We start from the raw sequence: 72,089 nt of genomic DNA on the forward strand, positions 1-72,089 counted from the left end.
AGAAAAATCAACTCCTACCAAATCAGAGAGCCAGAGCCTCAGAGGCCCCCAACACCTCAGCACTGAAGCAGACAAAAATTGAATCCAACATGGCTCAGGGAAATTTTATGGAAGAGGGGGCAGAAAGAATATCAGAGCCACATGTTGGGTCATGATATGCAGAGACATTTATCTTACCCATAACTGTGGGCTAACTCCACAATGCATGACACATATGCCTCAACAAGGAGGGGCCAATGGGGAGGGGGTAGGTCACAGGTGAGCCTAATAATGGTAGCAAACTGACTGCATTTGCTGAATACAAACTAATTAATAAAAAAATAAAAATAAAAAAGAACTAAAAAAATAAAAATAAAAAATAAATTTAAGTTCTGCAACTAGAAGAAAAACTAAAGTTCAATGAATGCATTCCATTTTACATTATGTATGGTTATCAGTTTATGAGAGCCAGGGGAAGAATGTGGTAGTTCGATTCAGGTGCCCCCCATAAAATTAGGTGTTCTGAATACTAGGATGGAGATTTGGGAATTCACACCTCCTGGAGTGAGTGTATTGTTGGGGCAGGCTTATGGGTGTTATAGCCAGTTTCCACATGCTAGTGTTTGGCACACTCTTTGGTTGCTATTATCCACCTTATGTTGGCCAGTAGGTGATGTTTACCCTCTTCTCATGCCATCCTTTTCCTCTGCCATTATGAAGCTTCCCCCTTGAGCCTGTAAACCAAAATAAACCTCCTTTTTTTTTCCCATATGCTGCTCTTGGTTGGGTGATTTCTACCAGTGCAAACCTGACTGCAGCAGTTAGGTAACAAGGATTTCAGGAAGAGTAGGATTAGTAGGAATAGAGAAGAAGCAAGGAGTGCGCTAGAGATGACTGTGACTTGTGATAGTTAGCCTTGACTGAAGTCACAGCTCTCTGTGGACGAGTCATACAATGCTAATATTGGATGATTCCATATTAATAATACAAAGCAATAAGATACTGTTTAACAGTGGTCTCTCTTCTTATCCACTGGGCTCAACTTCAAAAGGCATTTCCTGCAAGGCAGCGGTAATGTGATGAGACAGCAACACCTCTGCCTGAGTGGAAAGCTATGGTCACCAGGTCCACCCTGTTGCTAACAATTAAAAATTAGCTGTGGAATTTTCAAAGCAGCAACGAAGCCGGCCATGTACAGCTTCTCTTCTGCTTGGCAACAGGACCAGAGAGCATCTGCTTCCTCCGGTCCAGTCAGTTCCCCACAATGAATGTCCTCTGTGAGTCATGTGCAGAGCCAGGGCAGGAACACACCTGGCAGCAAAGCCATGAGGAAAGGAAAAATGCCCTTGCTCTTGATAAACTCATTCACTGAAGACAGTCAGGCTCCTGGTGCTGTCCTTTGAGAACCCCAATTCTCTCCCCTTGGCCTTAGAAACAAGTGGTGTGAATTTTAATCAGCTGAAGGACAATCAAGCTCCGAAACAAATAGTGTGGCTGAATCATTTTTACAGATAAAAAGCAACTCACATACCTGCACTGTATGTATCTCCAGTTTTCACAAGAGTGGAATGCCCTTGCAATGGACTGAAACAATGTTTTATTTTTGTTGCAACCTCTGTTGACTTTCCCCTGTGTTCCTTTCCCCTAGTATGCCAGAGCCTCAGTTCTGAGAATAATTAGCAACACCCACTGGTGATAACAGGGCTTCAGAAACCTAACAGTGATATCTTGCTGGCGCCAGCTGTGATCCAGTATTTATTTATTAAGACGACAATATTTGTACAGAATGAACTTGTGCAGATGAGGGACTGAGCAATGCTCCAGCAGTTAAATTTCATCTGTGTTTTTAAATGGAGCTTAAAAAAAAATAGAATCCAGTAGGTTGTGTATTATTGACTTCTCCGGACAGAAAATTCTAGTGTCTCATGCCAGCCTGGCTCTGTCTGGCTGGCATTTTGCTGTGTACACCCTGGAGAAGCTTTGTAGGCATGAGCTGCTGCAATGAAGCCTTCTTGTCCAACACAAAGAGGAAGCTTAGAGCTGTCAAAGATGCATGAAATGACAAAGCAAGGACATCAGGGAACAGCTTTGTGGTAGCTGATAACCATTCAGCCCGGAGCTGTACCTGAAAAATCCCCGCATTTGCTCAAAATTCCCACTTCACCAAAATTATTAGATCTTTTCACTTGCTCTTCTGTGAGGACTTGTTTTCCTACTTATGAAGCAGCATGTGCTCTGCTGCTTGTCTGGGAAGTGGGCAGACTTCGTGTTGATTAATTGTGGTGATTTGAATGAGATGTGCTTCCGGCTCCCCCACTCCCCCACCAGCCTCCTGTGTTTTGAATGCTTGGTCCCCAGCTGATGGCAATTTTGAGGGTGGAGATGTGCTGGGGGAGGTGTGTCACTGGGGGTAAACCTTGAGTTTTACTAGCCCAGCTTGCCAGGGCTAGCTAGGCCCCTCAGATTTCTTTCCAATCAGACATGTGACAGCTTCTGTGGTGGTTTGATTCAGGTGTCCCCCATAAACTTAGGTTTCTGAATGCTAGGTTCCCAGCTGATGGATATTTGGGAATTAATGCCTCCTGGAGGGAGTGTGTTGGGGGTGGGCTTATGGGCTTTATATCCAGTTTCCCCATGCCAGTGTTTGGCACACCCTCCTGTTGCTGTAGTCCACCTTATGTTGGCCAGGGGGTGATGTCCACCCTCTGCTCATGCCATCGTTTTCCCCTGCCATCATGGGGCTTCCCCTCAAGCCTGTAAGCCAAAATAAATCTCTTTTTCCCAGAAGCTGCTCTTGGTTGGGTGATTTCTAACAGCAATGCGAACCGGACTGCAACAGCTTCCTACTCAGTCATAATATCCCCCCCAATGCGCAAACTTCACCTTGTCACTGAAAGCTGCTTCTGTGTTGTTTTCCCAGTAATGAGCAGGTAACTATAACGAAAGGCAACTCTAGGGTTATTTTTTTTATTTTTTTATTTATTTTTTTTAATTTTTGTCAACTGTATCTCTCTTTCCCATTTAATCCTTTCAGATAAGAAAGAAGGAAATGGCTGGAACAACGACAAAACAACACCCTTGCCCATTCCCCATTCCAGCATATACAGCTCTCCTAACATTTCATGACATGTCATGAAGTTCAAGGAACTGCTAGTTGTACATGGAAAAGATAAGAACTGATGACACATGTGCATAAGTTACAGGGCACAATAAAGAGTGAAATAAGCCACACACAGAAAGACAAGTCTATGAGCTCCTTTACACGTGGAATGTGTGGTGGCTTGAATGAGAAGTGCTCCCCACATGTCCAGGGACTGGCTATTACTCTTTGCCTAGTCTCCAGGTGGTGGAGACTTGGAGCCTTACAGGAGGAGGTGTGTCACTGGGTCACTGGACGTGGACCTTAGATCTTATTCCAGCCCCCTGAGTGTACAGAACAAGGTCATTCTGCTGCTGTGACTGGCTGTGATGCCTCAACTGCCTGATCTGCATGATCTTTCCCACCACCATGAAACATGCCTTCAAAAATATAGGCAAAAATAAACCCTTTCAACCCATCAGAGCTGCTGCTGGTATTGTGTTTCTTTCCCAGCAAAAAATGGCACACCAGGGGAGAGCTGGTGACTAGAGGGGGAAGTAAGACTGGGAGTCAAGTAAAACAGGGACAGGGTCCTCAGAGGTTATGCTTCCTGAGGCATGCAGGAAAAATACTTCTGAAGGGCATTATAACATGGTGGCTACAAGTATTCTCTATCATAGAACTGAAGTTTTTAAGAAAACAATGTTTTACACAAAAATTCTCAGGGCTAGAAAGAGGGCTTAGCAATTAAAGGTGCTTACTTGCAAAGCCTGAAAGTCCAGGTTTGATTCCCCCATACCTATGTGGATAAAGAGGCATCAGGTGGCACATGCATCTGGAGTTTGCTTACAGAGGCAGGAGGCCCTGGTACACTCATTTTCATTTTCATTCTCATTCCCACTCACTCACTCTCTTTCTCTCTCCCTCCCTCCTTGCAAGTAAGTAAATAAATGTTTTAATAATGTTTAAAAATACATAAAAACCTTGAATTTTATCAAGATTAAATAAACTATGCAACTTGATTTTTTCACTAAAATACAATCAAGATATTTTTTGTCGTGTCTATGTAACATACAAAGCATTTAATTTTGTAGGTTTTGCTTATAAATCAAGATGAGGCAGTTTGCATAATCACAAAATAAAATGCTAAAAAGATTACAGGTCCCTGCCTGCAAATAATAATAAATTTTATAAAAGGAAAAAAATCTTATAAATTTTTTATCATGATAACAATGTCAAAACTATGTACATTGAGGGATATTTTAATTAGTTTCATAATATTAATATATATAATATATATTATAATATATATCATAGAATATATATATATATATATATATATATATATATATATATATGTATACACATATATGATTTGCAAATAGAAAAATACAGAGAGAGAGAGAAAGAGAGGGAATGTATGGGTATACCAGAGCCTCTAGCCACTGTAAATGAACTCCACATGGATGTACCATTTTGTGCATCTGGCTTATGTGGGTATTGGGGATTTGAACCCAGGTTGTTAAGCTTTACAAGCTATGGAGGATGTATACGATTCAAAGTACAGCATTCTAAACCTTGCCCTAGTCTTGTGGCCAGCTCATGATGCAAAGTGTATTTGGTTGAATGGGAAGAGTTTCCAAAAGGTTAACTATCCCTATCCTACTCAGAGCTCAAAGTATCTACTATGATTATGGGCAATCTCTATGTTGTGAACCCTTGTCTGATCAAAAAGAAAGTTATACATTTGTCATATACAAATGACATACAGAAAAATACGTCTGTTTTTTTATGGGAGTAAAGAAGGATAGAAAGGAAAAATCAAATCAAGTCAAGACTGATATTTATCAGGGAAAACATGAAATACTATAAGCTAATATCTGACATCAGAAATACACAGTGGAGCTAGGTGTGGTGGCACATGTCTTTAATTCCAGAACTCAGGAGGCAGAGGTAGGAGGATCGCTGTTGAGTTCTAGGCCACCCTGAGAATACAGAGTGAATTCAAGGTCAGCCTGGGCTAGAGTAAGACCCTGCCTCGAAAAGCAAAACAAAACAAAACAAAAGAATACACAGTGGTGTCACCTGAGATCCAGCTGGCAGCCCCATCCCTACTGGCCTGTTGCCTGCAGTACACATGGCCACTCTCACAGATTCTACTTGATGCCCGTAACTCTCCTTGGTAGATGTTCCATATTCCTGACATCTTCAATATCCAGTAAAATGTAGACTTACTTCATCATCAGGGACTCACATATGGCCCACTCAGGGCCCTCATGCATATGATCTGAGCCTGCTACACGTCGCCCGGCCTTTCAGACTTTTCTCCACAATCTTTGTGCAAGCTTCTGTAACCCCATAACTCTTGAATTCGGCAGGCCTGTGTAACTAACACTTATGCAGATGACAGTGATGTTCCGATGCCAGCTCGAGAAGTATGTGCCCCCTACCCTATTCCACTATGGCTGTAGGGTCCCGTGGGTGCCTGTGGATCTAAACTAGAGAAAAACACTTCTGTCAACTACCGTTTTCCAGAATCATACTCATCTAGCTCTCTTTCCCAAAGGAAAGTCTTCCAAATGTGTGTTGAATTTTAGACAGTTGAATCTTTGATGGACTGGTTCTTACTCTCAAAACATATTTTTATTTTCCTACCAGTGAAATTTGAAGGCTTCTTTTCAGTGATGGCTAGTCAGCATGACAGCTATTTCTACTTCCTCTTCACTTGTTTTATCCAGAAAATATTTCTTCTATGGTCAAATAGCGTAACTTTTCCTTTGACTCTGCTATTTATTCCCAATTCTTACTGTAAACCTAACTTAAAAAAGCAGCCAGCAGAAACCATTCCTCAACCTAAATGTTGTGTTCTCTTGGCCTTTCCTTTGTCAAATTATTATTAGCCCATTGTTTTCAAATTTTATCTCACTCAAATCATCAGGACATGGACCAGTTAAAGACAAATTTCTGTTCAAAATATAAAATACATAGCTTCTCATATATCCCGCATTCCCAATCTGAAGCTTCTTATCTACAGGCATGTTGGTGTCTGGCCTTCTACACCACATCACACCACGATAGCTCATGAAGCTCTGCTGACAGCATTCTAAGACTTCATTAGCAGACATCTCTAGAGTCTAAAATATTCTCCCTGCAAACAAAATCCTAACGTCTAGGAACCATATAGTCAGGGTCACAGAGACAGCTTCCTTCCTCTGATATCCATTTCTGTATTAGTTCAGTTTAAGTCACAAAATCTGACAGAAACAATTTATGGGGGGAAAGCTTATTTCTGACTCATGGTTTAGAAGGGCTTCCATATGCCATGATAGAGAAAACATGAAAATCTGGACAGCCACAAAGACATGAGTGGAAGCTGCCCACTTCTTTTTCATTGCAGAAAGCAGAGAGTGGTTGAAAACACTCACTGGGTTATAACCTTCAAAGTCCCACACCCAGTGACCTACTTACTGCACTCTAGGAAAAGACAACATCCTTAAAAATTCCACGGCCTCCCAAAGCAGTACCACCACACAGGGAACAAGCATTAGTTCGTGAACCTAAGTCGATTTCCTGATTCAAACCGCAGCATGCATTTACCCATGTAGGTCAGACTGACAGAAACACAGCGGGAGAAAGACCAGTTGTCCAGCAACTTGTTTGTATAAGCAAACAGTCATCAGAATGTGTCATCGAATTTATGGGACTAAATCAAGGATACACAGACCCATAAGAGGACAGTATCTTCAGACTGCACTGTGGCACAACCGTCTGTCACCCTGACAAGGTCCACTCGCCTGCACTTACAAGGGCCTTTGTGAGAAAATGAAAGGAAACTCTTGACTCTCCTCAGCATAAGCTCAGCACCAACCTCAATGCTGTCAAATTCCTCCCACCTAAATGACATCCAAAACTTCCCTTCTATATTTGCCCAGTGGGCTCAGAGACCCAATGCCTGGCCCATGTACTGACTTGTATATTATATCTTTGTATTACTTGCTTAGCTCTATACAGACTGTTAATCACTTCATGAGTTTCTGTAACCTAGATACAATTGTTTGAAGTGCAATTATTCCAAGTGAAATCATGAGTTCTTTGCAAAGTAAAGCAAAGAAACTGATGTTGATTTATGAGTCTACCAACTTTCAACAAATTCCAACAGTGTGGAAAATCAAGCTTCACAGTCTCTGTTATTGACATAAGCTGCCCATGAGACTTCAATACATTTAAAATCATGGACTTAATATTTATTTTGCATATGGGGAATTTTAATTTTGCATATAGGGGATTAATGGCATTGAATAAAATATTTTCAGAATATTATAAAAATCCTATCAAATCTTATTTCACATAACAAACATTTGGTTAATATTGAAGGGATTAAAAAGGGCCTTCACATCTGAACATTTTAACAATTAATAATGAAGAAATATTCCAATGCTTAATAGTACATCTATATTGTATATATCATTATAATTATAAATCATGTTTCAAACTATATAATCTATGGGAGTGAAAGGAATTTCTCTTTTGTCCTCTGAAGGTAACTAAGTTTGCTAAAGCAAATTCACAATAGGCAGGTTCTCAGCAGTAAAGGCATAAGAATGATGCACATGGGTGGCCACAGACAAGCCAGTAACAGCCTATAACAGAGTAATACTTAGATGTTTGTATACACATTTCATAGAGCACATGGACATGGGGAATGCATGCAGTTTTAGAGGAAGAAAATAGTTCTTTTTAGTTGATAAGAATGAAATTTAAAAATAATAATAGGCCAAGACAACGTTCGTGTGGGTTCATGGTGTGTGGCACTTCTAGTTTTCTTGTACTGTATGATGAGAATGTAAGGGTGACTGCTAGACAGCTCTATTCATTTTGGTGCAGCTTTCCTTAGCCAAATAAAGAGTTTCAGAGGAAGTTCTTCTCTGCTTCACACTGAAACAAAGAAAAATGATCCAGAGAAAGATAACAGGATGTCAGAGAGACTTTGGGACTAGTGTTTTGCATCAGAGTACTCATTGTGTTGAAGGTGATCATTTGGAGTGCTGTTTCTGCCACCCAGCAATGTATTTTTTCAAAAACATATTTCAATATAAGCAATAACATTTTGACTAGTACATCTTACTTAAAATAGTTGCAAATACTTGCATCTATTTTAAGAAACATTTATCAGGCAGTAAGGTTACATGAGGTCATAAATTATAAAGCTATTTTCAAGCACGAGTTATTTTCATGCCAGCCTTAGCCTTTTTAAAAATTTAAAAGAGGATAATGCAGCCGCTCAGTTGACATTTAATATTGTATTGTCCATATCATCTCATCTTCCATCAGGCTTATTGCTTTTATATTATTAAAATATCCCAGAAATATCTCACATGAATAGGACATCTATTTTCTGTGCAATTTAAACTCCTGTTTCAAAGTATTGATGTACACATGACTATGGTTTTGTGATCTCATTAGTAAAGTGAAAGACAAATTCAGAAAAGTGAACCAAAGCCAACATCACAGACTGACATATGTTCTTGACCTCAAAAAATCTGTGTACTTAGATTTATATTTAAAAGTAGAGAGAGAGAGAGAGAGAGAGAGTAGCAGCAGAACTCAGAAACCCTCTTGCTTCTCTATCATGTATTGCCCACCCATCCAGTTAAGCCCTGATCTAATTCCCACAATCTTACATTAGCTTGAGGGATAATTAAAGCATTCTTCAAATTCATAGATCACAACACTAACTTCTATTTTACCCTTGCTGATTTTGCAAATGTTAATATGCACAGTGATTGAACACAGAAGTAGGAGAACATTGATCTTTTTCAGTAGACGGCCTTGCATACATCTGAGAGTCACTACTGACAAGAAAAACTCTGCTGTGTTGATATTTGGGTGAAAATTCTTGTTCTAGCTTCATTTATCTATATACAATATTGATTTTGGGAGACGTAGATATGGATGGTATGTTTGAGGTTGCCCTCATTTATTGAGTTCAAAAGTTCTGATGCAAAAGAATGCTTTGATGCTAGATAGAACAGATATAAAAAATGACAATCTAAATGATCACTATAGCCAGAAGTCACTAATTATTAATGTTTTCTTTCAATTTTAAGATATATATATATATATATATATATATATATATATATATATATATATATATACACACACACATATACATACATACATACAGTACTTGGGGTACTTAAATTCTCAAACAGAAACAGATTTCTTTAATGCTAATGTTGACTGATTAAATAAGTTAAAATACAAGAGGAGCTATATTTGTCCATTTAATATTATTTTAAGACTTATAAATAACTGAATTTGTAGAGCAATTTTCTATATGGAAAACATAGTTCATTAACATTGACATACAAAATATAATTTAGCAAAACATGTAATCCCTTGTAATTAGGAGTTCATTTGTGTATGCAAACATATTTTTGGCCATATCCACTATTAAATATTTTACACATACCAGATATAATCCTTTTCACAAATGAAAGACTATACTACTAACAATTTCTAAATGAACCCCTAGAACCCCCTGTTGTATTGTATAAAATATAAAATCTTGGCCCATGAAGTCCATCTGGAAGATCAAGAAAGTTATCTTCAGTTTATAAATTAAGTTTCTCCTTTTGACAAGATAACAGTTGATTTATTCTAAAGACAATGTACACTGACAGCTTCCATGACAACTCCTAATGACTTAATTTTTTTAGACACTCATTACTTCAACCTTGTTGTATGTATCATCTAGCAATTAGACTATCACTTAAAATGCAGAGGATATAGGTTTATAACAAGTAACAGAATAAATATGACAAATCACGACACATATCTTAAGTATATCTTTATTACTCAAATTTACTATATCTTTTCTTCATTCTCTATTTTATCAACTGCTCATGTAAGAGAAATAAATACTTCATATCAGGCAGTTTCAGTACATGTGGTAAGAAAAGTGTAGGGTTGGAAATAATCTCTAACAGATTGCATAAGGGTCACGCCTTAACTGCTAAATGCCATTGATAAGATAAACAGTCTGTCAATTCAAATTTATGTTAATTCCACAGTAATTTAAATACAAACAATTTAAATATAAATAATATATGGCATGTATTTAACATTTTTATCACACGTCCAAATAATCTTGGTCTAGCCTGTTTTTATACATTATTTCATTTTATTTACTTTGTTTTTAAATTTTATTTTTATTTATTTATTTTAGAAAGAGAAAGAAAGAATCATATAGAGAGAAAGAGAGAGAGAATTGGCTTTCCAGGGCCTCTAGCCACTGCAAATGGACCCCAGATGCATGTGCCATCATGTGCATCTGGTTTACCTAGGTACTGGAGAATCGAACCTGGGTCCTTAGGCTTCACAGGCATTTGCCTTAACCGCTAAGCCATCTCTCTAGCCGTGGTTTACTTATTTTGATTTTTTGTTCATTTTTATTTATTTACTTGAGAGTGACAGAGAGAGAGAGAAAGGGGCAGAGAGAGAATGGGCGCACCAGGGCCTCCAGCCACTGAAAACGAACTCCAGATGTATATGCCCCCTTGTGCATCTGGCTAACGTGGGTCCTGGGGAATCGAGCCTCAAACCGGGGTCCTTAGGCTTTCCAGGCAAGTGCTTAACCACTAAGCCATCCCCGCAGCCCTGGTTTGTTTTTTGACATAATATGTTATTATTGTTATTTTTATTCATCAGCTTGACTGTGGAGCTGATTCTCTGATAAGCCTGATGTGAGATTCATAGGTACATGGAACTGAGTTTGGGAGAACTGTAAGGAAATGATACCTTGGACTAGATAAGCCCTACATGATGTCAAGGGAGCTGAAGAAGTCATTCTGCCCAGGATTTGTTAGAACAAAATGCAAAGAGAAACATAGAGGCTTGGCTTATTTGGTTTGGGAGGGGAACAAGGACCATCAGGACCTGGGCTAGGGGTCATTCTTCTGAGACTGTGGCAAAGACTTCACCTGCTTTCAGCCTGTGTCCTAAGAAAATGAGGAAGACTGAACTTAAAGGTTGTAGACACATTGATGTAATGGAGGGAATTTGAATATATCATAGCATTCAAACTGTGGGGTGCTTAGGAAATTTATGGGATATCTGACAGCTTGAGAGTATCAGAGCCTTTTCTCTGTATTTGTGTGAGCAATAATTCAGAAGTTATGATGCTGGAAAGCTAAATAGGCAAGCAAAATTTTCATTAAGTCAGAGCCCTCCAGGCTCTTGTCTTAGGAATTCACATAATAAAATTTACAGACTAGAGGATAAGGTTCAAAAAGATTTTTAACGAGAACTTAAGAAAAGCAAGAAATGTAGAGCTCATGCCCAAGGAGGCAAGAGGGACTTTGAGAAACCCACCTCAAGAATCAGATTGGGTTTACTTATCTGAGTGCTGGTCTAGTCAGTCCAGGCCTGATATCAGGTGTCTGGGGAGCCTTCCAAGAAATCTTAATTCTCTATGAAATGCCTTATTAGAAGGTGATGGAAGGACATACTACAGGGAGCAAAGACAAGCAGAGGCGGGGTCCTTCTGATGTTTGTGACCTGTGGTAAAGGATAATGACTTAATATTTGCCAACTGGAAAATGTCTGCATTTAGCAAAGAGAAAACGGTTCACTTCGGGCTCTATCACTTATAAACTGCCTCACTTACTTCTCACTCGTCTTATTTAGACATATATACCGTAAAATGGATCCAAGAGAAGTGGAAAAAATATGAAAAATGTAAAGTTTAGGGAAGAAAGGTTTGTAAGCAAGTCTACAATTTCATATAGGGAGTTTGCCACTGACAGAGCATCTGTCGGTGTTCAGAAGATTAAAGACATTAAACCTCAAGGTCTTCACTGGGAGAAAAAAAAAAAAGATCTCTGAGGGCATGTTCTCACCCAGCAGAGGCTCTAACTTGTGACAATTTATTTGTTTGTTTATGAGAGAGAGAGACAGTGAAAGAGATAAAGAGGCAGAGAAAGAGAGAGCTAGAATGTCCATGCCAGGGCATTCAACCACCTTGTACATCTGGCTTATGTAGGTCTTGGGTAATTGAACATGGAACCTTTGACTTTGTAGGCAAGCACCTTAACCACTAAGCAATCTCAACAGCCCTGCAAATTATTTTGATAGGTAAAAGCTAGAAAAGGGATTGTTTGCTTAAAAAAAAAACAACTGCCTGGGAATGCATTTCTTTATAGTCAGCCAATAAGCCACACAGATGCCACTGCAGCTTTGATCCTAAGGAGCCAGACTACAGGCTAGATGACAGCAGAAATGGGCAGCATTGTCCAGATCATATTGTTTTTTGTGGAGGGGGCATGAAAGATGCAAGATTGAGGTGGTCATAGCACCTTGCTTCAGTTGCTGCTCAAACTTGACCAATGTGGGGCAGGTTTGGATTCCTTGTGAAGACCCTAAGAGTCCCTTTTGCAAGGGTGGGAAGGGTAAGCCTACATTCAAATGGAGATGCCAGTAACATGGAATATTTGCCAAGGAAAGCTGTCACAGAGTGGAGTTGGCTAATTGAGGCTATGTATAGTGTGTTCTAGGTAGCAGAAATGTATGGGTATGGCTGCCCCAACCCTTTGCAGCCCAAAGGATTTCATCATAAGTTACAGATACTGGGCCTGGAGCTTCAGGGTTTAGTATTTTCTCTGTTGTGTTTTTGCTCTTAAATTGATTGTCTTCCCTTGCTATGCAAGCATTATTTGCCTTTGAAATATGAATCTTTATTCTGTACAGCTAAGAGATTGCCTTGAGTTTATTTGACTTAGGAATTTCCAACAGTGTTGTGGCTGTAAAGTTTATGGGGACTTTTGACGACAGACTAAATGTACTTTGCACCATGTAATGGTCAGAAGCCTGGGGAGTTCGAGAAGAATGGTGTTGCTTTAGTATGGAATTGCTCCCATAGGCATCACAAGCTGATGGCCCCATTTGTGGATGTTGTGGAACCTTTAGGAAGAGGAGCCTTGTTAGAGGAAGTGTTTCACTGGGGCAGTGGCATGAGTTTTCATAGTGGGACCCCGCTCACACCCTGCTCATTTTCTGCTTCCTGATTGTGGCTGCAATGTGAACAGCCAGTTTCCTCCTCCTGCTTCCCTGATTCCTCTGCCAGGATGGAATGAATTCCCTCAAACTTAATGCTGAGATAAATCCTTTCATTCCTTAAGCTGTTTCCTTCAGGCATTCAGTCACATTAACAAATACAGTAATCAATGCAGCCTTCTTTGTCGGAATATGTTACCTGTCCGGATGAGGAACTCTAAGAACAATATATAATTAAAAAGTGGATATTTGATAATATGCAAACATAAATCTGGAAATATATTCTCTCATTCTCATCTATATAATTTCAGTGATACAGGCATAAGAAATGTGAAGTCATATTAATGAGTTCATAAAAACCACACAAATAAATCATCCTTTGCCCTCAATGTTCAGCAATATCCACAAACGTTAGAACAAGACCTGAAAGAATCTCAGCAAGTAAAATATTAGGTGGACACAAAGGATTTCAACATGCCCTAAACACAAAAGGCAGCAAGCATTAAATATTAATAAAAATTAAAGCACTACTTTCAGCTATTAGAGACAAATCCAGGAATAAAGGAAATTCATCTTATCCAATGGTTCTATGTTTATAACAACATCTTATATATTGTGGGTAAGTAGAATTAAGTATTTATGAATAAGAACTACTATATGAGGAGTTTGTTTCTAAATATAAATTTATATGAATGGGGCCTTTTTTAGTGGATGATCATATGACATATTCTACTCAAGAAATTTAGAATGAAAATATGCATGATATAAATTAATCACCACATAAAAGCATATATTTTGCTTGTTTTTGTTTGAATTACCTTAAATACTTAATTTTTTTGCATATAGTGATTGCACTTAGTGGTGGGGATCATAAAGAAAATTTCTTACAAGTGTACTAAATGCCAGAAATTTTTATTAGTATTCCAAAGAATCATAATAAAGCTATTATTATAATTTTAACATTGTCATAAGTTAATAGCATTGCACCATGCGTATTTGATAAGAGAGAGAATTACCATAGTTAGCTTTGAGTCCAAGCAAAATTTCAGTTATACTTGCCAATGAAACATGAGTATAGAAAGATGTTTTGTGCATAAATGCTATTTTGAACTCTACTCAGTTTTACATAACATAAATTTAATAGATTAATAAAAGTAACCCACAGAAAACTTTATGAAAACCTCATATTAGCACTCATATTAAAATAAAGTGACACACAATTGTGCATATTAAATAAATATGTACTTTCTTTAAAAGCATACAGTGGTATTGTAACTAGACATAGCATTTGGAAAACTATTGAATTGAGATGGTGGCAGGTGAGATATTCTTAGAGGAAGCTATAACAAGGCATTAAGTATAACTTTGCAAATGAGAAAACTAAAATAAACAAAATATCCATTCAATAAGAAAGGCAGTCTTGAGCTATAGATGAATTGAAAACTTCCTTTTATATGATGCTCTTCTAATATATTTTCATATTGTCACAGATGTTCTTAACCATCATTATTTAATTGACTGTTCATAATTGCAGTTTCTAATGCAGTTCTATTATTAAAATACTTTCATTTCTGAAATACTTTATACAACATATTGAAAATATCTATCTGATTTCTATTCTAAGGCACACTATGATTACAGTATTTTCATTTACTGAGTCCTGATACCTTCTCTCACTTGACTGATGTTATTAGCTGTTTTGAATGAAGTAAATGTTCTTCAAAGCATCATAAATTGTTCTTTAAGTGTCTGATAATGTGTTTAAATGGGCAACACACCAACAATGTCTCGGGAAATCAATAATGAAGCCTAATTCAATCTACATCTTTTCAAACTAACATAGCACTTAAAAAATTAAGAGTGTTTAAACTGCTAAGAAATATCATGGCATTTTAATACTCTCTTTTCAAGTAATTTCTTCCCTCATTGAACAAGCAGTTGAAAACTCATTGAACTGTTCTTTTCTTTCATTTTTAAAAAATTTCTCCATAATTTGTTATCATCAGTCCTGGCAGAATAGCATAAGGTTCACTCATCAGAGACAAGTGTAGGGAACATTTTAGGTAGAATCAAGAACTTTCACAGTCCCATAGATCAATCATACAGAAGAAGTGAGAACATTGTGTTCCAGAGGTATAAATAAATAGCTGCACACAACATTGGATCAAATTGTGAGACTATCAAAGTGTTGCATTCATCAGCCAGTGCCCTACTTCTTAAGTGACAGTTACTAGACGGATTGGATCTTGGTTTCTGCTAAATTTTTCTTCACTTTTGTCATTCCATTAAATTAGATTTTTAAGACAACTAATTATAATCTTACAGTTCTATCAATTTACAATCCTCACAGAGTTAACCATTAGTTATATGACTGACAGCATATCAGATTTTATTATAAATAATAATAAAGCACTGTGGATGCTGTGTAACTTCCATTTTCTTCTGAGAATTTAGGCTGTTTGAAGTTCAAAATTAAATTTTAGCAGTGGCTTGGGAAAAAGGGAAAGATTCATACTGAAAACATGTTTTCATGTGCACTTGAATGTCCATCACCTATCACCTATCTATCTACCTCTTTATAGCTACATAATCTATCATCCATCTCCCATCTATGTATCTATCAGTCATATACATATCTTATATCATTTCAGTAGGTCACCCTAAATAATTGCATACTTATTGATAATTACTGAAAATTTGAAGCTTTTTAGCTAATTCAAGTATATTTTTTGAGGTCCCAAGTATATTTTGGGGGCTGAAGACATGGCTCATTGGTTAAGACACTTGCCTGAGAAGCCTAAGAACCCATATCTGATCTCTCTCCAGATTTCACATAAGCCTGCACACAAAAGGTGAGTCAAGTGCAAGGTGCACATGCCCACTAGGTATTGCAAGTGTCTGTAATTCAATTTCAGTAGATGAGGCGCTATTGTGCAAATTCTCTCTCCGTCTCTTTGTCTCTCTCATTGACTCTCTCTCTCTCTCTCTGTGTGTGTGTGTGTGTCACTCTCCATAAAAATAAAAAAAAAATAAAAGCAATTTTAAAAAAGAAATTTCTACTATGTGTAAAACATAAAGCTGTTGATTTTTCTGAAAGCCACAATTCTCCCAATTATAGGATGTCTGCCAAAATATGTACTATCTCATTTTTTTCATATACACAAACAGAAAATGGTTTCCAACTAAAAATAAAAATATAAATCAAATATTTAGAATAGCATATATTTTATGACATATTAAAACCTTGGTAATTTAATATGCCACTCTTATTCTTGCTCCATCATTGAACATCATTATCCCTTCCCCATGCTTTGGCATTGCTATCAAAATAAAACAAGCTTCCAAAACAAAAGTAATTTATTGGTTAGATATAAAGTTTAGTGTTTTATTATCTAGCACTTGATCACAGTTTGTAGAAAGTTCCAAAGAAATGCCTTGCTAAGAAATATTATCAGTTGGTTTATACTGAAATTTGACTCTGAAGATCATCAACTAGGAAGTCAAGTGTGGGTTTTTTTGACAAATTTTTACTTACAGACAATAAACCATGATAATCCCCTCCCCTCGCCCACTATCCCCTTCACAATTCCACTATCCATCATATCCCATCCCTTTCTCCATTAATCTATTTTATTTTGATATCATCATCTTTTCCTCCTATTATGAAGGTCTTGGGAATGTATTTTTAGGCACTGTTAGGTCATGGATAGTGAGGCCAATTTCTGTCTGGATAGTTGCATTGTAAGGAGTGGTAGCCTTCCTTTGGCTCTTACATTCTTTCCTCCACCACTTCCACAATAGACCCTGAGGCTTGGAGTGTGTGATAGGGATTTTTCAGTGCTGGACACTCCTCTGTCACTTCTTCTTAGCACTATGTTGCCTTTGGGTCACCCCAGTGGTCACCACCATCTGAAAAGTGAAGTTCTATAACCAAGAGTGAGAGGAGCATTAATAGATCAATATAAACATTAAGTGGGTTGGTTTTCAGGGCAGTTTGGTGAGAATAATAAATGCATTTAGCCAGACAAGAGCAGGCTTTATACCCCAAAGTCTCATGAGCCCCCTCCCACCAACACAGGCGTTTGATGTGGTTTTAAGTACCTGCTACCATAGAGGAGACCTCCCGTCCAATTAGAGAGCAGTTGGTTTCCCCCAAAACAGACATTCCACTATTGCACCCATTTGGTCATTTGGCTTGGCTGGTCAAACTTGAGGCTGCCAGTGTCCACTGTTTCACTGCTGATGAATCCTGTCTCCCATAGAGCTGCATGCAGTACAGCTTTTTCCAGCTTTCAGTAGGCTGGTTTACAGAGAGAAAGTTTTCAGCTTAGTACCACTTTGATTTCTCAGTAACCTTGCCACCCAGGCATGTGAAGTCTTCAGCAATAGGGTGTTACCATCTGTTGTTACTTGTGGGAAATGAAAGACCTTGGAAATAGCCTGTAATGTTTTGGAGGCAACAGGGACCTCGCTGGCCAACAACTCACTGGAAGGTATCCCATCCCTGGCACTGAAATTTTTCTAGTAGCAATCTATGGCTTCTGGATGTGCTGTCATCCAAAAAAGAAGGTATCATATGTCTTATTTAGAATATCTTGAATTTTGACTGATCCTTCCCCCAACCTTCTCTTACTCAGTCTCTTCCCCAGGCCACAATTAGGCCACTCCTCTCACTGTAATCTATTCTTCTACTTAATTTATATAATACCATCCCCTTAAGTCCTTCCCACTCCTCCCTCCCTTATAACTTTTTTCTAGCTTACTGGCCTCTGCTACTGACTTTTGGAACCAGCTCACACACAAGTCTAAACATTTGTAGCTAAGATCCACATATGAGAAAAACAAAACAAAACAAAACAAAACATGTTACAGTTGTATTTCTGGGTCTGGGTTACCTCACTTAGTATAATCCTTTCCAGATCCATCCATTTTCCTGCAAATTTCATAATTTCATTTTTATTTGCTTCTGAATAAAACTCTATTGTGTAAATGTACCACATCTTTATTATCCATTCATCTGTGGATGGACATCTAGGCTGGTTCCATTTTTTAGCTATTGTGAATAGGGCAGAAATAAACATGGTTGTGTAAGCATCTCTAAGGTAGTGAGAAGAGTAATTAGGATATATGCCTAGGAGTGCTATAGCTGGATCATATGGTAAATCTATTTTTAGCTGTCTCAAGAACCTCCATACTGATTTCCACAATGGGTATACCAGACTACCTTCCCACCAACAGTGTAGAAGGGTTCCCCTTTTTCTGCATCCTTGTCAACATTTATCGCCATTTGTTTCCTTGATGATAGTCACTATGACAGGAGTGAGATGGAGTCTCAAGGTACTTTTATCTTGCATTTCCCTAATCCCTAAGGATGTATAACACTTCTTTTTAGATGTTTATATGCCATTTGTATTTCTTGTGATGAAAAGTCTCTATCTAGTTCCATAGCCCATTTATTTATTGGGTTGTTTGATTTCTCATTGTTTTGTTTTTTGAGTTCTTTGTATATTCTGGCTATTAATCCTCTGTCAGAAGTATATCTGGCAAAGATTTTATCCCACTATGTAGGTCGTCTCTTTGCTCTCTTCACTGTGTCCTTTGCTGTACAAAAGCTTTGTAATTTCATAATATACCAGTGCTTGATTAGTTATTTTATCTCCTAAGCAACTGGGTTATAGTCAGAAGTCATTGCTTATGCTAATATGTTGAAAGATTTCCCCTAACTTTTCTTCTAGCAGTTTTAGAGTTTCAGGTCTAATATTAATGTTCCCAATCCAGTTGGATTTGGTTCTTGTGCATGGAGAAAGACAAGGGTCTGTTTTCATCCTTCTACATATAGATATCTAATTTTCCCAGCACCACTTGTAGAGGCTGTCTTTTCTCCAATGAATATTTTGGTTTTTTGTTTGTTTGTTTGTTTGTTTGTTTTGTTTGTCAAGAATCAGCTGGCTGTAGTAGGTTGTTTATTCTGTTCCATAGATATATATGTCTGTCTTCATGCCAGTTCTTTTTATTACTATGGCTTTGTAATACACTTTAAAATCAGGTATGGTGATAGGACCAGCCTTATTTTTGTTGCTCAAAATTGTTTTGGCTATTAATGTTTATTATGCCTCCAAATGAATTTTAGGATTTTTTTCTTCAATTTCTGTGAAGAATGCCATTGGAATTTTAATGTGTAGATTGCTTTGGATCAGATTGACATATTCACAATGTTAGTTTTTCCAATCCAAGTACATGGGATGTCTTCCCATTTCCTAGTGTCCTCTGCAATTTCAAACTTGAGTGTTTTCAGATTCTCATTGTAAAGATTCTTTACTTCCTTGGTTATGTTTATTCCAAGGTACTATATTTTTTAATGACAATTGTGATGGGGAGAGATTCCCTGATTTAATCTGCTTCATATTTGTTCATAGCATATAGGAAAGCTACTGATTTCTATATATTTATTTTGTATCCTGCTATGTTGTAAAAGATTTTATCAGCTCTAAAAATTTTTCCTACAGGGTCTTTAGGGTCCTTAATTTATAATTGCTTGGTTGTCCATACTTGTTATAGATCTTTGTATATGGTTTATCTCATCTTGATATAATTTTGATAGGTCATATGAATCAATGAAATCTATTTCTCTCAGAATTTCAAACTTAAAGCATATATATTCTTTTTTATTAATTTTTTTAAAAAATTTTTATTTATTTGAGAGCGACAGACACAGAGAGAAAGACAGATAGAGGGAGAGAGAGAGAATGGGCGCACCAGGGCTTCCAGCCTCTGCAAACGAACTCCAGATGCGTGCGCCCCCTTGTGCATCTGGCTAACGTGGGACCTGGGGAACCGAGCCTCGAACCGGGGTCCTTAGGCTTCACAGGCAAGTGCTTAACTGCTAAGCCATCTCTCCAGCCCAAAGCATATATATTCTTAAAGTATGTCCTTAAGATTTTCTGAATTTATGTATTATCTGTTGTAATGGTACCTTTGTCATCTCTAATGTTATTTTTCTTCTTCTTCTCTCTTTCTTCTGGTCAGATTTGTTAAGGTTTTATCAATCTTGTTTATCCTTCCAAAGAACCAATTTTGTGTTTCATTGATTCTTTGGATTTTTTGGTTTCTATTTCATTAATTTCTGCCCTAATCTTTATTATTACTTCCCACCAACTGATTTTTGTTTGTGTTATTCTTCTTTTTCCAAGGTCTTAAATTAAAGCATTAACTTGTTTAATTGGGAACACTCTATTTTTTTTTTTTTAATATAGGCACTTAGAGATATAAAATTTCCTCTCAGGAGTGCCTTCATTGTGTCCCAAAGGTCTTGGTATGTTGTATTCTCATCACCAATTGGTTCTATGAATTTATTGATTTCCTTTTTGATTTCTTGAATGACCCATTCATCACTCAATAGTGTATTGTTTAGACTATATGAATTTCTGTATACTCTGTAGTGTTTCTTGTAGCTGATTTGTAATTTAATCCCATTGTGGTCAGATAGAGTACAAGGGATTATTTCAGTTTTTGCATTTGTTGAAATTTCCTTTGTGTCCTCATATATGGCCTATTTTGGAGAATGTTCCATGTGCTGCTGACAAAAATGTACATTCTTAAGCATTTGAATGCAATGTTCTGCAGATATCTGTTATGTCCATTTGTTCCATGACTTTATTTCATAGAGATGTTGCTCTGTTTATTTTTGTCAAGATGACCTGTCAATTGATTTGACAGGGGTATTGAGTTCACCCACTACAATCATGTTTGTTGTTAGCTAACTGTGTTTCTTTGTTGAAATTGGGAGCCCCCATGTTAGCTGTGTATACATTTAGGATTGTAATGTCCTCTTATTGGACTGTTCCTTTAATTAGTGTAAAGTGACTTTCTTTATCTTTCCTTACCAATGTTGGTTTGAAGCCTACCTGTCAGACATTAGGATAGCAACCCCTGCTTGCTTCCTAGGTATATTTACTTAAATACTGTTTTCCATCCTTTTACCAAAGACAGTATCTGTCTTTTATTAAGAGATGAGGTTCCTGGAGGCAACAAATAGAATTATACTGAGTTTTTTATTTGATTTATTGTGTTTTTTTCGTGCTAGTATTTCTGCCTGGTTTTTCCGTAATATTTTTATTTCCTTACGCATGTCTTGTAATAACCTCCTTATTTCATTATGCTGGTTTCCTGTGTTCTACTAGAATTCTTTCAGGAGTTTGTTTTCTTTGATTGCTTTGCATATAGGTAAAATCATTTTTAAAAACAATCTCATTGGGGGCCATTTTGTTGGATTTGTAAGTTTTGGTGAGATTTTTGTATTGTCTTGATTCTTTGAGTTTTTTTGTATTATAATGTAGTAATTTTTGTAACATGTATTGATTTGATGCTCGGGTTTTCTAATCATCTGTGGGGCTTTTACATTTATAAATCCAACTTTATGCGCCTTCAGAGTAAGAGTTTAAGGTGCCAAGCGTACCTCTTGTACTGCAATCCAACCACCAACCACAGAAGCAATCCTAGGTGTTGACTTTGCCTGGTACTCAAGTATTCTAGTGGGCTGAGTAGAGCAATTTACTGGCAAATTAGAAAATTCAGTGGAGCAATACACACATTCAATAAAAAAAATCAGCACAGAATATGCTAATCGCCATCCCACCTGCTGCCCCACCATGCTCAGACCAGGACCTACTGCACTTTTTGCATGCTACTGGGACCCAAACAGCAGGCTCTTGTTCACCCTTCCTCCCCCTTCACACCACTGCTTCTAGACGGCCACCCCCGCCCCAGCATGTTGCCTGACTCATAGCAGTCCTATATGCCTGCCCAGCTTTGTCAGAGGACCAGGCAGTAGTCCCATCCACCCCCTGCACACAGTTCCAATGGTCCTTTTGTCCCATGCCTTCACTGTTCAGCATTACAGAACCACCACACAATCCCATCCTGCCCCCATTCCATAGCCTAGGTGCCACACCACTCTTCTGTTTCCCATTCCCTCAAAACCCTGGTCCGCTAGGCCACCCAATCATCAGACTCATACCCCAAACCACTGACCAACAGTGCCCTTTACCAGGTTCTCAGGACCCCAACAGAACATGGCGGGCTCTTTCCCCCTGAGCAGACAGGCCTCATTGCCATTGGAAGCACTGAAGACACTTCAAGGGTAAACTATAGCCTACTCCTAAATTAAATAAGATTCCTTCATGGTGATGGGTAGATAATAGTGCAAAAGGAATAACATGAAAAATCAAGTGCAAGTAAATCAAACAATGTTGCCCAGTCTCATAATGGATGTCCTCAACCAAAACATGGAAGAGACAAGAGGATCAGAATCCCAAAATGAAGATAAAATTTCTGCAACCCTGGTCCAGCAATTAGCAGAAGTTACTTAAAATCAACACAGGTCCTATAATTGTATGAATGTTGCTCTTGCTATATTATACCTAATAGAAAAGGACCAGGAAGGGTTCCAAAGACAGTTAATCATCTGAAGGAGAGTGAAAATAAAATGACCTCAATAATCAGCAAGCTAAGATCAATGAATATATAAATAAATTTGAGAATGAATTCCAAGAAGCATTAAGAAAGTCAGAAAATTACATGCAAAGGAACTTGAAAGAGGGATGGAAACTATACATAAAAAGCAGTAAAAAAATACAAACCAAAATGAACAAGCCCAAAGCTGTAAAAACTCTCAAGAATACAGTCAGCCATGCAAAAGATTGAGACTCAGAACTGGAAAACAAAGCATAAGACACAGGTCATTAGTCCAAAAGTTTCAGTAAGTTCAAAATTTTGTGAACAGGCTATGAGGGAATGGTGGGATATCCTTAAATGTCCCAACATTTGGGTCATGGGAATACCAGAGGGGAAGAAATTCAGACCAAAGTCATGGAGAATTTATTCACAAAATTATCAAAGAACATTTTTCCACCCTCTCAAAAGAAAGTTCCACCAAGTTTTAAGAAGCTAACAGAACCAAAGGCAAAATTCTCCAAGACATATTATCATTAAGACTTTAAACATTGATAACAAAGAGAATGTCCTAAAGTCAGCTAGGGAGAAACAACACGTTTCATGTAAAGGTAACTCATCAGAATTACCTCAGACTTCTCAATGGAAACACCAAAAGCCAGAAAGGCCTGCAATGGAACATTGCAAAGTCTAAGAACTTTTGGCTTCCAACCCAAACTACTCAACCCAGCAAAAGTATCCCTCATAATAGATAGTGAATGAAAATCTTTCCATGATAAAAGTCAGTTTTCTAACTAGATGAACACAAAGCCAAACCTACAGAGAGTACTTTAGGGAATTCTCCACACAGAAGAGTCAAATAACCAAACTTAAGTGCCTGCAAAAAAGCAGATCACAATAACCAAACTTTGAGAAGGCTCAGAAGTTACAAAGGCCAAGAAATCACCAAACCACATAAGCTACCACAATATGGCAGGGATTAAATCAAACCTCACAGTTATTACCCTAAATATTAATGGCCTATATTCACCCATCAAGAGACAATAAGCTAACAGGGTGGATCAGAAAATTAGATGCCTCAATCTGCTATCTTCAAGAAACCACCTCAACACTAAAGACTGATACTTCCTCAGGGTGAAAGGGTGGAAAATGATATGCCAAGCTAATGAGCATAAGTAACAAGTATGTGTAACTATATTATTACCAGACAAAATATTAAAACCAAAGTAATCAAAAAAGACATAGAAGGCCACTTCTTACTTATCAAGGGAATGATCCAACAAGAGGATAGCACAATCATTAATCTTTATGCACCATGCACAGATGCACCACAATTCATAAAACAACACCTACTTGACAATAAAACAGAAATAACCACCAACACTATCATAGTTGGGAACTTCAATACTCCACACTTGGCAATACATAGATCATCCAAACAGAAAATTAACAGGGATGTAAGAGAGCTCAACAACACCATACATCAATTAGATCTAATGGACATCTACAGAACATTCTAGCCAAACTCCACAGATCACACATTCTTCTCAGCAGCCCATCAAACCTTCTTAAAATAGATCATATATTGGGCCATAAAACCTCTCTCCATATATTTAGGAAGATCAACATAATTTCCTGCATGATAGCAGATCACAGTGCTGTATTGCTAGACATTAATGACAAAAGATGCATCAAGAACCCCACCAGCTCCTGGAAACTGAACAACACACTTTTAAACAATTAATGGGTAGTGGATAAAATAAAATAAAAATGAAACTTCAAAATTTCTAGAATTGAATGATGATGAAAACACATCATACCAAAACTTGTAGGACACAATGAAGGTGTTCCTCAGGGGTAAATTCATAACAAAGACAGAGAGATTCCAAATCAAGAAACTAACCATCCACCTAAAGGCATCGGAAAAACAAGAAGACTCCAACCCACAAAGCTCCAGATGGAAGGAAATAATTATGATCATAGCAGAAACTAATGAATTGGCAACTAAGAAAACAATTAAGAAAATTCATGAATCAAAGAGCTGGTTCTTTGAAAAAATATACAAGATTTATAAACCCCTGGCCAGTCTGAACAATCAAAAAAAGAGAGTCTTCAAATTAACCCTGAGAAATGAAAAAGAAGAGATCACCACAGACAAAGTGAAATTGGGAGTATCATCAGGATTTATTTCAAAAACCTCTACTCTATGAAACTGGGTAATATGGAGGAATTTGATGCATTCTTGGACAAGTACCATTTATCAAGTGTAACCACAGCAGATTAATCTCCTAAACAAACCTCTCCCACCCATTGGGATTAAAAAGTTAATCAAAACCCTCCCCCCAAAAGAGTCTATGTCCATATTTCTTCTCAGCTTAATTCTATCAAACCTTCATGGAAGAACTGAAACCACTTTTTCTCAAACTATGCCACATAATCAGAGAACAGGGAAAGCTCTCCAACTCCTTTTAAGAAGCTAATATCAATATAATACCAAAACCAGGCAGAGATGCCACACACAAAAAACTATAGGCTTATATCCATGATGAACTTAGACACAAATATCCTGAACCAAATACTTGCAAACCAATTCAACAATACAAACACAAGCATTTTCCAACTTGATCAAGTAGACTTCATCTCAGGAATGCAGGGTTGGTTTAACATATGGAAATCTGTTAATGTAATACACCGCATAAATAAGCTTAAACACAAAAACCACATGATCATTTTGATAGAAGATGAAAAGGACTTTGACAAAATTCAACATCACTTCATGATCAAAACATTGGAGAGAATGAACATGGCTGGTTTATATCTCAACATAATAAAGGCTATATTTCAAGCCTCTAAAGCCCAAATAATACTTAATGGGGAGAGACTGAAGGAATTTCCATTGAGATCAAAGACAAGGCAGGGGTGTCCACCCTCACCTTTGCTCTTCAATGTAGTACTAGAAGTCATAGATCAAGTAAAAAGACAGAAGAAAGAAATAAAAGGAATATAAATTGGAAAGGAATAAGTTAAGTTAGCCCTATTTGCAGATGACATGATTGTACATATAAATGACCTGAGAACCTCCATCTTAAAACACTTAAAAGTGATTAACTCCTTCAACGATGTATCGGGATACAAAATCAATGTACAAAAATCAGTAGCCTTTCTATAAGTAAAAGGAAAATACAGAAAAATTAGCGACATTATCCCATTTTTAATAGCAACAACATCAAAAATACCTTGGAATTACATTAACCAAGGATGTCAAATATCTATGCAATGAAAACATAAAAATACTAAAGAAAGAAATTTAGGAGGACTTGAGAAAATTGAAAGAACTCCCATGCTCCTGGATAGGCAGAATTAACATTTTGAAAATGGCAATCTTACCAATAGCAATATACAGATTTAATACAATGCCAATAAAATCCCAATATTTTTCTTCACAGAGAAAGAAAAAAAATGATCTCAAAATTCACATGGCAAGAGGCAGAAGGCCTTGGATATCCAAGCACATCCTCAGCAAAAGAAACAACTCTGGGAAATTATCATACCTGATATAAAGCTATATAACAAAGACATAATAACAAAAAACCAACATGGTACAAGCATAAAAACAGGATTATAGACCAATGGAACAGTATCAAGGACCTGGACATTGAGTCAAGTTACTACAGCTACTTGATATTCGTTAAAGGTCCTAATACTGTAGACTGGTAAAAAGATAATATCTTCAACAAATGGTGCTGAACAAACTGGATAACCATACTCAGGAAAAATGAAACTTGATCAATATATGTCACAATGCCCAAAAATCAAGTCCAAATGTATCAAAGACCTGAATATATGGCTGGAAACTGCTACTATTGGAAGAAAAATTAGAAGGAACTTTCCATGATATAGGAATGGGAAAATACTTCCTGAACAAAATCCCAGCATCACAGAAAATTAAGCAATCACTCAACCACTGGGATTTTATGAAGCTGAAAAGTTTTTTTTTTTTTTTTTTTTTTTTCACAGACAAACATACACTAAGCAGAGCCAATAGATTACATGGAGAATGGGAGAAAATTTTTGCTGTCTTTAACTGGCAGAGGCCTAATTTCTAGCATCTACAAAGAACTCAAAAACCTAAACAATAAAAAGCCAAACAACCCTCTCATAAAATGGAGCAGAGAACTAAATCAGGAATTCTCAGAGGAAGAAGTGCAAATGGCAAACACACACTTAAGAAAATGTTCAAAATTCCTAATCATCAGGGAAATGCAAATTAAAACAACTATGAGATTCTACCTTACTGTAGTAAGGATAGCAAATGTTAAAAAAAAACAAATGAAAACCAATGCTGGCAAGGAGATGGAGAAACAGGAACCCTCATTCACTTTTGGTGGGAATGTAAGATGGTAGAAACATTATGGAAAGCATTATGGTGGCACCTAATAAGGTTGACTATTGAGCTACCATCAGTCCTGTGATTCCCTTACTGGGCATTTACCCAAAAACTCTGTGCCTCAGTTCAGACAGATTTTCTCAACCATGGTTATGGTTATAGCTGCTCAATTCATAATAGCTAAGAACTGGAATCAACCCAGTTGTCCATCATTAGACAAATGGATAACTAAGATGTATATCTACATGATGGAATTCTACACAGCAGTAAGAAAAAATGACGCAATAAAACTTGAAGGAAAATGGTCGAACTTGGAATATATCTTTCTCATCGAACTCACGCAATCACAGAAAGACAGTAGTCACATGGCCTCACTCATCTGTGGTCCCTAACTTGAATCTGCCTGAGATGCTGACATACCTAACAGGCATCTCGAGGACTGGACAATGGGAAGGGTGGGGTGGGATAGGAAAGTAAGGGGTGGGCACAAAACTCGACCCAAATGGAAATGGTACCATAAAATGATATATCATGAAATACAGACTAAAAGGTTGAATCTCCATCAGATCCTTAGAGGGAACATGTAAACCAAAGGGCCATGGAGTAGGTATGATGAAAACTAACTAATCTTCTGAATTTTTTCTCTCCCTCTCTTCCTCTTTTTACTCATTCTCTTTTATATTCCCTATTTTTCTTCCTTCTTTTCCCTTTGTGCTAGCCTGTAATTCCCAATACCAGGATGTGGTTCACATTCACAATGAGCTGTTGAGCAGAGAGATCTACAAGGTTTTCCAATAGAGACAGGTTTCTGTCAGAGCACTTGATTACCTACCAAAGGTTAATGGTAAGACCCCACTTCTGAACACACCATGTGTCGTTGTTATGGAACATGGAGAGACATAGCTAGAATCTGGAAGAAAGTCAGTCGCCAGACAGTTATCTTGTGTATTACCAGAAGGTGCTACATGAGTGGTTGGGGAAAACAGCCAACATCTCTCCAAGCAACTCATAGTCTAAACTACTCAAGAGAAAACAACCTGGTGTGATGCTCCCACAATTGTAATAGTGGCACACAGCCATGGTGGGTAACTAACTGCTCTTTAGTTGGCTAACAGATCTGCTGAGTGGAATGGAACCCATAGCTGGATCTGGGAAAAAAAGCCCAAACCATATAAAAAAAAAAAAATGAGCCTGCTCTCCATTATCATGTTCCCACCAATATTGGGCTATCAAAGGACCCACACCTACTAAATTCCCTCTAAAATAACAATTTTTATCCCATTTATCTAGTGCCAACTTCATTATCCATTGGAGAATCTGCTTCTTTTACAGGTGGATACAAAACCTGAGGAGAGATTCAGCCCATCGCACCTCACCACAGCTCCAGCTGAAACCACAGAGTAATTGGGGACATGAGCAAGAGGGCTGTTTTCTTGGTGAACCTGGTAGCAGCACAAGGGGGAAGGAGACAGACACAGAGAACACTCAACTCCTTCCAAACCAGATATCCAGAGACACAGAGGCTCCCAAGTCCTCACCCCTGAAGGGGACCTAAAATGAATCCAATATAGCTCAAGGAAATTCACAGAAGAATGGGCGGAAAGATTGTTAGAGCCACAAGTTGGAACATTATGCACAGAGACATTGCTTCTTCCCCATAACTAATGGCTGCTCCAATGCACGACACACAATCCCCAACAACCCCCAACAACGAGGGCCCCTTCAGAGGGAGCTGGACAGTGAGGAGGCTTTCGATGGTACCAATATGACTGTTTACACACTGAGTATGTACATAACTAATAAAGAAGAAAAAAAACACAGAGTAAGCAATGTGGGGACTGAAACATACACATAAGCTTATAAAGCCAAAATACCTGAAGGTGTGTGTTACACTACACCCTTAATCCTGTCAGCTGGGAGTTTGAGATTTCCGTTCTGAAATGGGTTCCAAGTCAGCCTGGGTCTGAATCAGACCCTGCCCCCAGTAATGACAGAAGAAAACGATAATGGCCCTATGAATCTCAAAGCATCGGAGGCCACAATAGTCATCCCCCAAATACAGCTTAATTGAGTACGGTAAAGCCAACCAAGAATATGTAACCCATAACCTGCCCTGACACCAAAACAGAGATTAGCACTTCCTGTGTAGGCCTACGTACCTGCTTTTCTGTCATTTGGCCTCATTACCTTTTGAAGTGGCTTCAAATCTCACCATTCTGAGTGTTTACCTGGGTCCCTCTGTGTTGTGCTGTGAATCTGGTGGTCTGATCAGCTTGGCTGGAAGCCCTGCTTCAGGGAGCTGAATGAGTTCTCCAGTAGGTTCTGGTGCTGGCCCTTGGGGGATGGAAGAGGGCAGAAAGCCTGGAGGTGTACTGGAACTACTCAGCAGGTCCTGCCTGTGTCCCCTTCAGTAGCTCCTCAGCTAATCTCTCCAGTCTCCTCTTCAGGTTTCTTGACTTTGCAAGGAGGCTGATGAGGTTGGAAAATCCTCTCAGTTGGTCTCTGCTCCTGCAGCTGGGCGCCAGGAGGGCTCGCATGTTGGTGTGGATCCGTGAGGATCGGGTCTGTACCCACAATGCCTGAGAGAGATTCTGTCCACCTTTCTCCTTTCTGATAGGTCTTAGTCTCTCCTGCTTCTCCACTGTGACCTATAAAACCCTATATATCTTCACATTTTCAGCCAAAGACTGTACTTTGCTGTTTTTTTTTTTTTTTTTTTCTTAAATCCCAACCTAGGCTGGATTGGTGTGACCCCTATGCAGACATTTTACCTGGAAGAATGGAAGCCACATTTTTATTTTAACGTTTTCGAGTATTATGCTCTACTGATAGACATGGCCTGGCACCCTTTCATTTCAAATTTTAAAAGAATTGGAAAACTCTGGATTCAAGTGAGAGATCCTTTCACAATATGTAAAATAGAAAACAATCATCAAAGACACCTGATGTCAATATCTGTCTTCCACATACACGAGCATAAACACATCTATGTCTATCTCCACATACATACATACATGCATACATGCATACATCAACACACACACACACACAAACAGAAACTTACAAAACTATAATAGAAGAGAAAAACGAGCTGAGTATGAGAATTTGTCACTTTCTCTTTGAGCTCTGTAAAAAGGATGTGAGCAGGGCTGGAGAGATGGCTTAGCGGCTAAGCGCTTGCCTGTGAAGCCTAAGGACCCCGGTTCAAGCCTTAATTCCCCAGGACCCACGTTAGCCAGAAGCACAAGGGGGCGCACGCGTCTGGAGTTTGTTTGCAGTGGCGGGAAGCCCTGGCATGCCCATTCTCTCTCTCTCTCTCTCTCTCTCTCTCTCTCTCTCTCTTTCTCTCTCTTTCTCTCTGCCTCTTTCTCTGTCTGTCACTCTCAAATAAATAAATAAAAATAAACCAAGAAATAAAAAGGATGTGAGCATTTAAGCTTCATGCCCATGCTTCCACATCTTCTGCAGCACGATGTAATTCCCCTCCCCCCCAAATTGTAAGCGAAAATAAACACTATCACATTTATGTTGCTTCCTATCATGCATTTTGTTAAAGCAATAAAGAAAATTATTAATAGATTATTTAGTACAAATAATTCTTTTGTAAAATGCTTAGACTTTACTAGTATACATAATGCAAAGAGAAGTAGTTTATGCTTTCTACCCTTGCTTTTATTACTGGAGTGTTTATGCATATGTGTCTTTATATCTAGGCCCAACTGTGCCATGGTGCACAAGGGGAGGTCAGAGGTCAAACTTGAGTGTCCTGTCTTTACAACTTTTTTTTTTTTTCCCTAGTGACAAATTTCTTTTATTAAAAAAAGTGTGTACATTTGTTTATCTTTTGTGTGTGCTTAAAATATTTTATTAAATTTAATGTTAGGGAAATTTCTATACATGTACCTAATTTAATTTATTTTAATTATAATTATATTTTATTGCCTTCTTTTGAAACCCTTCCCCCACCCATCGACTAAACCTCTCTTCAAACTAGTCTATCTTCTATTTTGATGCTTTTTATTTCCTCATGAGAGTATTACCCACTAAATTTACTTATGTTTATCTGCACGAGCAGGGTCCGGGGATTATTTACAAGAGCACATGCAAATCACTTTGACACACCACTCAAAAAATTTTATCCTATTCTCCAGAAACCATGAGGACCTAACATCTCATGGAGGAATGACAGCTTCCTGCTTTGGTTCTTCTTAGCTGTGACAGTATCTCAAAACGTATTTTGTTTTGTTTTGTTTTTCAAGGTAGGGTCTCACTCTCGCACAGGCTGACCTGGAATTCACTATGTAGTCTCAGGGGATCCTTGGAGTCACTCACAATAGTCCTTATGCCTCTTCTTTCTGAGTGCTGGGGTTAAAGGCTCTCCTCTATTATCCCTGCGTCAATGTTGATGTGCTTAAAATTACGTGGTCTAGGTGCAGCTTGTGACAATCACTGTGAGGTCATAAATGTAATGTCCATATCATGCCTGAATGACTGTTCAACCACACTACATTCTTTGGCTCTTACATTGTTTCAGTCCCCTCTTCCACATTGTTTCCTCTGCTATGCAGCCTCTACTTTGTTTTTGAGACAGGGTCATGTGACAGTCTAACAGGACCAACAGCCTCTAAATTCTCCTGGTTTTGCCTCCTATTGCAGTGGGGGCACTGGGACTATAGTCATTTGTAGAGAGGAAGGCTTACAATCAGGTGCCTTTAAACACTAAGCTATCTCCCCAGTCCACTCAGTAAATTTTAAAATTGTTTTTGAATTTTCTTATCTCATTGTCTAAGAACTTACAATCAAGTTACTTTTTTTCCCACAATTAAAATGTATTTTAAATTCCATGTCTTCAGAAAATAATCCTCACTCTTATGTATTTTCATATATTCCTTTGATAATTCTTATTTTTAATTGCTTATATTATTTTTTGTTTGATGTATTTTAGATATATAGAACTTAAAATTACATGAACCTTTTTATTTTCAAAGTCAAACAAAAAATTTCTGTTTTATACAGTTTTACTAAATCCATATCTATTGAAATATAAAGTGTGAACAATTTATTTTACTTATATAAGCCACATTTGAGACTGTAGTCCTGGACTCTTCATGTATTTATTCAGCAACTAAGCCAATGTTCTTTATCATAACAACCAGAAAAGATAAGATTAGATTCCAAAACACATTTATTTGAAAATTAGAAAACTGCTGAATTAAACAAGACTTTAGGGGCCAAGATTCCCAAATGAGAGAAGGCTGCAGCTGATTCCATCCAAGAGTTATTTGCCATTTTTTGGCACAAATCATATCTGAGGGACAGGACTGATCATTTCAGTTAAAAGGAAAGAAGCCAACATGGTTTTTGGCAATTTCACAAGGCTAAAAGAGAGAAAGAATATAATTTATGGATGCCAAATCAGCCAGTAACAGGAGAAAGCCAAATTCTGGTGAGAAAGGAAGTATAGGAAATCCATCAAAGAAATTTTCAATTTCCCCTTGGGACAATGGCTGAAGCCTTGCATTATAAAGACCAGGATAATAAGAGCTGCGGCAGAAATCTACAGAAGGGCTGAAAAAGTTTCTTACAGTCTCATAATGGTAAAAACAAAAAAATAATATAGGACTTGATAAGTACTTGAGGTCTTCGTGAACTTCTGAAGATTTCATATGGGATCTTTAAAGGACTACAGCTTGGTGCATCATACAACAAAGATTGACATAGACCCATTCAGATCATGAACCTCCACCCAACAGCCCTGTGTCTGACTACATCCCTGTGAGATAAACTATCTTTGGAAAAGATAGATACTTTCTGGACATGGACATAATCCAGAGACTCATGATAGCAATGGCCAATAAAATGGACTATAGAATTAGTCTCAGTAGAAAACTAGAATCTATAATAAAATTGAAAAAATAATAAAGAAAAAAAAAGAAAGAAAGTTCAGTGGGCTGGAGAGATGGCTTAGTGGTTATGGCATTTTGCCTGCAAAGCCAAAGGATCCTTGTTTGATTCTCCAGGACCCACATAAGCCAGATGAACAAGGTGGCACATGCATCTGGAGTTCATGTGCAGTGGCTGGAGACCCTGGCATGCCCATTCTCTCTTTGCCTCCCTCCCTCTCTCTCTCTCCCTCTTTCTTTCTCTCCCAAATTAATAAGTAAAATGTATTTTTTAAAAAAGAAAGTTCAGAGCAGAACATGGCAATAACCCCAATATCTAATAACCTCAGTATTATCATGGGAAATAAACCAGTCAAGTGAGACACATAATAAAACATACCTCACCTGGACTATTCAAATGTTTGTAGTACATAGAAAAAACAAACATTATGCCAGGTGTGGTGGTGTGCACCTTTAATCCCAGCACTCAGAAAAAACAGACATAAGGACTACTGTAAGTGACTCCAAGAAGCCCCTGAGATTACATAGTAAATTCTAGGGCAGCCTGAGCCTACCTTGAAAAAACAAAACAAAACGAAAAAGTTGTTGAGATACTGTCACAGCTAAGAAGAACCAAGGGAGAAAGGCATTATAGACTGGATGCATAATACACAAAACTTTAATTAAATATAAGACTAACACAACAAAATATGAGGATTAAAATGTATCAATATTTATTTTGTAACAGTGATCAGGAAGTAAGTGTAGTTTTGTTTTGTGAGTCTATGTTTCCCTGTTTCCACTAAGCAGTTCTTATTATAGAAAACTCTCATTTTTTCCCCATCTTAAGTTGTGAGAGAAAAAGATACTTCCATCATCTTTGTTGGCAGAGTGGTGATAAACCCATTATCAGAGTTCAGGAAGAGAGAACAGGTGCTTTTCTTGGAACTGTCTAAAACGTTTTCGGGAGAAAAAAAATGTAGAGGATAATTTATGGAATCAGAAAACTGGCTTTATAAAACATTTTGTTTTAAGAACCTGCAGCCATCCTTTTCAGGTTACAAGTAATTGCATCTGATCTATGTAGATCATAATGAAGTGAAAGAGGGGATCAATACAGAGCGACAGTCCAAAAATAAAAATGAGATAGTTCAGTATTTCAAGCAAAGGTCCAGTGAACAAAGTCCAGGGCAAGCTGGAACCTACATGGAAGGTAGAACCAAAAGAAAAGGAGGTACTTGCTATGGTTTAGATATTCTTTAATTTTGTACAGTAGTTTTTGTATTGGCATCTGAGTGTTTAGTTTGTGGCGAGGTGGGACCTTTTGTTGATAGACCTAGCAGGCAATTCAGTGCCAGGGAGTGCAATGCCCTTTAAAGGGTTTAATGTGGCACTTGAAGGAACTTTGAATTACTTTTCATGAGACCATTATTATAAAAAGAGAAAATCTGCCTCCCCTCCCACCTTATTTCCTGTCTTATGTTGGAATTTCTTCACACATATTCCATGATTACTGCTATCTACCATGGGGTCCTCACTAGCCAAGCTGAAACTGGTACCATACACTCAGACCTCGATAAACGTGAGGTAGCTGTATCTATTTGTATAATAAATCTCTGAGAGTGGAGTGTTTCAGTACTGCAACTGCAACTGGCCTAATGCAGAGCTCATGAAGTGCACAGGGGAAGCTGACCTGTGGGGGCAGAGCTACAAACATCATCATCATAGACCAAGTTTATAGCTACAGTGGAAAGTGACAGTTCCTGTGGTAATATTAAGATAAAGTTATCTATTGATATTGTTTAATAGAGAATTCAATCAGATTTTAAAATTTGTTATCTTTATAAGTTTCTGAATGGAAAGCTACATATAAAATGCACATAAACATTGTCACCATTATGAACTAACTATTCAGCTAATAAATAACTTTTCAACAAGATATAAGAAAACTAAGGGACACTGTAACTGTGCCATCACAGTGCTTTCAGATAATAAATGCAGAACACAAAATACAAGTTTTATAAGTAAATATGAAATAAATGCATTCCAATAACAGTAAATTCAAGATAATTCATCTCTGGTTAATAGTCACTAATATAATTGCAGGTGATCTCTTTAAGCAAAAGGAAAATGATACCAGATATATGCAAAAGTATGCATAAGGGAGATATGGGGAAAGAATATAAAACTAGTTCATGAGAACAGAAGCCTAGAACTTAGAGTATAGCATATTAAAGTGGATAAAGGATCAATTTGGAAGAGACTGGAAATAGAATTCAAGTGAACATATAGTAATGGGATTAGAGGTGGAAGATGTTTAAGAGTTCTTTAGTGATATGTGCCTAGTGTTTATTGATTACTAAATCTGGTATGTAGAGTAATCATGATACAGTGTTTGGTCTGGAGATTGTTTGTTTTGTTTTTTGAGGTAGGGTTTATCTCTAACCCAGGCTGCCCTGGAATTCACCATGTAATCTCAGGATGGCTTGAAATTCACAGCGATGCTTCGACTTCTGCCTTCCAAGTGCTGGGATTAAAGGTGTGTACCAATGAGCCAGGTTTGGACACAGAGATTGTGAAAGTCTCAAAAATAAATAAATAAGTAAATAAACCTTTCATATACTTCTTCTCTGCTACTAAAAGTGATGTCCCACTGCCAATTTTATGTTTTTGTTTTGTTTTGTTTTTTGCTTGGACTTCTATCAGCTTATAAAACTAGGCAAAGTTGTCATAGACTTTGTCAAAATTTTTAGAACTACCTTCACCATTTTCGATGTAGGAATAAAGATCTATTTCACGTTTAGGAACAAAGAGACTAGAAAAGTCAGTGCAAAATTTGAAAACAAAAATGCAAATTGTTTATGGATTATAAAAGAATGACTACTTGGTCACTCAACATGAAACAGGGAAAATAGAAATACTTTTGAAAATTCTCAAATGCATTAGATAAGCATATAGTTTTGCATAATTCCAAGAATAAGGATATCAACAATATTGCACTTATTAACGTGAAAAGGGAATCAAGCTAGGCTTGGTGGCACAAGCTTTTAATCCCAGAATTTAGGAGGCAGAGATAGGAGGATCACTTTGAGTTTGAGATTACCTTGAGACTACATAGTGAATTCCAGGTAAGCCTGGGCTAGAGCAAGACCCGACCTCAAAATAAATAAATTAATTAAAACATTTAAAAAATCCCTTAGAAAAAGTGAATCGAGAGTGGCATAGAGCCTAGTCCTTAAGGAAAAGAATAACAGCATCTACCTCTTTAAATCTGCCACACTACTTGACTTCCTTCTGCAATTTTTCTTTTCAGTTTTCCCCAGAATATTGTTGACCAGTGATGGCCCCCACTTCACCCTATGTTCCTAATTTTCTCTGTAAATGTCTCCCACTATTTTTGGCTCTAAAACTGTAGTATGGACCCCTTGTAACCAACTGTCATAAGACAATGATGTAGTAAATTAGTTTCTAAAATTGAGATAAATACTGCACAGCACCTATACTGGGAATTCAGAAGGCAGAAAGCAACAAACTATCCTAATGTTAAACAATGATGGTAAGGGACCCACAGCCAGCATGAGGAACATCTTTTAAGGGCAGAAGACATAGGCTTCAAATCATTTTATTATTTTGATTATCGTCCATTTCATGATGGAGTTCGGTTCTACTCATTCCTTCCACACTAGAGGCATAGGAAGTGCTAAAAGCAGTAACAGTGGGGCTCACAGGAAATGACAGCTTCATTTTAGACTTTCGAAATTACTCTCTTAGGCAGGGAACTACTACCAAGTAATGAGTATGTTCCCAAATTTCTACAGTGAGGAGTTATATTCCTGTCGCTGTAGAGTTACATATGGAGAGTAAGCTATATAAAATCTGATTCCATTCTACTTCTGGCCCATTCTGAGATTCTTATGTTGAGGCTACAGTTCTCATTTCTTCTTATTCAAATTCAGTGTAATAACTCTTTAGCATAGCCTTAATTAAGATAGTTGTCTAGGAGCTGGAGAGATGACTTAGTGGTTATGGTATTTGCCCATGTATGTCAGTACCCATGTATGTCAGATGCATAAGGTAGCACATGCATCTGTAGTTTGTTTGCAGTGGCTAGAGGCCCTGATGTGCCCATTCTCTATCTGCCTCTTTCTCTCCAATCCTACACATAAATAAATAATAAATAAATAAATAAATATATTTTTAAATATTTTTGTTCATTTTTATTTATTTATTTGGGTGTGACAGAGAGAGAAAGAGACACGGGGTGGGGGGAGAATGGGCACTGCTAATAAACTCCAGATGTGTGCACCCCCTTGTGCCTCTGGCTAACATGGGTCCTGGGGAATCGAGCCTCGAACTGGGGTCCTTAGGCTTCACAGGCAAGTGCTTAACCGCTAAGCCATCTCTCCAACCCCTAAAATATATTTTTTAAAGATAGTTGTCCAAAAGCTAAAAATATTTTGTGGTTATGAATAAGAATACATCTCACCTGTCTTAAAAATTGAATAGATGGGCTGGAGAGATGGCTTAGCAGTTAAGTGCTGGCCTGTGATGCCTAAGGACCCCGGTTTGAGGCTCGGTTCCCCAGGTCCCACGTTAGCCAGATGCACAAGGGGGTGCACTTGTCTCGAGTTCGTTTGCAGTGGCTGGAAGCCCTGGCTCGCCCATTCTCTCTCTCTCCCTCTATCTGTCTTTCTCTCTGTGTCTGTCACTCTCAAATAAATAAATAAAAAATGAACAAAAAAAATTGAATAGATGCTGGATCACTCATCAGAAGATCAACATTCTGATTACTTCTGAAAGTAGCATTTATAGGTGCTTACTGGGTTTGGAGTAATTGTGTATGGAGAGACTAATGTGCTCTTCTCCTTGCTTAGGTTCACAAGCTTTCGAACTTCTCTACAGTGGTTTTGCATATAGACTGTAGTTTGTTGTTTTGTTCGCTTGTGATGGGCTCTTGTCATGTAGCCCAGGCTGGCCTCAACCTCACAATCCCCTGCCTTAGCTTCAGTGTCCCTTGAATGACACCATACCTGAGAGGGAATTATGTATCCAGTCAGGATAGAGGGCCCCAAAAGAGGGCTGCCCGTTTCCTACCCCAAAACCAGGCCCCAGACAGGCTTGATGATAAAGCCCACCACAATAATATTATCAATATATCCTTACCAGATGGGCAAGGTCTCTTTTCAGCTTTTGACCTTTCCAGAACTTCCAGGTCACTGATCTCATAGATCCCCCTCATCTGGTCCCTGCTGTGTTACTCTTGGGAAGGGTAACCTAACCCTAACCCTACCCATTTCTGCCTTCCACAGGGCAAGAGCTTTGTATTTTTGTCTCTCTTCCTCTCTAAATCTAATTTAATTTAATGTACAAGTCTTTTTTTTTTTAAATTCTTTTTCATGCCCCTCAGGTCTATGTTCAATTCCCACTTGGGCTCACAGACTACATGGGGGGATCCTGTCCCCCTTCCTCAGTTTGCTGACTTTCACTTATTCCCCTGATTTCCTAGAATAAATGAAATAGTTTATAAATTATTCTCAATCTGTTGATTCCAATTTATTGTTAAGCATAGGTATTAACTCAGAGTTTGGAGCTTAAGGACTTTTCCTGAACACCAAAAACCCTGTTACATATATTGTGTTACACACCTAGCTCCATAGTTTTATTTTTCTGAATATGATTTATTTATTTGAAAGAGACAGAGAGAGAGAGAGAGAGAGAATGGGGTATGCCAAGGTCTTAGGCCACTTCAAATGAACTCCAGATTCATTTTCCCCTTTGTACATCTGGCTTATGTTGGTACTGGGTAATCGAAACTGGGTTCTTAGGCCTTTCAGGCAAGGGCCTTAAGTGCGTTAACTGCCCATCACTCCATATGTTTTTATCAGAAGAAACAGCCACTTGTGTGTTAACAGGTACTACAAAAACTACTGAAAGCAATATTATCAGGTATAAAGTTTCATAGTTTATAAATACAACTTATTTGATCAGGATTTCATTGATAATTATTTATATATTACAAAGTTTATTATTGTATAATTAATCTGTTCTTTATATCCTTCACTTCATACATTCAGTTGTTTATGATTTCAGTACACAATCTATGGGAAATTCCAAGACACAGGTTCAAGTTTTCTATAACTATCGTTTCTTTATTTCTCAAATATTTCTTATTTTCAATTTTAATATGTTGCAAGTTGTGATGACATTTTATGAGTTCCTTCTTATAAAGGTTTATTATACCCTATATTTTGATGTGACTTGGTAAAATATACCATTGTAAACTTTGTACATTTGTTGGAAAACATGCTTAGTTTAAAATGACTTTTTATAGCCTTTGAAAATCAATGCCTATAGTATATTGTAATATGTGCATTTATTTAATTTTTCCTTGAGGCAGGGTCTCATAGCTTAAGCTGTTCTGGAAGTTGCTGCATAGACCATGCTGGGATCAAATTCACAGAAATGGCCCTGCCGGCAGCAACCCGAGCAGACATGGCAGGTGTGAGGAGCCGCCCCTGCTTTTAATACACCTTTAGTTTACTGGTTTGTGAGCCTTTAAAGTACATCAATTGTGATAGCAGATCATTGCTTTCAAACTTTCTATTTAACCATACACAACAAAGTATTTTCTTCTTACTTCATTTGATTGGATTTACTGTTTTATATGATTGTATCATAAGTGATGATCCCAGTCAATTAGACTACAAGTATTTAACTTTCCTAATCCTCAAAATATAATTCTGTTAATATACTTCAGTTACTAGTAGATGGTTATAACTATTGCTTTCTTTTTTTTTTTATTTCTGAGAATTGCTCTAATGGCTTTGTATATGCTATCCAAGCATTCACTCTGTCACTAAGCTCAACCCCAACCTCTATGATAATTGGTTTGTAAAGACATTTTACATGTCTATTTGATTTAAAGATATTGATAGCTGATTTGTATGTCACAATAACCTTTTTATCATATTTATTAGATAATGTTACAGTTAGTTGGACTTAATATTTAAAGTATTTTAACATTCTATTAAGTCATTTTGAACTATTTATAGATATTTCACCTTTAGGAATTTTGCTCAGAACTTGTAAGAGTGGTATATCGCATGAACTACAGTTTAATATGCTGAAGAATTTTGCTGTGTTCCTCAAACTGCAGCATTATGTGCATTGTTTGGGGTCTGTAATATATTAGAGATGATGCAACAGGCACATCTGCATTTTTCATTCTTGATCAGTAATGCTATTTTCAATAGCAACTGAGGAAACAACGATAAAATTCAAAACTGACAAAAATGTAATTGAGTTATTTTATATGAAGACTTTTATAAACGTGGTTTCTGCTTAATTTAATACACAAATGGAAATAAATAATATATATTGTTTTAGAATAGGATTAATATTTTGGGCTTTCTCTTTTATTTCCTATGCTGCTTTTCTTACTGTATCTCAGGAGCTGCCAGTTTTCCCTCCTCAGCCCTATTCTGCCCTGCATTTCTAACACAGTGAAAACAGAAACAGAGTCGAAGAGATAACCCATTTTTATTGTAGGAGATCAATTTACATAATGCCTCCTTTATCTTGTTTACCATATGTTTTGTACTTCAAAACATTCAGCAAAGTCTAAACTCAGTGTATACATTGTACAGGTGAGAAAAATGAATGCATGATAACTCATATGCTGTATTAATTAATAAATATAATTTTTAGAGATCTGTATCATGTGCTGTTATAAGTTTTGAAAGATAAAACCCAATGTACTCTGGTATGACAAAATCAGCAGAATGGTCCAGGAGTTATTCTAGTTTCCAGATTGTGTGTCACATACAAAGATGCTGCGATGGTCTCAGCTATTTCTCTAAGCATGCCAATTATTTCTGTCTTGTCTAGGCTGTGATTTGGTTGCATTCTCAGACTTTTCATTTATGGTGGTAGCAAGGTGGCTTGAAACCAATCAGTCTAGAATGCCCCAAGGTTAAATAGGAGAGGCAGAGAGTAGCGCTCAGTGGTCACAGAAACAGTACTGAGACTGGTTGTTTTGGGCTTGATCTTCTGTCCATCGTTTCACTTGCAAGTCTCTAAAGAAAGGAAGTGTTGCAATCCTCATTCCAAACAGACTGCCAGCTATGGCTTCACACCTGGAGAAGGGATAGTCAATTCTGCGTGAATTGCGTCACATAAATTAAGCGGGGAACTTGTTTCTATAGAAAGGATAATGTAAAGTCTGAAAGTAAAAGATTAAAAGAAAGTTAAGATCTCTTTGAAATCACAGGTGTGGTGAAGAGCACCTGTAATACCAGCTACCCAGGCATCTGAGCAGGAGTAAAAAAAAAAGTAAAATAACAAATATCTTGACGTTTATCTCAAAGGTAAAGGGTATCATGCAGAAGCTATGAGTCCAATCCTCAGAACCACAAAGAGGAATAAAGATAAAAAGTTAAAAAAGCTTTCTTTGGACAACAGTTATAATGAGGCATTAAATTTAATGAAAGTAACATAATTATCCATATTGAATTAGCACTGATACCATATGAAAATCATAGTTATTTAAGATCATAAAAATCACTACCATATATCACATTAAATATCTTAGTAGGGACTCTCTCCAGCTGTTTGTTCTCCATAATTAATTAATTCACTTTGAGCTTGATTGTGAACTGTGTGAATGGAAATCATGTTCATTAATTTCTTTTACTGAAGCTAGTACAAGGTAATCAAGAGTGTTTATGGAATTAAAGAAATGGCTCAAAAATGTATAAGTGGTCCTTCACTTGTGAATTCTCCCCAGTCCTCTTCATTCCTATTCTTATATAACGTCTCTATCTTGTTTTCATAGAGTCAAACTTCAAATCAACTACACCTAAAGCAAACTTGGCTTTGAAATCTTCTAGTCATATTCCATTTTACAAATTAAGAAAAACAAAAATAAATAAATAAGAGTAAGTTACAGATTCAAACTAAACAGCTGTATCAAGAGACAACAAGACTTCTCCATACAAGTATTCTATTTACTGTACTTTGAAAAAATGACTCCAAATGAGAGAAATTCACTTGGAAATTATGTTTCCATAAAATATTTTAACATTCAGAACTATCACTATTAAATCCATGATTTGTATGACAGGAGTAAGAAAAACACGAAATAAATATAGTGAATATAGTGTACCTTCAAAGGTTTGGTTCATAGGAAGGCAGCTGCTTCAGGTTTATGTGGGAAGTTGTGCAACAAAGCAAAGAAATTGGGGGTGTTCACCTTTTCAGTTCTCTCTGGAATTAAGAGAATGAGAATTGAAAAAAAGTGGACACAATATGCCATAGGCACTTGAAAAATATTTCACATATATGTATGTATATATGTATATACATATGTATATGTATATACATACATATATATATTCCATAGGCACTGGAAAAAAAATTATACACACACACACACACACACACACACACACACATATATATATATATTCGCATATTCATGTATTTACATAGGGAGATCTGGAGTTCAGGTGACTGCAGAATTGACCTAAATCAGGGAAGATAGTATGCATAGACAATACCATATGTGTAGACCTGTCTAAGGTATATGTTTTATAAATGCTCTGTGATATTGGGTAAGTGAAGTCTTCCTTCAGCTGAGGACAAATTTTCTTGTGGGGGTTAAGAGTTGGTTATCTGCTAGCATTCCCAGCTATTTGGAAAATGAGGAATTCATCTGGCAACTAGGTTGATAGTTGGGGGAGAAGATCTTAGCAATTTTTCTCATAACCTTCTGAAGTTACTGAGAAAAACCATAATTATTGCTGTAGCTGATAAACCATTCACATAGGAGTAACAATGGACAATTTCCACAAGTACCTCTTAACTGAGAATAAATGTACATGAAGCACAACTTTTTCTTTTCAAATTTTTATTAACAACTTCCATGATTATAAAAAAGTATCCCATGGTAATACCCTCCCTCCACCCCCCCACTTTCCCCTTTGAAACTCCATTTTCCATCATATCCCCTCCCCATCTCAATCAGTCTCTCTTTTATTTTAATGTCATGATCTTTTCCTTCTATTATGATGGTCTTGTGTAGGTAGTGTCAGGCACTGTGAGGTCATGGTTATCCAGGCCATTTTGTGTCTGGGGATAGCATGTTGTAAGGAGTCCTACCCTTCCTTTGGCTCTTATATTCTTTCCACTACCTCTTCCACAATGGACCATGAGTCTTGGAAGATTGATAGAGATATTACAGTACTGAGCACTCCAGTCACTTCTTTCTAGCACCATGATGCCTTCTGGCTCATTCCAAGGTCACTGCCGTCTGAAAAGAGAAGATTCTCTACCAAAAGTGAGAGTAGCATTAATTTAAGGGTATAAACATTAAGATAAGGGATGAAGCACAACATTTTATATCATTAAATGTCACATTTTATACATATTAACTACTTTATCATTGTTGCTAATAAATACCTGACCAGAATCAGCTTAGGAAAAAGTCTAATTTTTACATATGGATCCATCATGGTATGGGAAGCAGGACAGGATCTAGAGACCAGAGTCATTAAATTTCACCTCAACAAATGCAGAAGACAGAGACATGCATTCTGAATGCTCATCTATCACTCTTTTTTAAAATATTTTTAAATATTAAATTAAATTAATTAATTAATTTAGAGAGAGGAAATAAAAGAGAGAGGATGGGTGTGCCAGAGCCTCCAGCCACTGCAAGCAAACTCTAGACACATGTGCCACCTTGTGTATCTGGCTTATGTGGGTGCTGGGGAATTTGACCTGGGTCAATTCCTCACAGACATGAATAGAGATTCATTTCCCTAGTGTTTCTAAATCCCATCAAGTTGCCCACCTGAGATTAGCCATCAGTTAGGCTGCAGTGAATATATTTAAATTAACTGTGGAAAATAAATAAAAATTCATTTATCCTGATTTTTTGGATCTAATTGCAGAAGCATAAAGTTGTTTCTGATGCTATTTTTCTCATTTAGATAATTTAAACAGTCCTCTGCTTTTAATTTTCTGGTGTATGCTGTTGTAGACAAACTTTGCTTAATGTATTTTCTATGTGCTAACCAGCATAGCAAGGATGAAATGAAAATCTAAGAAAATATGGAAGGATACATTTCAGCTGAAATTATTCAAGTATTCCAGTAATCCAAAGCAAATAGAACAGAACTACACAAGGGATAATTTAAAGGTCAGTCTCTAGTACCATGTGCAGTTAAAACAGGCAAAGTATGTATAATGCCTTTGCACTTACTAAACTGCAACACTTTAAAGATGAGGCATGGACCAATTAGATCAGTCTGTAGTACATTATCATTAAGCCCAGTAATTTGTCTTTACTGCAGAGTGGATTAGTAAATCGTTCTTTACTGATTTCCCATCTATTCATGAAACGGACCAGATTAGTATTATTTTCCTACGGATTATGTTCAGTATGTTGTCCAAAGTATAATAAACCTAAATTCTGAATGAAATTATGCCAATAATTTATAAGGTTCTATCCATAGGGTACTTTTAAACCTGAAAATGTCTGTTATGGCTCTCCATTTTGAATTGAAAATATATTTTCAGCAGTTTTTCAATAGAGTATCATACCCCTTATCTAAGTAAAGTAGATATGAAACATATTTTACTCTCTTAACAGAAAAGAAAGGTATCTTTGTAAGAAAACTCTCACAAGAAGTTTCAATATTTCAGTTGTAATTCAACAACTGACCTGAAAAATGTATTATTTCCTTTAAGGTTAAATGTCGTACTCAATGTCTTAAGGTTATATGAATAGGTATACTTTTAAAGGATAAATAGAAACTGCATTTTGCATAAAATTTCCTGACAATTAATTTGTTGTGAACATCATCTTAGCAAGGAGATTCTGGAGGGATCATAAAGCCCTGATCCTAAAAGGTTAGAACTGGGGTCAGACTTTTTCCTTTGCCCAGAGGAGGAAGAGTCATTTGATCTCAGCAAGAATTCGACACACAGACATTTAGGAGCCCTTTAATACAGTTAGAGAGGACATCCAAGAGAAAGGAACCTGGGTAACCGAACGTCTAGTCTGAGTGTCCTTGAAACATGTCAGATGATTTTTTTCAAGAAGAGAAAAATTACTTCTCTTGATTCCTTCAATAGACCCCCAAGTGCACAGTAAATTCTGGTCTTACCACCCTCGAGTTCCTATCTTGACCACAAATTCTTTCAAATTAACTTGAATGTTGCTTCATGTTGATTACTATGTCCTTGAACATATTTCCACTGCTGAAGGAAAAGATAGAGGCAAATTAAACTATGAGTTGTCTTGCAACATCTCTTCGTTTTAATATTAAATCATGTGAAATTGGTAAGGATGCCTGTTCAGAGAACACTGGCAACAGGGGAATGGATGGGTTCAAGAAAAACAACTCAGAACTTTTGCTAATTAGGAATCAATGGGCCTGGAATACAGTGTTTGAGGAGGAGACATGGGTGGAAGACCACATAGGAGTTCCTCCAGGCAGGAGTCCATCCACCCTGAGTACACGCTGAGACCTTATTTAACTCATACACGTATGATGTGATATCATAGGAAGACACTGAATAGGTGTGAAGTGTCTGTAAATTGACAATCGATTTTAGACTTACTTAGTTTTTGTAAACTATTTTATTTAAACAATTATTAAACTTATTTAAAATTGACAGAAGTTTGCACATGATGAAGTTTCTGTCCATTCTCCAACTAGATTTTCCCCCAATGTTAAAACTGCATAGCCATGGTGTGTTTAGCTGCGTGACACAACTAACATTTGTAAACTATGAGGCATGTACTTTAGTTGAGTTTTCCAATTTTGATGATTTATTCTCTATCACCTGGAATGTGTCAAGTAGTAATGAAACTGGTAAGCCACCTTAATTTTTATTCATCCATAAAATTTAAGTATAAAACAATAATTTTAGAAAACTTAGTAAATGCTATCACTCCATAGGATCAAAACTGAAAACTATTCTAGAGAATTCAGGTAGTTTTACCCTCCTGCTGCTTATTTTAGTTATTCCTCTTCTTCCTTCATCTTCTTCCTCGTTCATTCTCCTTCTCCTCTATCCCCTTCTCTTTCTCTCTCTCTCCTGTTATCATTTCTTATGCCCCCCTCTGATGACTTCTTGCTTTTTTGATTGTGTGAAATAAAAATAGATGGCCTTAATTTCAAAATTAAATAAATATTGATACTTATCAGCCTCGTGTAACCTACACCTTCATTGGACTGTAGAACACATATATCAAACCAGAAAATTTGCCTATGCCTTTCTTTACCACTGCTTACAACCGTCAACCCCGTTGTTTTGTCTTTATGTTAACTCTCTCTGTTCTTTCACTGCAGAGAATGCTACTATATCTTATATACATTGTTTATTTTGTATCTCTTGCTCATCCTCCTTTTTAAAATTTCTGTTCATGTGGTTCCATGTATTAGCAGTTTACTTATTAATATATTATATTTTATAGGAGAAATAGCCCATTATTTGTTCATTCCTTTTAGTGAGTATTATTTTTGTTTTATTTAACTCTAATAAAGCCACATTTCTCTGCTCACAAGTTTAGTTCACTTGATTAAGTAACTGAAAGTTGGAATTGCTGTGTAATAGAGTAAATATATGTTTACCTTTATTAAAGGATAGCATACTACTTTCTGTCTTTTTCTTTTCTTTTCTTTCTTTCTTTCTTTCTTTCTTTCTTTCTTTCTTTCTTTCTTTCTTTCTTTCTTTCTTTCTTTCTTGAGGTAGGGTGTCACTGTAGCTCAGGCTAAAATGGAAATCACTCTGTAACCCCAGGCTGGCCTTCAATTCATAATGATCATCCTTCTAGTATCTCCCCTGTTCTGGGTTTCAAGGCATGTGAAAGTGGTTGAAATTTTTATATTTTTTCCAGTTTATGGGAGTCCAAATAGCTTTATATCATTGCCACCATTTAGTGTCACTCTCTCTGTCCTTCAGTATGTTTCAGACAATACCTAATTGTATTAGAGATTTCACTCATGATCAATAGTAATGGTCAGCATCATTGTGTGTATTTTGTCTTTATTCAAGTTTCTTTTGCAACATGCACTCATATTTTTACAATTACTTATTTCCTTGGCTATATGCAGTATCTCATTCATTTCATATAAGGCCATTTGTTTTAATATATGGTATATAATTTCTTTATATATTTGGATTTTATTAATGAAGGTATATATATATATATATATATATATATATATATATATATATATATATATATATAATTTGTTAGATAGAGATTTTAACTAATATTTAAGCTTAGAATTAATCAAAGGGATCCTGGGAGAAGATAATATTTATAATTATGTATAGATAGATATAGGTATATATCTATATCTACCTGTCTAGATAGATCACTGTGGGAGTTCACTTCTCTAGACAGAGTCACTCTGATTGTTTTAAATATGACTTCTTCCATTAAACTTTTATTTGTTATTGATTTATCTATTTTTTAAACTTTTTATTGCCAAGTTCCATAAATATAGACAATATAGTATAATCATAATCTCCTTCAACCATCCCCCTTCTAATTTTCCCTATACTTAATTGTGACACTATAATTTATTACATTTTCTTAAGATTTAGATTTTAACTACACAAGATTAAAAAACTTTAGATTCTAATAGAATCTTTAGTGTTTTAGTTTTGTGTGAAGATCTATAATCTACTTTGAATTAATTTTTATGGGAGGTAGGAGCTAGAAATTAAGACTCATATTTTATTCTATAAGGTAAGTCTGGTCATCTAAATCATTTATCTAGTAACTTTGCATTTTCCTATCAAATTCCTTTGGCACATTTTTTGAAAATTGATTAACTATATATTTGTGCATGTGAGTGTTTTCTGGAATATTTTTTCTTTCTCAATTATACATTTATGTATCTTGTCACAAATATTACACTACCTTCACCCTGATTGTTAGGCATTTAGTCAAATGTGCAAAATCTACAAATTCACATTACTTTCCAGATTTAAAAAGTCTAAGTTGTTGAATATGTATATAAATTTAAAGTTGTTCTTAATTTTTATAAAATTCTGTATAGATATTAATTACTATGCTTTAGAACTCATTGCTATATCAATAATTAATACCTTTTCAGGTTGAATAATCCAGTCCCTGACAATGGCATTTAATTCCACATACTCCGTAATTTTTAAAGAGCAGAAACTTCATCCCTAAAGTTAAATTTACTTGGTCATGAAGCATTATCCTCTCCACATGTAAATACTTTTGATTCTACAGTATCTTATTAATGCATATTGCTTCAATATTTTTGAGGAAGTGGCATGTAATTTTCTTTTCTTGAAGAAAAGGAAAAAGAAATCTGAGGATTTATCACAAATGTATAATGTTGAGTGATTTCTTTCTTGCTTTATAGATAGAGGCAGTGTCTTGGTTTGAACAGAAATTTCCTTGCCTCCCCCATGTGTTTGAACACTTGGTCTTCAGCTCAAGGCCCTTTTTGGGAAGGTTGAAGGGGTAGCCTTTCTAGAGGAAGTAGATTGTGGAGGAGGAGTTGGAGACTGTAATAGCCTGGCCTCCTACTTTCTGTTCCCTCTGTGTACTTCCTATTTGTGGAAGCAATGTCAGCAGTTCCCTCCTACTCCTACAAAATTTGCCATGATAGTCCCTCATACTTCTAGTTTATTATCCTAATTATCTTCCGTGCTAATAGTCTTTGAAAACTCAACTTTTAACTTTGATAAAAGTAACCTATGAATTTCATATTTACTTTTTTGATTTTTAGGATTTATTATTTTCTTTCTTTTAGTTATGTTGAGATTAATTCACTCACATTTCTCAATACTCTTTGTAGAAATATAAACACTTATTTACTAAGCTTTATTCTCTTCTGTTTTAATAATTTAATGTATATATTTCGGTAACTTGATATCCTTGTAGAGCCATCAACAAATTATAGCACCTTTAATTTTTATCATCATTCTCTAGTGAGTTCTCTCTCATACTGATGTTATATATTAATATAATTTTGACCAGTCATTATGATATTCTAATTAAATTTTTCTGTTAATAAAATATTATGTATAATACTGTAATGTTATGAAATGCATTGGAACATATGTTATGGTCCAGTAAATACATATATGGATTAGTAGATATCTTGTGGTTCAGTGTACATATATATGATCCATTTTGTTTGTCCTCCACATGAGTATTTATATTTTGCTTTTACTCACATCTTTTGCAGTCTTCTCATTTTTCTTAGTGTCTGTGTTAATTACAATAACAACTGTAAATAGACATGCTTAAGTATGTGGACTTGTTTATGACTCTTTTCATGCACTTTTTAATTTATGAATTTTGACATCCTGGCATGATATACAAAAATATTGCTTCACCTTACTGATTAATTAACCTTTTCATCATTATAAAATATCCTCATTGCATTTTGGTAATAGTCCCAACTCCTTGCCCATTTTGACAGAGAATGATAAAGCAAATACACCCTAGATCTTGTAGTTACAGTTTCCATGCTGAATCTTTTTTGTTTTTCTCATCATTCTCAACATCTTTGTGATTTGGAGCTATATTTCTTACATATAATTGTTTAATATATTGTGATTACCTTGCTTAGTCTCTGCCTCTTTTAAGTTTTTCGCTTATTTACATACAATGAAATACTTTAAAAGCTGTTCTAATTTTATATTTATGCTCTTATCATTCCAATTTCTCTACAAGATTCTTTTTTCCTATCTTTGCCTTTTCTGTTTTCCATTGGATCTGTTGGTTATCTTACAGTATTCCTTTCTATCTCATCATTTTATTCTTAACTATATTTACTTATTTTTAAAGGTTTTATTTTTATTTATTAATTAGAGTCAGAGAGAGAGAGACAGAGAATGGGAGTGCCAGAGCTTTCAGCCATTGCAAATGAACTCCAGACACATGCATTACTATGTGCATCTGCCTTATGTGAGACCTGGAGAAGTGGAACTGGGTCCTTAGGCTTCACAGGTATGCACCTTAACCACTAAGCTATCTCTCCAGCCCATCTTAACTATACTTATGAACACTTTCAGCGCTTACATTTTATTAATTAGCTATGATAAACTGCCAATTCCTGTAAATGTCTGAAATTTAAAGGAGTACAAATTCACTTTATCTTACATGGGTTTTTGTCATTTGCGTTAAATATTTTACATATTAATTTGTAATAAAAACAAACACCACTATAAAATATTTAACTGATCCATAAGCACATAGTTTCAAATTTTTGAAAATTTATTGTGGGGACTATTTCCTCACAATAATAACTATGAAATTTTTTTATCTTAACTGCATCTAATTTAATTAATTTTATATACTATTTATGATGATTATAGAAGTTAAAGTTGATTTGTTTATGTTGTTACTTTGAAGTATTTGGCTTTCAATATTTTTAATATGTCATCTTTTAACTCCATGATGTCATATATCTATGTAATATATTTTCTTTCATTGGCTGCATTAAAGATTTTCACATTATCTTCTTCAATACAATATTGTGGTATTTATTTCTGTTTTTCTTATATTTGCTTTGTATGAATTACACTAATATTTTTGGATCTGAAAAGCAAAATAATTATATCATAGTGGTAACTACTACTTAGCATTTATATATGTCTTCTTGCATAATTTTATCTTTCTCTTTTTATAGTAGCTCTCTAATTGGGCAATTCATTTTTTAAGGTTACTCATATTGCCTCTCTGGTTATCTATCTGATATTAATCAATCTAGAATATCACTAAAGACATGGGAGATTTGAATGGTTTATCAAATATGTTGCTATGAGTAAGAATTTAAACCAAAATTTTATGTGAAATTAGAAAACTGTGGACCTTGGAAGACATACAAACATTTATGAAATATGGTTTCACTGCTTTATTGCAACATTAATGGAATCCAGTGCTTAAAATGGAATACATAGTAAGCTCTTAAATGAATGACCCCAGGTTTCACCTTAGGAAACAAGAAAGAGCAGATAAAGTTAAGCAGAAGCATAAAAAATGCAAAAAAAAAAATGCAATCAAGGAGAAGTATAAAATAATGCAATCAAGAGTGGAAATAAAAAATCTGAAATAATCATGATGGAAATCAAGATTCATTTGTATGAATATCTAGAAAAGCTGGCTTTAAAACATACAGAATGCCCACATTGCCAGCATCAGGATAACATACTGCATGGTATGGATATCCAGTAAGTACCTCTTCTTCAATATGACAGGTTTATCTAGTTGTGGGGCTGCATTCCAGGAGAAATTTGCTAAGGAGATGTAGGCAGGAGGATCAGCCATCTGCAACCTGGCAGCTTTGAATGCAAGGAATTCAATGTAGTTCTTGCATTTCAATTTTTCTACAAGAACATCACAAATATCCCGCATTCATGGTTATAGTTCAGCTTTAAAAATTATAACTCTTATTTATGTTAACAATTTCAGTGTCATTATCTGATAATGGAATTGAGACATATTATCATCTGATTCCATGTATTTTATCATCCCTTACTTTATAGTCATATTTCCTGGCTTAATTGAGTGTTTAAGAATAAATTTTGGATGATGTATTCTGGAGACACTGAATTATATCATGTTAATTGTTTGACTTCATTATAACCAACTATTAAATTGATATATGCTTTTTATCCATTGAGCTTGCTTTTTATCCATTGAGCTTGGATTTATTCTTATTGGTGCATGCCCACTCCTGTTCCTTTTGCTTACTGTTTAGATGTGGGCTTCATTCTAGACCAGGGACATAATCCCTGTTCATGAAAAGACCATGGATGATGTCTAAATTGTTTACTTGTGGCTCTCAAAGTAGTCTCTATTGTCTAGCTATCTCAGATTCCCCAGTGTTCTCCAGGATCACTTGTCCTTTACTGTCCTGTCTAGGTTATACCTCCATAGAAGAAACAACTGTTAATTTATGTTATTCCTGCCCTATATACTGCCATTTGTCAAGAGTCAGTCAATGTAAGTCCCCCATAGCTTCTGAAGCCCTAGATGCCCAGGTCTTCAGTTTACAAAAAGTGCCTTACATCTAAACCAGATAAAGTCTATGAGGATAGTATCAGTCTGCTTTACTCAGGGATGTGCCTAGAACTCTCAGAAAGTATAATTGGTTCACTGGAACAGGATTCAATTTATATGTACCTCTCTCTCTCTCTCTTTTTTTCCTTAACACCAGGATTGTGTACTGAGAATTTTTCAAAAAATTCAACAAAGTTGTTCCATATATGTGTTCAACATCGTAGTTACTATGGAAGCAAGGCAAATCTGGAATCATTTTCTCTGCAATGGCCAACAAAAGGCACCATACCATTTGGGGTTCAATGATTATGCTGCTCATTATTTATGACTATAGTTCAATTAACTCTTATTTTGAAGAAGTATGTTTATATAGGTGAAACCACAATATTAGGTATTCTTTTGTCATAATTGAAATTTATCCATATTTGTACTTATCTCATAGTTGGTGAATCACATCTTCAAACATTTAAAACAGATATAGGCATTAATAATTTTCAGTTTGCCAGAAAATTATTGTTCTACCTTTTAATATACAGTTTCTAACTGAAGCATAATGAGCTATAACTATACACATTTTATAGTGATTTATGAACAATAAAAGGTAATATATATGAAATATGATTTGAATTATGCTAGATATATAGTAAATGCACAATAAGCATAATTGATTATGTTTAGAGATGTTAATAATGAACATAGTATTAGAGCTAAATGCTGGAATGCTACAGCCTGATATTGGAGTTGAAGAAACACTTAGACTCTACTCTCTCCATGGACTATCTTCCAGAAAGTAACTAACTGGATTAAAATACAAAATTCTGTTGAGGAGATGAATTATAGGTTAAAGGTGTTTGCTTGGAAATCCTGCTAGCCCAGGTTCAATTCCCTCACTACCCTTATAAAGCCAGGTGCACAAAATGATGTGTACATGGAGTTTGTTTTCAGTGGCAAGTGGTTCTGAAGTACTCATATTCTACCTTTTTAACTCTTCTAATAAATAAATAACATACTTTTCAAAAGAATGAAACAGTCTTTTGTCACCAAGAAGCACATTTCACTGGCAAAGATATCCACTAATGGAGATTAAATGGATATAAATCAACCCTTCAAGCAGACAGAATCCAAAGAGAATTTTGTAAAGCTACATTAATATCTGATGAAGAATAGTTCAGGCAAAATAAATCAGAAGAGATTAAAAGGCCACTGTGTGTTAGTAAGGACAACAATTTCTCAAAGAGATAAATAATTCATCCAATAAATATGAAGTACACAATCTTCTCAGTCTCCCACAGAAAGTCTCTAAAATTGAACACATTATTGGCCATATAGCCTTAACAACTACAACAGAACTGAAAGAATTACTTACATTATAACAGATTATAAATGAATATAATTATAAATGAATAGCAATAAAAACTATACCTATATTTCAAACTGAATAATACATGTTTGCATGACATTGGGTCAGTGAAGAGATTAGGAAGATAATTATAAATTCTGAAAATGCACAACTTGCCAAGCCTATAGGATAAACCAAAGCATGTTATAGTAGAAAAGGTTATAAGTACTTACATTTAAATATTAGAGAAATCTCAAGTGAATAAACTAATGGTACACTTCACATTCCTAGAGAAACAAGAAAACTCCAAACCAAAATGTGCTGATGAAAAGAAAAAAAAAATACCTTGATCAAAAATGATTGTAATAGGCACTAAACAAATCAATTTATAGAATCAGTCATATGGAGAGTAGGATCATTTAAAAGATTAAGACTAGCAAACCTCAAATCAATCAAAGACAGAGAAAGAAGGTCCAACTTAATATTGTAGAGAAGGAGCTGTTATCCACAAAGTCAAAAGAAATAATCTTGTTTCAAACATTTTGAGGGCTGGACGTGATGACTCAGCAGTTAAGGTACTTGCCTGCAAAGCTTAATTGCAAGGGTTTGATTCCCTAGTACCCAAGTAAATCTAGATGTACAAAGTGGAATATATGTCTGGGGTTCCTTTGCAGCATCTAGAGGCCTTGGTGTACCTATTTTCATTCTCTCTCCCTCTCTCTCTTTCTCTTGTTTACAAATAAATAAATAAATGTTTTAGTTAAACATATTTTGAATCATACAGAATTTACTATAGCTTTATAATTTAATCTGCAAAGCAAATATTTCACTAAGTACATAATGAAATAATATTAAAATACCCAACAAAAAAAAAAATCAAGTTGCTACATACAATGTTAATATTTCCCACCATCACAGAGGGCTTATTTTGGAAATTACTTTGAAATGTATGCATTCAAATATTATAAATTCACATGTAGCGACAAATAATCAACCTTTGTCCTGTAAGAATAATAGGGTGGAAAGACATATTTGGAGACATTGCCCTCCAGAGACACTAAATGGTGCATTCATGACCCCACGTTGAACACTGATAGCCACTGACGACAGTGCTCAGAGGAAAGGGGCTTGGGAAAAGGAACATAAGAGCATAACCAGATGGGAATATGACCTGCTTATAATAGGATAACATCCAACAGTCCTCAATATGTTTAATGGTAACACATATATTTTTGTGTGTACCCATAAACTTTTCCCCTTGGAACTAAAGAGAATGAACAACTGGGACCATTTTTCAAATGGTCTTCTTAAGTCTGCTACCCATTTTAGAATTTGATTTGTCAGAATATCCTCTTATCCTTTTAATGCAAGTTTATTTTCAGATATTTGAGTTAATATCTTTTCATCTCTCATAAATGAAAAAAAAATATGATGTCTTTTGACAACGAACCAGCATTTAATTAAGACTAATTTAACTAACTTATTATTTTAATACTTTTATGCAAATTGAATTTCTATTTTGTTCAGTTTTTCTAGATGTTCTCATTGATAAAGTTGTTGTCAAATACTCTAGAAGCTATCTTTCCAAGATTTTAACAATATTTTCCCTGGACATTATGTGAACTGTATCCTCATACTTCCTTCCATATCAACAATCCACTACTTATTCTTATATGCCCTGCTTCTCTGAAGATGAACAATGCTCTAGGGAGTATATTCAATAAGTTGAAGAAAAACTTTATGCAACGTATGCTTAAACATGACATCATTTTAGCTCATATATTTAAGTATGTGTTGTAACAGCATTTATAAATGAGATAACATTTTCATTTATTTTTATTGTGATAACATTTTAGAATCTAATCTTCAACCTCCTGTGGCTAGGCTTCATGGAGGGGAGGGAAGGCAAGATTCAGTAGGGGGACACAAACCTGGACCCACATGGCAATGGTACCATAAAATTCTGTCCTAAAAGATAGACTAAATGGTTGAACCTTCATCAGGTCCTTTGAGGGAGCACCTGAATCACAGGGCCCTGCAGAGTGCATGATGAAGACTAACCTTAAGTGTCTCCTGTTTCTCTCTCTCTCTCCCTCTTCTCTCTACCTCTTTTATGTTACATATCCTTTTTCTCCTTCTTTTCCCTTGGCACTGGCCTATTAATCCCAGTACCAGCACGTGGTTAACATCCACAATGAGCTGTTGATCAGAGAGAACTACAAGGTTTCCCAAAAGTAGACAGATTTCTGTCAGAGTACTTGACCCACCAAAACTTGGTGGGAATACCATACTGCTGAAGATACAATATGCTGCTAACATGAAAAATGGAGTGGCTTGACTGGAATCTGGAAGAGAGTCAGTCCCCAGTTAGCTTGTCTAGTGCCAGAAATTGCTACATGATTGGCTGCAGAACATGGCCAACATCTGTCCAAGCAACTCATGGTCTAAGCTACTCAGCAGCAAACAACCTGACATAATGCTCATGACAAGTGCAATAGTGGCACTAAGACATGGTGGGTAACCAACTGCTCTTGATTTGGCTAACAGATCTGCTCACTGGAATGGAAACCACAGCTGGATCTGGGAAACATGCCAGAACCACATCCAAAAAGGAGTCTGCTGCCCATTAAAGGCTTCTACCAAACATAGACTACAAAAGGGCCTACATCTATTAAATTCTCTCTAAAATAATAATGTTTTGCTTCTCTTTCTTCAGATGGACACAGAAAATAAGGAGAGAATCAGCCCATCACGCCTCAACAGGGCCCCAGCTGAAACCATAAAGTAACTGGGGAGATGAGCAAGAGTTATGCTTTCTTGGTGAACCTGATATCAGCACAAGGGTGAAGGAGAGAGACAGAGAGAACACTCAACTACTACCAAACCAGATATCCAGAGACACAGAGGCTTCCAAGACCTCATCACTGAAGTAGAACTAAAACAAACTTTATATATATATATACATATATATATATATCCATTTTAAATTTAATATATTAATATAATAATAATTAATAATTATATTAATATATATTTAATATTTTGTCTTGGTTTTAGGAAGTAGGCAAGCCTATCTTCTTTCTTGCATAATGCCCGTCTTTGTTAGTAAAGTTATTTAATTTTAATGAGCACCAGCTCTCTTCTGGTCTCACCTTATGCCCTTTACATGACTTCCTATGCTTTTCTAAATACTACGAGAGGACTGGGGAGATTACTTAGTGTTTAAGGCACTTGCTTGCAAAGCCTAACGACTCACGCTCGATTCCCCAGAACCCATGTAAGCCTAAAGCACAAGGGGGCAATGATTCTGGAGTTGGTTTGCAGTGGTTGGAGGTCCTGGTGTGCCCATTATTTAAATAAATAAATAAATAAATATTACTACTAGAAGAGTTCTTATGAATTTCCTCAAAAATAAAAATTTATATCTAACCAGAAAATTCTCAATATTGATAAAATCATTTTAAAAACAATAATGGCACAGTACAAAATGAAAGTAGGTAAGAAATCACTGACCACTTCTGAGTTCTATTTATTGGGACAGGTCAACAGAGAGGAGAGAATCTGATTATAATCCAAGACAAAATCTGATATATTTTTTAGGGGCTGTTGAGATGGCTTAGCATTTAAGGCACTTTCTTATAAAACCTAAGGACCCAGGTTCAATTCCCCAGTGGCCACATAAATGAGATGCATAAAATGCCACATATGCCTGGAGTTCATCTGCATTGGGTAGAGGCCTTAGTGTGTCCATTATATCCTTTTTACTCTCTCTCTCTCCTTATCTCTCTCAAATAGATAATATATTTTTAGAAACCTGAAATATTTTCAAGAGTCGTGCCTCTGTTTCTTACAGACTAAGAACACCATGGATTCTGAGAACTATAAATTTCAACCAGATTTTGGCAGAACTGTTGAAACAGGTTTTAACAAGATCTGATAGGGACAAAAGATTTGCAAGTGATTCCAGGGCATCACAGACCATTTCCATCTTCATACATAATTATAAAGTTGCTTTTGAAATTGTTATGAATATTATGTTCTAAAGATGTAGTTGTCAGTGCCTATAGGATCCTCTTCACAATGATGCAGATCAGAGAGACCCACATCTCTCTAGAGTTCTCAGCAGATATTGTTTCCTGTAGCACAGTGAAAGTCAAAATTAGTGTTAGTATATGTTTTCTTACTAAGGTTGATGTGACATTGTCATTGACAACTGTTGAACTCCTTTTACTGTTCTGGCCTGCAACCATTCCTTATACCAGAGCTTGCTATATTGAACACACCCCCATGAGGCCTTGGAGATGTGATGCCATCATAGAAAGTCCCTGCCGAACCTGTTTCCAGTAGCTTGTGCAGGGACTCTGCTTCCATTCGCAGGGGATGCTGTGACTAGTGAGTGCCAAAAGGCCCATGTCCTCATTTGTGTAAACACACACCTTCATTCACATCATAGGTTTGCTATGATTGGGGCAAACATTCCTCCTCTGGCTGTATAAGCAGTATGTTTTGCTCACTCAGCTCCCAGAATCCTCCTGTGTCTTAATGAATCTCAATCATAGGTTTCTCTTTGATATTGTTCTCTTGCCTGACTCAGTAAATCAGGCTAAGCTGGTACTACAAAGGAAGATGAGGCAAGCACAGAGGGTGCAGAGCCACCAGGACAATGAGATGCAGAAGTGACAGAGTAGCTAGTTGCAGGAGCAAGAGGCAGAATTGTGGCCAGGAAACAACGAAGCGTTTGGCATTTCATGACCCAGTCCTGTAACAGAGGCCAGAGCCTCACAGAGCCTGTGGTGCTTACCATCTAGGCAAAAGCAGGGACACTGGAATGGTCATGAAACACAGATGTGGCTGCAATAACAGCTCAAAGTTGTTCTCTCAAGTAGTGACAAAAGTCATAGCAACAAGGCACAACTGGACTGGAACAAGCTGGGATATAGAAATAGACACAAGATGAAAGGCAGCACGGAACTGAGGTTGAGAAAATACAGACGTCTGGAAAGAGCCAGAAGTGAGAAACGTCAGGCCTCTATCACTGTAAGAGTTCTAGAGAGTTGTGAAGTCTTCAGGGCCGGCATTGTCGGACATGCTAGTCCTGAGAACTGTCACACTGGCCACTGTCAAAGGCTAAAATATCTGGACGTTCAAATCAAGCTACAGTCGAGGGTGAAGAATTCCTCCTTCCTAACCTTGCCTAAGAGCTGTAACTCACAGAACTAAGGTTTCTAGGACACTAGGCCTATACAAGAGCTGTAGGACTATGGAGCTAAGTATCTGAGGTGTAAAAGGGGTTAACACCAGAGGGTACGGCCTGCTGCTGCCTTAGCCTGTCACCTGACTCTGGGCACTGTGTTCAAATACTGAGGAATATGTATTAAACATGACAAAAGCCAGCACTTTGCAAGGAGTTGTTCTTGCCTCCCCACCATTTCTGCCTGGGCAGAGCCAAAAGACACCAGTCAGCTTGATGATACCAAAACTACTCTTAACAATAATGATTACTGAATCTTGCATTCACAAAATGTGTGCTAATATTTAACATATGTTCTCATATAAATATGAGCTTGATGGAAAGCTTTTTGTGTTTATTTTGTGGAATATTCTGGAATGAACATACAGTAACTTTATAGTAACTTTTATTGGGCAAGGCTTCTCAAACATTCCACTGTCAGCATGGCTCCATGAAAGGCGAAGCTTCTTGGATGTGGTGTTTTGAAGGCCAAACCAAATCCAAAATAAAGTGGTTGCCATTAACTTATTTCATATTATCTTAATATGAGAAGTCTAAGGACCTAGGTTCGATACCCCAGTGCTCACATAAGCCAGATGTACAATGTGGCACTTGCGGTTAGTGTTCATTTACAGAGCTAGAGGCACTGACTTGCCCATTCTCTCCTTTCTTTCTCTCTCTCAAGTAAATGAGTAAAATATTTTTTAAAAATTGTATTAAGAGATTTAAATGTGGGCTGGAGAGATGGCTTAGCAGTTAAGCGCTTGCCTGTGAAGCCTAAGGACCCCGGTTCGAGGCTCGGTTCCCTAGGTCCTACGTTAGCCAGATGCACAAGGGGGCGCATGCATCTGGAGTTCGTTTGCAGAGGCTGGAAGCCCTGGCGCGCCCATTCTCTCTCCCTCCCTCCCTCTGTCTTTCTCTCAGTGTCTATCGCTCTCAAATAAATTTGGAAAAAAAAAAAAAAAGAGATTTAAATGTGATCATCTTTTTGATTCAATGACCCTTTTACCACTAAGCATTCAAGTAAGTATATTCAAGACATTATTAACTAGACTTATGAATAGGTGCTTGGAGTAATTTAAAGCGATTTAAAAAAGTTGTTTCTTTAAAAATTAATTAATGAGTAACTATGCCTGGAGACATAGCCTAATGACTAAGGTACTTACCTGTAAGCCTAAGTATAGACTCCCCAAAATACATGTAAGCCAGAAGTACATGGTGATGCATGGGTCTGGAGATCATTTGCAGGGGCAGGAGGCCTTGAAACAACCATTCTCTCTTTCTCTCCTTCTCATAAATAAATATAAAATAAAAATATTAAAAAATAATGAATAAATAAATATATCCACTGAAGTAAGAAAAAGTAGAAGGGCTGGAGAGATGGCTTAGCGGTTAAGTGCTTGCCTGTGAAGCCTAAGGACTGCGGTTCAAGGCTCGGTTCCCCAGGTCCCACGTTAGCCAGATGCACAAGGGGACGCACGTGTCTGGAGTTCGTTTGCAGAGGCTGGAAGCCCTGGCACGCCCATTCTCTCTCTCTCCCTCTATCTGTCTTTCTCTCTGTGTCTGTCGCTCTTAAAAAAAAAAAAAAGTTAAAAAAAAAAGAAAAAATAGAAATAAAAGCAGCAGAGAAAAAAACAAAAAAATAAAGAGGAAAAGGAGGATGAATAAAAGGAGAGAGAGAAAGAAGGAAGGGGTAAGGAAATGAGGGAAAAAGAGAAGGCAGAAAAGGATACAAGCAACCTTATATTTTATTTTATACTTTTAAAAAATGTTTGAAGTCCTGTTATATTTTGGGTTTCTTCTGTCTTTCTCTCTCTCTCTCTCTCTCCTCTCTCTCTCTTTCCCTCGTTGTCTGTATGTTTATTTGTTCATTTTTGTTTTGCAGGTAGGGTCTCCCTCTAGCCCAGGGTCACCTGGAATTCAATAAGTAGCTGCAGACTGACCTCAAACTCACAGTAATCCTCCTCTTGTTATGTTGTCAAGGTATCTAGAAACAGGCACATGTGTATTTGATAAGGTAAACATTTTAAAATCTTTCAAACGTACCAGGATAAGCACATAGTAGAACTTTAAAAAAATGAGAAACTTGAACATATTGAAAATTAGTATATATATTTTTTTAGTCCTTTATACTTGTACCGTTGTAGGAAACTCTATATTTAGCTCTTTGTGATAAAGTATATGGTTAATGTTAATTTTTTACCCTCAGTCTTCTAATTGTTTCATTTTATTCTTGTTTTTATTTTTTTAATTAGAATTTGTAATGATAGGACCAGACATACCTTTAATCCAAGCTACACCAGAAGACAGGCTAGGAGGCTCGAGGATGGAGGCCTGCCTGAGTTACATAGTGAGTTAAATGACAACATAGGCCATGAGCATGATCATGGCTCAAACTAGCACCAAAATCTCTACAAAGGAAAAAAAGAAAAAAGAAAAAGAAAAAGAAAAAAAAAGTAAGAGAAAGCTAATATTAGGTATTGTCAATGTATTAAAACATATTTGATTTGTTTATTTGAAAGAGAGGGAGAGAAAGGCAAAGGCAGATAGGTAAATGATAAATAGGTTGCTGAAAGGTAGATGATAGATGATAGTTAGATAGATAGATAGATAGATAGATAGATAGATAGATAGATAATAGATAGATAGATAGATAGATAGATAGATAGATAGATAGATAGATAGATAAAATGGATGCAATTAGGGCCTCCTAGCCATGGAAACAAAGTCCAGACATATGTGCCACCTTGTGCATCTGGCTTCACATGGGTACTGGGGAATAGAACCTCAGTTGTTTGGCTTTGCCAATAAGCTCCTTAGCAACTAAATCATCTCTCCAGGCCAAGTATTATGCATTTTGAGAAGAAGTGAGAGACCAATGGGAATGAGAAGCATCAAGCAGTGGTCAGAGCAGGTTATGGGTTACATATTCTTGGTTGGTTTAACCATTCTCAAATAAATTGTATTTGGGGATTTACTATTGTTGCATTTGATGCTTTCAGATTTATAGGGGTATTATGTTTTTCTTCTGTCAGTATTGGAGGCAGGGTCTGATTCAGATCCAGGCTGACCTGGAACCCATTTCAGAACAGAAATCTCAGCCTCCCAGCTGACAGGATTAAATGTTTAGAGCAACAAGTACCCTTAGGGATCTTGCTTTCATAAGGTTATCTGTTGTTGTTTTTTTTTTTTAATTCCCACCCTTGCATATTCTGTGCCAGTTTTCATTGAATGTATATTGCACAGTTGAATTTAAACAATTGCCAGTAAATTGCTATACCCAGCCCACTAGAATACTTGAATAACAGGCAAAGTTAACATGGAGGATACTTCTGCTGTTGGAATGGAGAACAAAAGCTACATTTGATACCTTAAACTCCTACTCTGAAGGTACATGAAATTGGATTTTCAAATCAAAAAGAACCACAGAAGTTGGGTGTGGTGGTACACAGCTTTAATCCCAGCACTCAGGAGACAGAGGTGGGAGGATCACTGTGAGTTCAAGGCCACTCTGAGACTACATAGTGCATTTCAGGTCAGCCTGGTGGGTTAGAGTAAAACCTTACGTCAATAAATAAAAGAACAACCACAGATTATTAGAAACCCAAGCATCAAATCAACTCGGAATGCAAAAATCAACACATTATAATACAAGAAACAAAAAGAACCAAGACAATACAATCCCACAAAAATTATAAATCCATCATAAATGACCCCAATGAGACTTTTAGATGAAATGCCTGACAAAGATTTGAAAAACAAAAATTATCTGTACTTAAAGAAATCAAAGAAGAAAAACTTCTGAAAGAGAACACAGGGAACCAGCTTAATGAAATAAGGAGGTTGTTGTAAGAAATGAGTAAGGAAAAAGAAATACTGAAAAAAAAAATAAAAACGAGAAATTATAGCACTGAAAAACACAATGAGTCACAGAATAAATAAATAAAAAGCAAAGCAAAACTGTGGAAAGTCTCACCAGTACAATAGATGAAGGAGAGATAAGAATATCTAAACAAGAAGACCAGGCGGCAGGTCCAATACAGTCCAACAAAGATAAAGGCAAGGTAAGAGGAAGGTGTGTATGGGAATTTTAAGATATTCAGGACAGTATTAAAAGGTCAAACATAATTCAGGGTAGAGTAGAAGGAGAACAATTTCACTCCAAAAGCATAGTATGCATTTCAATAAAATCATGGAAGAAAATTTCCTCCAAATTGGGAAAGAAATTTCAATGCAGCTACAGGAAGCTTTTAGAACACAAAACAGACAAAACCTGGAAAGAAATGATCCTCACCATGCTAGAATTAAACTATGAATCATGCAAACCACAGAAAATGTATTGAAAGTAGTTAGAGAGAAAAAGCAAGTCACCTATAAAGTCAAGCCCATCAGAATAACACCAAATTACTCAGCACAAACTTTAAAAGCCAGAAGGGATTAGAATGATGTATTCCAAGTTCTGAAAGATAACAACTCTCAACCAAGATTACTTTATCCTGCAAAGCTATCCATTCAAATTGATGGAAAAATATGTATATTCCACAACAACAACGACAAAAAACAGGCTAAAGGAATTTATGATCACTAAGCCAGGTCTACAGAAAATACTTTAAGGAATCCTTCATGTAGAAGAGAAAGGAAAGTACACACATGAGGAAACAGGAAAAAAATAAACCATACCAAAATATCAGTTAAACCAAGAGAGCAAAGGAAAAACAAGACACACTACAAACATAAAGAATAAGAATAAATATATACCTTTCAATAATAACTCTTAATATCAATGGCCTTAATGCCTCAACCAAAAGACACAGGTTTGCAGACTATATTAAAAAGGCAAGTTTGGGCTGGAGAGATGGCTTAGTGGTTAAGCACTTGCCTGTGAAGCCTAAGGACCATGGTTCGAGGCTCGATTCCCCAGGATCCACGTTAACCAGATGCACAAGGGGGCGCACACATCTGGAGGTATGCGCAAGGAGGTATGTATATGTGTCTGAAGTTTACAGTGGCTGGATGCCCTGCCATACCTATTCTCTCTCTCTCTCTCTCTCTCCCTCATTCTGTCTCTCTTTCAAATAGATAAATAAAATATATTATTTATTTATTTATTTATTTATTTGAGAGCGACAGACACAGAGAGAAAGACAGATAAAGGGAAAGAGAGTATGGGCACGCCAGGGCTTCCAGCCTCTGCAAACGAACTCCAGACGCCTGCGCCCCCTTGTGCATCTGGCTAACGTGGGACCTGGGGAACCGAGCCTCAAACCGGGGTGCTTAGGCTTCACAGGCAAGCGCTCAACCGCTATGCCATCTCTCCAGCCCAAATAAAATATGTTTAAACTAACATTAAGAAACTGACTCATACATGAAAGCAATTTATTCTAGTTCTAAGAGTCCATCCAATAGGAATAAGAAAGGGAAAGTGTAGGATAGAGTATAGAAACCAGGTTACCTGAATACATGCATCCTGCACTAGGTTAATACCATTTGGCATTGTAAAAGTTATTTCTTTCAATGATAGTAGAAAGGTTAAAGAAGTCAAGCAATAGCCTCATGGAGCAATTTCTGACTCTTGAATCAGCATGGGGGAGGAAGCTGAAAAGTCAGCTGGAAGACATTTCACTCTTGTGTTGTCAGGGAGACTCATAGGCAAGGAAAGTGTGTGGAGGCTTGTCATGGATGGAACTAGTGAAATAAAACTTGTACACATCATTAAAACTTGGCTTGAGTTTGTGGTATTGGTCCCCTTATAATAGATGCTTGTGGTTTAAATGTAAAATGCTCTCCATGGAGTCATGCTTTTGGATGCTTAATTGCCAGCTGGTTTGCTGTGAAATCTTTAGTAGATGAAGTCTAGCTGGAGAAAGTGTCACTGGAAGCAGGCATGGGGGTTTTATAGTCCAGCTCAGTTTGCTGAACTGTCTCTCTACTTTTTATCTGTTGAGGTGATTATGGCATCCTGCTCTGGCCTGCCTTGTCTTCCAGACCATAATGGATTCTACCCTCTGGAACTGTAAAAAGGATTAAAATCCTTTCCTTCCATAAATGTCTTCCAATGGATCATTTAACCCCATCAGTGAGAAAGTAACCAATATAACTGTGAATGAGGGTAAAGAGTTCACTGTGTGGGGATAATTTGATTTTTGATGATATATTAATTAGAAGCAGAGAAAAATAAAATAGTACAATCCAGAACACACAAAACAAGTTAATTTGGGAAAGGAATAGTCAAAGCAAGAATTACAACACAGTTGTTTTATTCCAGATTAGAAGATATACATACACTTAACAATCTTCTTTTTAATATTTTGTTAAATTTATTTGTCTGAGAGAAAGAGAGAGAGAGAGAGAGAGAGAGAGAGAGAAGCAGAGATAGAAGGAGGCAGAGAGAGAGAATGAATGGGCACACCAGGGCCTCTAGCTACTTCAAATAAACTCCAAATGTACATTCTACCTTGTGCATCTGGCTTATGTGGGTCCTGGTTAATCAATCCTAGGTCCTTTGGCTTTGCAGGCAAGTACCTTAACTGCTAAGCCATCCCTCCAGCCCCATTTAACAATCTTAAAAAGGGATGATCACAATTTTTTGCTTGTGTCAATTTTTTAAAAATATGATAAAAATTGTTTTCTATCTACTATGACACTTAGATATGTGCACAATGTGTTGAGTATTCCATTTTGCAATCTATTTGACAAATTTCTAAGTGTGAATGTCGTCGTGTTGAAATTCAGTTTGAAAATAAAAGAAGGAAAAATGTAGTTGGTTATTTATTAAAAAGATTATGGAACATCATTCTGACAGAGTGTACTGCTTTATATTAAAAAGGTATTTAAATTGTGAATAATAAAGACAGGCTTCTGTCAAAGCACTTGATTTCCTGCCTGAGGCCAAAGGCAAGATCATATTCCTGAAGACACCATATGCTGCTGACACAGAGCATAGAGAGAACTGGCTGGAATCCAGAAGAGGAAGTTCCTAGGCAGTTAGACCATCTAGTGCTGGAAAGTGCTTGATGAGGTACTGGAGGAAAGTGGCTGAGCAACCATGGTCTAAGCTATTCAGAAGCAAATACCCTAACAAGATATATACACCTGTGCAATAGTGGCACACAACCTTGGTGGGTAAATGATAGTTTTCTGCTTGGCTAAGGAATCACTCAGTAGAAACTAACCCATATTTGGGATTGGGAAACAGGTCACAATCCTATGGAGACAAAGATTATGCTCTCCAATTTCAAACTCCCCGTTGTCTTTAGCTAAAAGTGGGGCTGTTGCAGTCAGGTTTGCAATGCTGGCAGAAATCCCCTGACAAAGAGAAGCTTGTGGGTAAAAAGGGTTTACTTTGGTTTACAGGCTCAAGGTGAAGCTCCAACATGGCAGGGGAAAACGATGGCATGAGCGGAAGGTGGACATCACCCCCTGGCCAACATAAGGCGGGCCAAAGCAATAGGAGAGTTGGCAAGGGGAAACTGGCTATAAAACTGATAAGCCCACCCCCAACAGTACACTGCCTCCAGGAGACATTAATTCCCAAATCTACATCAGCTTGGAACGTAGCATTCAGAATAGCTAAGTTTATGGGGACACCTAAATCAAACCACGACATTCTCCTCTGGCCCCCATAAATTGGTAGCCATCCATGATGTAAAATGCAATGTATCAGTCCAACTTTAAAAGTCCCCCTATTTTTATCAATCCCAATGATATTCAAACATCCACATAATCCAAAGTCTTTTAACTTAGTTATAATGCCAAAAACTCCCCCCTCCAAACCCCATAATGGCACAGAATATACATTCATTCTACAAACGATGGTACTGGGCATAGCAAATATATATATTCAGCCAATACAAGATTTAAAACAGCCAGGACAATCATCAAACTCTCTAGCTTTAACTCCAACTCTAGACAGTGACAAATCCCCAAGACTGAATTCTAACTAGCCAACAAGTCTCTGGAGTTCCAATTCTGCCCCTCCAGCTATGCTACTCACAGTCCTGGAAAACATCATCTGGGAATGGCGGTTCTCTTTATCAGCTTTATCAGGGTCCCAGCATCTCTACTGGGTCTCCACTGCAACCCATGATCCATTATCATGGCTCCATCCAGTCTCCATGCAGGCATCCAGCACACCTGCTTCACACTGCCCATGGCTGTTTCCAAAACACAAAACCACATTGCAAATTCAATGACCCTCTCTTTCTTGCATTTTTAATACTCCAGAATACCAGATAGGGTGCCAATTTGTTAATTGGGGGAGGGGATAGGGGATAAAGAAGACTTTGAAGAATAGGACACTCCTTGAGCACTCAGACCCTTTCAGTTTACATTCTTCTTGTTACCCCAGTGCAGGTCAGCTTGCCCAAACTGGGAAAAAAAGGTTGTAGTCTCATATAATTGCAGCTGAATGGTCAGAAAATTCAGCCCAAAGATTTCTTTTCTGCAACATATCACTGTACTCAACACCAGTCCATTTCTACCCAATGCAACCCTGCACAATTTCTCAGGACATGGGCATAACAGCAAGCCTTTCATACAAACTGCTTCTAGCCCAGTCCAGGCAAAGTTCTTTCCAACCCACATAAGCCAAAGCTCACAGTCCATAGATCTTACTACATTCTGTTTTTTCAGCTCTGACATCAAGCTGTATTTACAGCACTGCAATGTGTCTCTTAGGTCAAGGTTTCAAAATCCTCCAAATTCTTCTTGACAATTAGCTCCAAAAAGCCAAAAGTGCACACTCAGGTGTCTAGCAGCAATTCCACTCCTTGGTACCAACATCACTGGTGCAGTTAGGTTCACATTGGTGGCAGAAATCACCCGAACAAGAGCAGCTTATGGGAATTAAAAGGTTTATTATGGCTTAAAGACTCGAGGGGAAGCTCCAACATGGCAGGGGAAAATGATGGCATGAGCATACAGTAGACATCACCCCCTGGCCAACATAAGGTAGTCAAAATCACCAGGACACTGTATCAAACACTAGCAAGGGGAAACTGGATATAATACCCTTAAGCCCACCTACAACAATACACTGCCTCCAGGAAACGTTAGTTTAGAAATCAGCAGCTGGGAACCTCTCAGTCAGAATACCTATGCTTATGGGGGACACCTGAATCAAACCACCCTAGAATTAAGTTCACAAAATTCTCCCTAAACTAATTACGTTTGTCCCATTTAACCTATGCTGACTTAATGCTCTGTTGGAAGATCTGTTTTTTTATTTTTCAGAAGGTAATGAGACCAAGTGAAATAAGTTATCACTAGCACTTTAGCCAAGCCCAGGCTGAAACCACAGAGGAACTGGGGACATGAGTAAGAATGCAGCTTCCAGGTTGAGCCTGGCAGTACCACGATAAAGGAGACAAATGCTGAGGATACTCAATGCATACAAAGCAAAGATCTAGAAATCCCTAAATACTCATCGGTGAAGTAAACTGAAATCACACCTACCACGGCCCAAGGACTTTTGCCAAAAAGTGGATAGAAACATTGTAAGAGCCAGAGGTTGAGATATCATGCCCAGAGGCATTCCTCCTCCCCCCCCCAAAAAAAATACCTGACTGGGTCTCCCATGACCCCATGGGGAATATCTGCAACCCCACTGAGGAGTGTTCCCAACGGAATGGGGGCAGGGACAAGGGAAAGGATGGTACCAACACATAATGTATCCATACTAAGTATGTAATAAAAAAAATAACTAATTCATTTTAAAAAGTGAAAGTAAAGATGCCAAGAACATTATAAAAGAAAGAAGCTGAGTTTTCAATACAGCATTTAAAACAACTAAAAAAACTACCTTGCTCATTTAAAATTAAACCAAGTGTTCCTGAATAAAGAAGACAAAACATGATCCGCTTTCCTCTCCGCCTCGGGCTGCAGGCAAGACTGGGCTCCTGTAATCCGGGACCCCCCCGTGTCATCGTTCTCCCCTGAGCATGATGTCCCCTGAAAAAAGGGTTGTGTTGGAATTAAGCCACCCCCAGTCATTGGAAGATTTGGAACATCATTGAAAATTGGTCCAGATGAAGTGTGTGCATGGACCATCAGGAAAGGAAATAAGGCTCCCCAGGCTGCAAGAAAGATTCACACAGATTTTGAAAAGGGATTCATTATGGCTGAAGTAATGAAATATGAAGATTTTAAAAAGGGAGGTTCTGAAAATTCAGTCAAGGCTGTGGAAATACAGACAACCAGGCAGAAATTACATTGTTGAAGATGGAGATATTATGTTCTTCAAAGTTAATACACCCCAACAACCAAAAAAAGAAATAAATTTTAATTATTACACAAATAAATACACACAAAGACTAAACATGGGGACCTATATTCTGAGTCTAATAAAACTTTATTGTCTAATAATATTTTTTTCTGTTTTAATTTCTTTGTTTTATTTTATTAGTTATTATTCAAGAAAGAGATAGAGAGAAAGAGGCATATAGAAAGAATGGACATGCCTGGACCTCCAGCCACTGAAAATGAACTCCAGATGCATATAACATCTTGTACGTCTGGCTTTATGTCAGTACTGGTGAATTGAACCTGTGTCCTTTGGCTTTACAGGCAAGTGCCTTAACTGATAAGCCATCTCTACAGCCTCTATTTTAAAATGTTTATTTATTATAGAGAGTTAGTGAAAGAGGCAGAGTGAGAGAGATAAGGGACATGCCAAGGCCTCCAGCCACTTTGTACTTCTGGCTTTATATGGGTACTGGGGAATTGAACTTGGATTCTTTGGCTTTGCAGGCAAGCACCTTAACCAGTAAGGTATCTGACCGGGCCAGTTTTTTTTTTTTTTTTCTTTCTTTCTAATTTTAACTGTGTGTGTGTGTGTGTGTGTGTGAGAGAGAGAGAGAGAGAGATATGGCACATGCATGGAGGTAAGAGTACACTTATCTTTGTGTTCTACTTTCTTTATGCTTCTATAATAACCCACTGGACTACAGTGGAACCACAGATTAGCTGGCCTGCAAAATTTGGGTTCTCATTGCTCAGCCTCCCATATTTATAGATGTATTGGGATCACAGATACATGTGCCAATTGCATCCAGCTTTATATGGGTGTTGGGAAATTGAGCATAGGCCAACAGGTTTCTTAATCAAGCACATTTAACTGTTGAACCATCTCCCAGTCCAAGACTAATTATTTTAAGAATATTACCATTTAATATGAGTCAGGCGTATTTAGTTTAAAATGAAAAAGGAAGGTATATAGTTATGGAATGAACTCTCATTTTATTCTTCTTTATTGAAAATTAACTTAAATATGGTTAAAAGTCAATCATCAAGGTTGGATCACTACATTGATGCATTACTTATAGTATACTTGTATATAAGGCCAGAAGTCTGAGAACAAGAAGCAGGAAAAAAAGAGAGTGCTACAAATTTAGATTACAGGTCATAATTAAGTGGAGCTCTACCTTTCTAAACTTCTGCAGCCTTGTGAACTTTCTTTTTCAGTTTTCTCATTTTCATCACTGTAATAATGAACCCTCTTGACTGCCTTTGTCCTGACATATTCAGTGTGGTAGTTTTTGGCATACAGTAACCATTATATGCATCTTACCTACTTTTCTTGTGCTTCCCATGATAATTACTGGATTCCTTAAAGAGTCTATCTTGGACAAATTTCAGCTATATACTTCTGCCTCAATTTTATAGACCACTGGACCTGTTATATGAGTTTGTGTTGCCTACCAGTGCAATAGAAAGGTTATTTCAGTAATAACAACAATCTTTTCCAGACCCTTTCCTCCAAAGTAATGTAATCCATAGTGGGACCATGGCTGGGAGGCCCTCACTCTAGTGATAACTTTATCTGCTGGAGCCCAGGAACTTGCCATGCTCATTTCTTATTTTAATCATATCTATGTTTAAAAAATCAAATCACTGTGCAGTTTTATTCAATAGTTATATGGCAATTTTTGTGGCATGTGTATGTATGTATGCCTATGCCCACATGCATGTAGAAGGCCAAGGGCAAATTTGAGTGTCAGAAATCTCAGACCCTGTGCATTTTTCTTTTGAACCTACACAGTCCTTCAGTGGTCTGGAACTTTCTACTTAGGATAGTACTGGGTCAGTAGGCCCCAGGAATTCACGAGTCTCTGCCTCCCAGGCAAAGAGATGATAAGCACATACCACTACATAGGAGAGAGAAAAATGGAGAGAGAGAGAGAAGGAGAATGTGCATTCCAAGGTCTCCTTCCACTGTAAATGAACTGAGACACATTTGCCTCTTTGTGCATGTGGCTTTACATAAGTACTGGGGATTTGAACCAGGACTTTCAGGCTTTGTATGTATTCAGCTTTAATCACTTAGCCACCTTTCCAGCCATGTACCCAGCATTTTTCTTATACTCTGGGCTCAAATTCAGACCCTAATGCTCACAAGACAAGCACTTAAACTGACTGGGACATCTCTTCATCTCTTGCATATATATATTTTTTTTAATTTTTATTAACATTTTCCATGATTATAAAATATATCCCATGGTAATTCCCTCCCTCCCCACCCCCACACTTTCCCGTTTGAAATTCCATTCTCAATCATATTACCTCCCCATTACAATCATTGTAATTACATATATACAATATCAACCTATTAAGTATCCTCCTCCCTTCCTTTCTCCACCCTTTATGTCTCCTTTTCAACTTACTGGCCTCTGCTACTAAGTATTTTCATTCTCACACAGAAGCCCAGTCATCTGTAGCTAGGATCCCCATATGAGAGAGAACATGTGGCGCTTGGCTTTCTGGGCCTGGGTTACCTGACTTAGTATAATACTTTCCAGGTCCATCCATTTTTCTGCAAATTTCATAACTTCATTTTTCTTTACCGCTGAGTAGAACTCCATTGTATAAATGTACCACATCTTCATTATCCACTCATCTGTTGAGGGACATCTAGGCTGGTTCCATTTCCCAGCTATTATAAATTGAGCAGCAATAAACATGGTTGAGCATGTACTTCTAAGGAAATGAGATGAGTCCTTTGGATATATGCCTAGGAGTGCTATAGCTGGGTCATATGGTAGATCAATCTCTAGCTGCTTTAGGAACCTCCACACTGTTTTCCACAATGGCTGGACCAGATTGCATTCCCACCAGCAGTGCAGAAGGGTTCCTTTTTTTCCACATCCCCGCCAACATTTATGATCATTTGTTTTCATGATGGTGGCCAATCTGACAGGAGTGAGATGGAATCTCAATGTAGTTTTAATCTGCATTTCCCTGATGACTAGTGACGTAGAACATTTTTTTAGGTGCTTATATGCCATTCGTATTTCTTCCTTTGAGAACTCTCTATTTAGCTCCTTAGCCCATTTTTTGATTGGCTTGTTTGATTCCTTATTGGTTAACTTTTTGAGTTCTTTGTATATCCTAGATATTAATCCTCTATCAGATATATAGCTGGCGAAGATTTTTTCCCATTCTGTAGGTTGCCTCTTTGCTTTTTTCACTGTGTCCTTTGCGGTGCAAAATCTTTGTAATTTCATTAGGTCCCAGTGGTTAATCTGTGGTTTTATTGCCTGAGCAATTGGGGTTGTATTCAGAAAGTCTTTGCCAAGACCAATATGATGAAGGATTTCCCCTACTTTTTCTTCTAGCAGTT

Source organism: Jaculus jaculus, chromosome 9 (assembly GCF_020740685.1).
Source record: "Jaculus jaculus isolate mJacJac1 chromosome 9, mJacJac1.mat.Y.cur, whole genome shotgun sequence".
NCBI classification, from domain to species: Eukaryota; Metazoa; Chordata; class Mammalia; order Rodentia; family Dipodidae; genus Jaculus; species Jaculus jaculus.